This window comes from Acomys minous (genome assembly GCF_964271855.1).
Source record: "Acomys minous genome assembly, chromosome: 11".
Classification (NCBI taxonomy): Eukaryota; Metazoa; Chordata; class Mammalia; order Rodentia; family Muridae; genus Acomys; species Acomys minous.
In genome coordinates, this window is record NC_140492.1 from 40,300,269 (window position 1) to 40,372,357 (window position 72,089).

Genomic DNA, 72,089 nt, shown 5'->3' on the forward strand with positions numbered 1-72,089 from the left:
AAGGGGTTTCATGAGCCCCCACAATGCCTGTAACTCTACTTTCAGGGAACTTTTTGCCCTTGTTTAGCCTCAGAAGTACCTGGACTTACACATCCATATTCTCTCTCTCTCTCTCTCTCTCTCTCTCTCTCTCTCTCTCTCTCTCTCTCTCTCTCTCTCTCTCTCTCTCTCTCTCTCTCTCTCTCTCTCTCTCTCTCTCTCTCTCTCTCTCTCTCTCTCTCTCTCTCTCTCTCTCTCTCTCTCTCTCTGTCTCTCTCTCTCTCACACACACAGAGAGAGACAGAGAGAGAGACAGAGACAGAGAGAGAGAGAGAGAGAGACAGACAGACAGACAGACAGACAGACAGACAGACAGAGACAGAGACAGAGAGACAATTTTTCTTTGTTTAAAGTAGAGTGCTGAAATTCTAGCTTCTTTAAAGGCCACTAAAATTGCTTTTGTTTAATACTTTTGAAGCATAAAAGTTATGAAAAATTGTAGTTCCCAGCAAGTTATGGGTAAAAACATGATTAAGACTCTGTAGGCGAGCTCTAGTAATCACGTCCCTGCTGACACTCATGAAGCTAAGTGTCTTTCAACCATGCAATAGGCTTTCTAAGTCTTCTACAGCACTCAAGTCATTACACTATTTGGCATTCCTCAGACCAGACTAGATCAATGTTTTCAGTGCAGTGCGTTCTATTTTGCTATTACAGAAGCTCTGTGTAATAAATGCTTTTGCAAACAACTTAGAGAGTCTTTATTATGCAAATTGCATAATTTCTGCATCAAATGTTTAATATAACTGCTCTTAATTAAGTATCAAGCTAGTTTTTCTGCTTTTTAAGATGAATGTATTAAAAACAAGAGGAAATAACATTATGTTCTTGTGTAACATATTTAAGAAAATGGACAGTGCAACTTAAACCTCCATATTTTGTGTTTGGTATTTTTGTGTTCGAGTATGAAAACTTAGATTTTACCAAAGATGAAATAAGTAGTTTCTGATGATTTCTATAAAAATAAAAATACTTATGACTTCCTGGCATAAGTTTCTTCTAAATGACCTATAATTGTTTTCTTACCTATCATCTGGCTATCTGTCTGTATAACAGTCATATAATTATATGACATAAATGTACAATTTAATAAACTTAAACCATCTATATATCTATGCCTACATATCCCCACAAATGTAATTGGTCTGTACCTATATACAGACACATGCAAACACAGATGCATATCCTGAAAAATATTTCTCACATTTACTTTCTTCTGTTGAAAATAGTGCAGGATTCCTTTCCTAGATGATTCCACAATAAATATACTAAGATAAGTTAGGCTTTAAATAACTTGAAATTTCCCACTTTTGAACAAAGAAAGTCAAAGTGTAAGAGAAACAATACAGACAATCATGGATTTTCTTTTCTTGAGCAAGTATTTAAATAATAATCAAGACTCTACCATAGACGTGTTCACTATAGGGTAAGATTTCCCTTCCAGGGAGAGGTAAATTATAACCTGGGGCCTCCAGCCATTTTTCCATCATGATCCCTACAGCTGAAATCAAAATTGGCAACACTCTTTATCCCTACACACTAATAGATACACAAGAATCATAGTTCTTGATTCAGTCTATACAAATATGACTGTGTCTCCTGTTTCTGTTTTCTTTCATTCTTTCTGTCTTTTCTTTCTTTCTTTCTGTCTTTTCTTTCTTTCTTTCTTTCTTTCTTTCTTTCTTTCTCTTTTTTTTTAAACAAGGTTTCTCAGTTCTTGGCTGTCCTGGACTCGCTTTGTAGACTGTTCTGGCCTCAAACTCACATTGATCTGCCTCCCGAGTGCTGGGATTAAAGGCGTGAGACATGACACCCAATTCTGTTTCTGTTCACAATCTCTTATTCATACCAAAGAAAAATCTGAGACACCTTGTGTGAGTGTTTGTAGGAACCAGGCCCAACTAGGCTGCCTGCCTGTCTTGCTGTTTCATGTCCTGTTTCTAGCATGCTTCTGTGTCTGTGTCTATGTTGGTTAGCTAGTCATGTTTACTGCTCTGAGAACACACCCCCTCCCTTCCTCGGGACTTTTCCTCCTGTGGAAAGCCCTCTTGAGGGCTTTCACCTGCGAGTGGCATTCCTGTTTTGCCCTCTATAAGAAGGCTCTTTGATCATGAATAAAGGTTAAAGCTGCCACTGCTGCTCTCTTAGCATGAAGGACCCGCTGTGTTATTGTGTGTGTACGTGTGTGAGTTAAATCCACAGTCCCTCGCCTTCGACTCGGTTCCGTGGTGGCACGGGCACAACAAGTATTTTCATATCCTCTCCACTCTTGCTCATTCGTCCCGTTTCTTTCTCTGTGGATTCCTCAAACTTTCAGTTTACCTAATTGAATCATTGACTTTCTTAGGTTTTTCTTCTCTTTTGAGAAAATTCCCATACATATATCTAAGAAAAATGAAGGCCATTTATTTTAGTGGTTACAAGACAAAAAGATATATGTTCCATTATCAAATCTTTACTATCTTTCTTGAGTCATCTAACAAAACTTAGGTCGTTCCCAATATTCCTAGTGACCCTGTCTGTCCATTAGTACAGACCTCATCTGCCACAGTGATCTCAATATCCACTACTGTCTTCTTTGGCTAAATTCATGTCTTGCTTTTTTCTAGCATCTTCTATTACTCTTCCCTAGCTTTTTCCACTTCAGAATTGCTGAACTCTTTTGCACATGGGAAGCAAGACATGCTCGCACAATGGGAATCAATTTCTTTCTGAAAGGTGGTTCCTCACAGATGCTCTGATGACTCTTGGCTGTAGGTCAACACTTGGCCACTGTTTTAATCTTTGTTTGGTCAACTTCTAAGTGAGTCTTTTTCATTGCAGTATAAAAATGGAACAGTAACTCATCTTCATATTCCTATTTTTCATATCTGGTTCATGTTTTGTTCTAGTAGAATGACATCTAAAACAATATATTTTTACCCACTTAGTTTATTCACTATTATTCATAAGCTGATAGCCATGTAAAAAACATATCTTCTCCAATGTAATATCTATTTCTTTTATTGCTGTATTGGCAGTGTTAAACAGAGCTCCTGAACTGACTTACAAAGAATTATAAATATTTTATTTGTAGATATTAATTGATGCTAATTACTAATTAATTAATGTAATACTTGATTAATAAATTAATAAATATAATGATATAATACACATCCATTTTGATTTCTGAATAATACAATCAAGAAAATAAATTTTGTAAAGTTTTTCAAAGAAAAATCTTACATAATAATTTGAACCTCATATGATATTAATGAAGTGATTAAGGTTTACAATTCAGAAAATGTAACATCTGGAAACCAGCATAAAGGAACACCTTCTTCCCAAAATAAAATAAATGACAAAAATCTTTAACAAGTAAATCCTACTATGTGTTTCTTTTTATAACAAATTATGAAAACTTACATCCCACCTCTACAAAAATATAAAACATTTCAATAATGCTCAAATAGATTAGTTTCTTAGTAACTCATAATTTAGTGTAAAGAAATAATACCGATGCAATACACACAGGATCCTTTAATACAGACTCAAGCTTAGACCACAATCCTTCCTGACACTATAGGATAGGAGAATGGTGCTGAGCTTCAAGGGTAATGGGTTTATAAAGGGAAAAACTGTAAGCCAGGGTTGTGGGTCACAGGAATGTTGACGTTTAGGAGGGTTAGTGGAGCCTGAATCAGAGGGGAAGTTTTTTTTGTTTTTTGTTTTTTTTAATCTCAGATGAACATTGGGTGCTGAATAAATCTAATCACCTGGGTAGAGTTTCTGGAGAGAGCTGGTAAGTGCAGTTTAGGCAGTCCCTGGTCATTCCCTGAAAGCAGGGAAAAGTAAGGGTCACCTACAGGACAAGTTCTCACAGAACTTACAGACCACGGCATTAGTTGCAGAACATACAGAACATGGTGTTAGTTTGTTCCTTGATTTACTTTGGTAAGTATGAGTTGTTATAGAGAGACATGTAATACTATGAATGTATTAATGACAGATGAAAAAGATTGAGGCTAAATGGGTAATGAGGATTGTGTCAATTGAAAAATATTTCCATAAGCCAATATGAACCTAATAGATGTATATGTTATAGGATCACAACAGAATGTTCCTCAACTGAAGAGTAACTCAAGGCAAATTTGAAAAATAAGCTCTTCACTCACAGTTCACTGCTGCCTGATCGCCACTACACTGTTGAGGCCTCATTCTGCGACCTTGATACCCTAGACTTGGTATTACTAGAAATACAAAAAAAAAAAAAAAAAAAAAAAAAAAAAAATCAGAATTGTCTGTTAAAATTAAAATTCAGATAAAAATTATATTTATTCAGTCCTTCCTACTTATTATAGTAAAGTTTGATTTTTTTTTTTTTTAGATTTACTTGGTCACCATTTTCTTTTAAAGCTATTTTGACTTTTCTATTATTCTGTTCAAATATGAGTGGTTTCATTTAAAAACATGTAAATGAATCTTCCCTGTGATGTTTGTTAGTTCAATTCTTAGCATATTAAAGAAAAAAAAAACCTGTAGGATGAATAAGACCTTCCTTCAGGAGGAACAAGGTGCTCCTGATAACACGCATGCGCAGAAGGGGGCCTTCATGTAGCGCTGGCCTGAGACCTACCTGGACATGCCCAGGCATGCCCAGAGACTGCTAATGTTATTATGGGGACCAAGAAGGAGGAGCACAGCAGCTGCTCACAGTTTGGGAGCAAATGGGACACTGGGAGGAGGGAATAAGTCATGGCCTATTTCTGCAATAAATAACTCTTTTTCTGCCTCATGCATTACTCCCTGAGTCTGTGTCCTTGACTCCTCGCCAGGTCACCTCTGCCCCAAGGGGCCTGGGCATGGGTGCCAGCAGCATTTGGCACCCAACGAGGTCTCCTTACCTGTGTGGGCATGGGCATTGGATATGCATGGGTTAGACTTTATTTTTCCATCGCTGTATGGAATGTCACTAACCCATCTCCCAGACCCTTCTCTCTCCTGCAGCACAGCTGAGTGTCCCCGTTGGCAGTTTCGTGGGTGAGTTGGCCCCTTTACGTTGTCTGTTCTCTGTCCTCTCATGAGGTGAGCCCTCTAGGTCCTCCTCTCTTTTCCTTTGTGTGCACTTGTCTTGTCATGGAGGTACAACTCATGTAACGTTCGGCTTGCTCAGTGGTGTCTCCACATAAGGACTGACTGCGCCTTACCCGCCAGGAGATAGAACCATGGATAGGCCCATGAATGGCCTTTCATGGCCAAAGTCACTGTGTGTGCATATGGCCATGGCCTAAGTCCCCCACTAAGCACAAGAATCTCAGGTCTGACACGCATCCTTCCGTTCTCTTTGTTTTGTTCATTTCCTCAAACTTGTTAGGACATGTGCGGTAATTATAGGCATCCTTCTGTGGAAATACACACCATTTCCCAAGCCTTACCTATTGAAAAGGCAATAGGGAGGAACAGATTTGGCAACGGTATTTTGGCTTTGTTTTTGTTTTTCCACAAACTTTTCAAAGTTCAAAAGACACCCACACTAGCTTAACACATGTGCGTCCAGGGCCCAGAATATCTCACAGGCTCTGCTCCTAGCTGCTGCAGTCTCCACTCTCACAGAACAGTGATAGAGACTACTATCGTCCCTCTCCAAGTCGCCATGGTTAGAAGGCTCTTGGATCTTTTTTTACTTTGTTTAGGCTGCAGCTGTTATAAATTGTTTGCATTGTACTTTATAGTAGTCATGCTTTTACATACCCTCCCTAAGAAAGTTCAGGGAGAGCGGCAGAAAGCTGAGAGTTACAGGCTTAGTTACCTGCACTAAGGGAAGAAGTAGACGAACTTTTCCATAGAGTTGACAGCTGTTGGAATGCAGAGCGCCTTAGCTGGGAGATATTTGTCTGCTCTTTCTGGAGCAGGTCCAGCTACATGATTTAGAAACGACTAAATTCCAAGGAATGTTGGACAGGCTTCACTTACTGAATCCTAAATCATCACAACTGACCCAAGGCTTAGAATTTTCTTCTTTCTTTGCTTGATTTTGACAGAGGTTTTTGAAGATTTTGACTGGCATTGAGATAAAATATTTGAACAGTGTGGTGGTGGCATGTGCCATTAAATCCCAACACAACTGAGACAAAGACATGCGGATCTTTGGGAGTTCTAGGTCAACCTTCTCTCCACAACGCTGATAAGATAAGCGACTTACAGAGACAGTCTAGGATTCAAAATTACAACATTTTTCTTAAAGTTAATATGTAAGTTCCTTTTTCTTGATAATGGATTATATGTACAACCCCTAATATCAGGTAAAAATAAATTTTGGCATTACAGCTACTACTGTCACTGCTATTCTAACAGGTGTTGCTGGGACAACCGCAGAGGTCATTGCTTTGACGTGACAGTGGAGACTGTCAATGACATAGTTTATAAATTGGCTAAAGAACTCTAGGCACAAGAGTTATTAAATAACACTTCTACCAGGCCATACATGTTTTCCAACAACAAATTGACCTCTTGTCTGAGGAATCAGCCTTGGTTAGGGACATGTCCCTGCTGACCTGTGAACCCTGATTCCATGCTATCTGTATTATCCTCTACCAGGTGCACAATTTCACTAAAGCCTGACAACAGTTGTCCCTCTGCATCCAGGGGACCTGGACAAATAAATTCCTCAATTACTTAGTGCTGCTCAGGAAGCATATCAAAACTCAGTGAGACCAGGTCCCCGATGCTTTCTCCTGATACAGGATTCATGGAGCAGGTATAAAACAACATTGAAAGATTGTTTGATCCTTCTTGGGTATCCACCTATGCCATTTTGGGAGGAATAATGATCATATTAATCATTTTGTTTAAGTGGTTCCTGAAACATGTCACCGGCACATCATCTGACAAAGTTATATCAACAAAAATACACTGAAAGTATTCATAGCTTTGGAAGGCCCAGACCACAGCCTACCCTGGAAGGTGATTCTGTCCTGGGCATGGGCCCCAGCCAAACAACAAAAAACAAACCAACAAACAACCCCCCCCCCCCAAAAAAAAACCAGATCAGAGTCTTACATTATTATTCATGCCTACTAACTCAGCAAAATGAAGCAGAAAGGTTACCTGAAATATAAGGCCACCCTGGTGTAGAATTTGAGACTCTCCCTATTCTAATAAACCATTAACAAATAAGTGAATAAATGATGCAGTAAAACACCTTATTTTATTACTGCAAAAAGTTGTACTATTAAAGATATTAACACAGAGAATGCAAATAAGTATCACCTTCATTTTATAAATGAAGGAAAATAAGAGGTATATTTAACTGAATACATAAATATATTCTTTTAGAGTTTTCCTCTTTCACAGTTCTGTTAAACATATAATCCTTGTGACTTTGTAGACATGTGATATAAAATAATGACAAATTCAGTTCAGATTCTTCTAACAATTTCATTTTACTACTCAAAGAAACAGAACACTTGAGTGGATGTAGCTGTCCACACAGAGACACACTTTTGAACTCGAATAGGAATCTACCAATTAAGCCTTCTTTTGGTGACCGAAAATAAAGAAGAAGAAGAAAAAATTAATAGTATAAAAAGAAGCAAATGCATTTTATTTTTATATATTTAATTTTATTTTATATATTTTATGTAACTCATTTTCACGTATGAGGTAATGATATTTCAGTCATAGTTTATTAGACACTCTTAACAGCTACCTCATTATGTTTTGTTAATTTAAACTGTTTTCCTACAGTAAACTGTGGAATATGAGAGATGTAAGAAGTCTAAATGTTTAGTGATATTTTTATCCTACTTAAAACACTAAGAATAACAACAACAAAGCATCACTGACACCTGATACATACACAGAACAGTTTCTGTACGTATATGCCATAGCATGTACCAACTTAGCGACCTGCACTCCTCATCCGCAGAACACTCAGATATACTGGCCATGTGTTAGATGAATGGACCCCAGAAAAAACAGGCTGTAAAGGTTGGGCTGTCAGTATGGCAGAAGTGATGAAGATTTCAAAGCACTTGTCACTTCTCTAGAAACACTGCCATTCACGTAACTCACAGAATAGTCTGCATCGATCAGTTTAAATGGAAAAACTATATTTCTCACAAAAATAGCCAAGCTATTCTTTTTGCAATTGCTAGTGACCTCCATTTTGTCCCCTTTTAAAGCTCTCCTTTTACTGGTAGTTTGGGAGCCATTGTTATTGAGGCACCTACCCTGAAGATCCACTTAACAACTCAGGCCCAGATGCCACCTCCTGATCTCCCATCTGCAACAGGATGCTTCATGTCCCTCTTCACAAGAGGAAGTGATCTGACTCAGTTGAACTGATATTTCCTCATCTCAGAGTTGCGACTGTTGGTGTGAACCTAGATTTAACTCAGTTTTTCACTTGCAAAATTAGTGAAAAACTTACCAGGTTCACATGTCAAATTAATTAGTGAAAAACTTACCAGGTTCACATGTCAAATTAATTTGAAATTAGTATAATCAACTAAAACCACTGGCATCAATGAGAAGATTTCCTCTGGTTCCAACTATATTTGAGAGTTTTGTTCAATACCACCTTATTCTTTACTGTCTCCACTGATGTACTCATTTAAGGATGGGAATCATCAAGAACATCACTTATTTTTAATAGACATTTACAATGACTTCTTTTGAGTTTATTTCTTTCCTCCAACCCTCTCACATGTCTCTTCTTACTCATTTTCAAATTTATGACCTTTTTTCCTTAGTTGTTAATACATATATGTATGTATAAATAAATCACATATATGTATCCATGTAAATATATTCCTATGTCAATATAAAATATACTAGGCATGTAAACACATACATTTATATGATCCCCTATGTATAGGTACAACCTGCTCAGTCTGTATAATGTTACTGATAAAATTCATGTTTTCAGGGCTGACCATCTGATACTGGATAACCAGACACTCTGCTCTTCCCTGGAAAAAACCATTTTCCTAATCTCACCATTTTGTAGTTGCGGGTTGTTCTTTGTGTGTGAGCTACATACACCTAAAGCACGTGTAAGGCCCTGTTGTAGGTGGTTGATTTGTACCCTGTTATTCTCTAAGAGTACGCATTCTTAACTGCTGAGATAGCTCCTCTACCCTACTATTTTTTTTAATTCTGTATTTTAGCTTGAGTTTATGGTCAACAGAAAATCATTTGGTTAAGGAAGAAATGTTTGAGTATCAAATTATCCCTTACAATGACTCCTAATCTACTACAGCTGTGATAAATTAAATTTAGACATGATTTTTGGGTCTCCAGGAATAAATTAATCAGTAAAAGAAAAGATGTTTATAAAAGGACCCAGATACTAAGGGGACATATAATGAAAATTTTAAGATTTTAAAGAAAAAAATCCACACTGGATAAGACAGTGCCCATAGAGATAATGGCTGCAAACACAAGGTCATATAAAATGATATGTAAATTCCAGGAACTACCTATGCCATACCAACTTGGAATTAAGCACACTAAAACACATCAACATAAGGGCCGTAAGATCAAAGACCTAGAGGAGAGTCTTTCTTATGGTGTGAAAATGTACTAAACAATAGTGAGTAAAAACAAGTCATTATGAAAACTTCATGTATTTAAATTGCCAAAAAGTATGTTATATACAAATAATGGAGTGAACTGGAATGAAATTTGGGCAGTATATAGAATATAGATGTTATGTAGATGACATATTAAGGTGAGCTTTTAAGGTAATAAAATGCACTAGTGATCTTTTAACAAAATGATGTATGACTGTGTTTGAAAACATCATAGGTATAGAAACACATAGCATGGCTGTGAACAGTAATTAGCATTTCATTTCCTCAGTGGAACTTACAAAGTTCTATAGTTACAGTGCTGCCTATGGCAAACATGGTTGAGTCAGAAAAACTTCTGTCTGATAGCCTAGCTCTGGTCACACATATCATGAAGGCTGCTAGGCTTTCCAGATTTTTTGTTTCTTCTTGAGAATGGGGTAACTTGTACAGTGCACAGTGCTTGCCATTTCTGTAGCATATTTAGTTTCTGTTCCTAAATGATAAAAATCCATGGATGTAAGCTATATTCAGGCGCACAATATTATCAATGCTAATTTATAGTTTTATGTAAAGTATCTGAATGACCACTTTGAAAGATTTATGTGTTGTTTTGTGTGTGTGTGTGTGTGTGTGTGTGTGTGTGTAATCTCTTGTCTGAACATTGACCCTAATTGTATGATAGAGCCATTGGGGCTGTTACAAAATTTAAGGCCATCACTATAAATGTAAATTACTAGGTTAAATGCTCATTTGTTCTAAAGAGATATAGTCCTTCATTTACCTTCAATTTCTAACTGTGAAATATATGGTCTTTCCTTGAGCAGCAAATGAGTTTTTGTAACACTTGTTAGTAATGCATACAAACATATTAAATTCAACTCCTAAAGGGGGAAAAATCCATAAGTTCCCAAGGTGAATGATGCTTTCTTCCAAGCAGCACACATGGAACGAAAATAATTTTATCTCCAGATGAGCCTGGTAATGGAGGACACGGAAGAGGAGGAAGGTGGATAGGGCTAGAGAGAAACAGAACAGGAAAATGAAATCAAGTCTCACTTGTGAAATGTAGAATAAGAATGGTCCTGTGGGTTCATGGAGTAATTATGCACATGCCACACTCACCTATGTGACAAACCGCACGGTTTTATGCAAGTGATTTTCATATATTAGACATTGTTCAGTTATCCTCTCCATTGTCTTACCTCGCTACGGTTTAACTTACAGATTTTTGAAACCACAATTTTTTGTTACTTTGACTACCATTGTAATACCCAGATCACCCAGATCATAAGACCCCTGAGAGAGACCACCAGGACTCGATACAGATCCAACATACACAGGGTCCTGTATTATGGCTTGAGCTTGGACCACAGTCCTTCCTGATGCAACAGGTTAGGAGAGTGGCACCGGGGCTTCAAGGGTAATGGGTTTATAAAGGGAAAACACATAAGCGGGAAAGTTGTGGGTCACAGGAATGTCAACCTTTAGGCGGGTTGGGTGGAGGTTGGATCTCAAGGGGAAGTTTTTTTTTTTATCTCAGAGGAACATTGGATGCCGATTGTATCTTGCGGGGTTCCTGGAGACTGCTGGCAGGTGCAGTTTACAGCAGTAGCAGTACCTGGTCACTCTGGAATGCAGAGAGAAGTAAGGGTCACCTCTAGGTCACAGAAAATAGCGACCATGGAATTAGTTACAGAATATACAGAACATGGCATTAATTTGGTCCTTATACCATAGTCACTACACTGTGAAACTTTATTATTGTATAAGGATATGATGCATTTAAAATTATAAGGAAGCAAAGTTGAAGATGAAGTTATTTTCTATCTATAGTCACACATTCAAAGCTTGTAAAGTGTTTTATAACTTTATGAACAAAAATCCACAAGAAAATATATTATAATATAATACATTACTATTTGATTATACAGAAAGTAAACTGATCAATTATTTTCATTTTTTAAAAATTCTATGACTCCTTGTTATTGAATGCAATCATTATATTTCTAAAATGTATGGGCAGCATCACATATAAATTGCCATTTAGAGATCATATATATGTTTTTGTGTGTTTGCCTAGAATCATTTTCTGCTTCTGCCTAATCCCTTAGTTTTTATTTGAAACAAGTTGAACAACTTCCATAAACATAGAATGGGAAAAAATATAGCTCAGAATCACTGTCATGAAATGTTGAGTACCTTAAATGAGGATAAAAAGCAGAAAAAGAATCTATCAATCATTGCAATTAGAGAAGAGCAAAAATATATTGCTGGGTAGAATTTATTCCCAGGATCATGGTGAAGAAGGTCTTTTGACTGCTAGCACATATTTTATCATTATAAGAAAAATTAAGATCTCTAAGATCAGGGATCAAAGAGGTTGACGGGATAAAGCTTAGTGGTGAATGCATTTTATCGGCATCTCTTTATCATTCCATCAGAAGTCCATATACTGCAGAAAAACAAAATTATCCTAAAACAGCAGCAATAAATGAAAAAGAAAAAATTGTGTGGGTATCTTGTGTTTAGTCTGACTTCTTTCCCCACAGTTGTTCCAAATAACCCAAGCATCATAAAACATTTTATGCAGTATATCGAAATCAAGGGAATTTTGTCTTTCTAACATAGAAAACCTAAAGATACATACACTGAGAGACACTTTATCTCTATGAACCAGACAAAATAGGGGCACAAAAATATATGGGAATCATAGCAGTGATATACATAGACAACAGGGATTTCCGCTTACATAACCGTGTTTCTAATGAATCATAAGGAACTGTGTAGGATTCTAACCAAAAATGAAACCACATTTTAATGAGAAAGTTCTAATTAAGAAAGAGGGTGTGGGGAGGGAGCCCGGAAATGATTAAGGAAATTATACAGATAAACAATGTTTATGTAGAATATAATCCAAATCAAACATATGATAGCAGTGGTAGTTTAAATTTCCTCTATTATAAAATAATTTATTCAGAATTTTTACTAGGATAGTGTCAAAAATGGACAGAAATCGAGGAGAGTAGACCACCTTCTGCAAAGTACTGACTCAGCTAGTGGAACACAGAAATGCCTAATCCGGTAGAAAAAGTCGGTAGAGATCTTGTAAGTGAATAAAGTGTCCCCTCTGCCTTTTTAGATAGACTACAGTTGAAATTGCACAGCCTCTCAAGAGCTTTTCTACTAGCCACTCCCCCCAGACCCCCAACCAGCTGAATCAATTGTGGGACATAGAGCAACTCTGACACTGTATGGATAGAGTCATGTTCCATCTATCAGCACAGATGTGGCAAAATGCATACGAAATGGCAGGAAGCTGGCCTGCAATGAGCTACTCTGGCTGAGGAGAAGATAACTTACAGCAAGTTCTGTGACGCACATTCTCAGCTATGACTTGGTTAGAACATGGCTGAAACACAGTAGAATCTGCCAAGCAAGAGGGATGGATCTGCTCTGGCGAGTTTGGCATACAACAGGCACTCACTTCCTTGGTGTCAGATCAGATTCCAAGCTGTGCCATCTGAAGTTGTGAGCAACAGATTGAATATAAGCAGGTAAAGGGCATCAAACAATCACTAAGAGAATTGGAATTAAAGTGTCATCTGCACTCCGAAGATAGTAATGTTTCCTGAAGTCTGAAGATAGTCTGTGTAGGATCACTCATAAAGACACCAGCCTCTGAGCAAAGGTGATCAAATGGAGAAAGATCAGGGAAACCTCCTAAAATACATTCCTCTTTCACCTTCTAAATGTTTGCAGACTCTCCTTTGGAATTCCAAATAGAAACCTGGGGACAGGTACCCAACATTTTAAAATCTGTGCACACACACCTCAAACACAAAGGGGGATAGATGGCAGAATACAGAGGGTGAGTTGGTTTATACACAGCAGTTAGAATAGTCTCCGTTCTCCTAAAACTATATCAAACCTGAAATCCTGAACTGTTGCTGTCAATTGCTTTGTGCTTGTTTTTAGTTTTTGGTGGTATTTTACACCAGCAGCAGACTTACAAGCCGTGAACTTGTCACGATTCTTAAGTGAAGTTTAAGAGAAGATAATTGCATTGTATCCTTGTTATGATAGATTTGGGAAAATCTTAGAGAAAATAAAAATGGAAATACAGAATCCTCTCTGTTAATGACTTGGGAATGTCTTTTCTTAATTCAGAGCCTCAGAATAAAGAGAATGTATGGGTAGGTAGATGATTTCAGGCATACACAAATGAATGGGTTATTAAAAATATATATTGAATATGTGTATATGTATATATTATAATGTTGTTATAATTTTGCATGCTGCTATTCAAAAAAGGCTTTAACGTTATATACTCGACCAGTGTTGAGACTCTGAAAGTTTCTGTCATGCCATTCTGTCATGACAGTAAATTTAAGATGTTTTAAAATTAACTGAAAATTATAATTATTAATTTACATATTTAGAAACTGACAACTTTGCTTTTAACATGCTTTAACTCATGGAGATACTGGTTTTGAGAAAGAAAAAGTAAGAGTAGATTAATAAGCAAAACAAAAATAAAAGAATATAAAAATTATTTTATTCCTAAAACTTAATTTCTTTTAAAACCACATTTAACTTCATTTGAGTAATAAAGCTGTTGGAAGTTAAGTGTTATGTAATAAGAAACTCAAGGCATGACAGAATAAACAATAAATGGAGGCTCTCATTCAGCAAGTTGGTCTTCAAAATCTGTTTGTAAAAGAGACATTCAGATGACCTTAATAAAATGAAACAACACACAAATAGATGAGACAGGGATATTACAACAGAATAGGCAGGGACATATTCTCAAGCAAGAAAGAGCATGTACTATACAGAAAACTAAAATATATTAACTGTCATTTTTGGAAGCTGATTAAAATGTGTGTATTGTTATAACAGACATTCAAATATACTTCTAATAAAAATTTCACTACAGTTTTCCTTACTGCAATTCCACAAGTCTGGCAATAGAGCTGTACACATGGATATTAAGAAGGGTTAAGGGACTTGACCAAGGTGGCTCCGTTACTAAATAGTTGAGTTAAATACGGTCAAACTGACCCTGAAGCCGATAAAGAATAGATTCTGTAAAAGCAATATTTTCTGACTAATTGTTACTTCTGAACAAAATAACGTAATTAATGGAACATAAGAATAAGTCCCAAAATAGGAAATAATTGTTCAAAGAAAGGAACAGCTTGATTTAAACTAACAAAGAGGTCGCCTTGCACCAAGTTGAATTAATGGAAAACATAAAGTCCTGAGACGTACACCAGATAAATTACTGTTGCAAACTATGAAGGACACATGGTTTAAGCAATTCTTTTTATATATATATAAATTCTGAGAAAAAATGAGTATGCTAAATTATTAGGATTCTTCTAGGTACTATAGTCCTACATAGAATGTTGATATTCTCATGAATTATAATGCCAGCATATGGTTGTCCTAAAAGAATGCATATTGCATCTCCACGCACATCACTCTGTGTTACCAGTAACAATCTCTCTTTTTATCAGGCAGGCATTGAAGGTCATCTTCATCTGCACTAGGAATATGGAACAGGCTCAAGGAATGCGGTAGTCTACCACAGGCAAGCACTAGAGCTCTTATGATTTATGCTCTTTGGAGGAATGCAAATGCTGTTTCTTCAAAATATCTCCCTACCTTGTCATGTTACCCTTAAGTGTCATCTGAGTACTATTTCAACTTTTAATTATAATTTTCTTTTTTTTAGTTTTTAATAAATAACTATACACATGGTGAAACAGAGCCTAATGAAGCATAAAAGCCAAGAGATTTATTCATATTGAATGTCTAACAATACTCATGTGGTCAAGAACCTCAGACTAACTAAACAGGCCAGAGATCTAGAGGAAAAGCTCTACTAAGGAAAATGAATGGTAAAATGGCTCCTAATGAGATTCTGCTATTTCCATAGTCAGTGTCTTAAGCAACCATGATTAGATCTTCCTTCCTCTGTATGTAGGAATTGATTAAGGGACCCACTACTGGACAATGTGCAGAGAGTGAGAGACCTTGGATCGCTAAGTCCAAATGAGACATCTTCTTCATAGCCTTCCATTAATCGCTCAGAAAGAAGAGAAGGCTCATGCCAAAGAGGAGACAGAAAGACTGTAAAAGTCTGTAGAATGGAAAACACCAAGGAAACTCTCTTCTAAACAACAACAACAAAAAAAAGGACTGCCATCCATATGAACACACAGGGACTAGGCAGCATCAACAGGGGCTGCTTGGGTTCAAGCCAGACAGGGTTGTAGTACTGAGAAAAGAAGTGGACATAAGCCCCAACCCATAACCAGCAGCCATCTCTAATGATAACCACTTGCACATGAAAAGTAAGTTTTCTCCAATGAAGCAGCAGATGGCCAAAATAAAACTGTTTTTGCTGTTTTTGAAGATGTCTTACCTCCTAATGGGTAAGGACACCTTTGACAAACATATATCTTCCCAAATCTTTACATTATGATTTATAACAAAAGCAAGTTTACAGTTATGAAGTGTCAACAAAAATAATTTTTTGATTGGGGGGTCATCACAACATGAAGACCTATATTAAGGGTTGCAGCATTAGGTAGGTCGAGACCACTGTACTAATGGTTTGTTTGGGAAGTTCTTATCTTATTTGTTTTTGCTTAACTATTATGGTTTCCTAGTTTGTGTTTCTATGGTGTGTGTTTGTGTTTTTTGTGCTTTTTTCCCATCTGTTTGTATTGTTTTGTTTTCTCTCTCTCTCTCTCTCTCTCTCTCTCTTTCTTTCTGTCTCTCTGGCTTGTTTAGTTCCTAAAGAGATAAAGTGTGGAAATGGAGGCCTAAAGAGGTGAGAGGGTCTGTAAAAAATGAGAGAGAGAGAGAGAACTGTGACTAGAATATACTGTATGAAAAATAATTTCAATAAATAAAGACAATTTGACACTGAAAGGAAAATAAAAGTATTGTATGAAATTAGCAATGTGTTTCAGTACTGAACACTGTGAACTTAGGAATAAATGTGAACCTCATAGAAAAATTGTTAATAAATATTTTGACAATATGATTTAAAATCATATTTGATACTGTAAATGTTCTAAACATTAAGCAACACTAAACTGACTTAACTGGTTGTCTTTATATATTTATTAACCTTTATATGTGTAGCAATAATAATTAAAGTATAAGAGGTCTTAATTTTTCAATATCCCAGCAAATAGCAAGATATGTTGGATAATTTCATACACTTCTTTCAACAAACTTCCACAGATGATACAAATTAATTCAAATATTAATAATAGGTTAAATGTAAAACTAAGTTTCTCAAAAATAACTTAGAGGGAAATTTTAATTGATACTGAGATTGTTCATTAGTTTTAGTAAATGACAAACTAAAGATCATAGAAAGAAAAAATTATTTTATTAAAATTATAAAATTCTTCTTTATGAAAAACATTTCCCGTAGAATAGAAAGTGGAGACCCAAGAGAAGCTAGCTGTTATGCTTCCTTACTAGTAAAACCAAATAATAAGAAAACAGTTTATTTTATGGCTGACTGAGTGGAATTGGATAATTAGGGGGCTCATATCTTGGGAAAGCAAATGGGTCTTTTCTCAGCTGTTTCTGACTGCCTACAATAGTTCTTTATCTAGGGATGAGACTTATTCATGCTGGTATGCCAACTGGTGCTGGTATTGCTCAGGTCGTATTTAAATAGTTAGTGGTAGTAGCTAGAATTCATAGGTTCTGCTTCTCTGTTATCTAGAAGACACACTTGTTCACCAGATTTAATGGTCTTCTGGTGTTTATAATATTTCCTCTCCCTCTTCTCTGATGTTCCCTGTGCCTTGGCTTCATAAATTGTGCTACGATGTATCAGCTCTGCTTGAACATTTGCAGTGGCTATTCTTGGGTGTCAACTTGACTACATCTATAACGAACTAAACCTAAGCAACTGGGCACACCTGTGAGAGATTTTCTAGACTGCATTATTTGAGGTGGAAGAGCTACCTAAAATCTGGGCCATACATTTTTGTGTGTGACAGTACACATAAAACGACACAGAAAAGGAGGCTATTAATGTTTTTTTTTTCTATTTGCCTTTACTCTCACTAGCAGGTTCATCTGCCCTGATTCTGGGTCATTTATTCACTGGTATTAGAATCTACTTCATCAGTAAAATATAGACTGGATATCAACAGCTCTCATGGAATCCTCTAAGACCCTAGCAACAGACTAGGACTGCTGAGACACCCAATATTTTGGACTAAAGAGCTATTGGCACATTGGCTTTTCTTTCAGAGTAGAGTTACTTTAGACTACCCCCTTCATAGGCTGCCAGCCATTATAATATCTGGCATACGTAGACATACCTACATTGTATCAGGTCTGTACTCTTAGAGAACTCTAATAAGGGTCCTCAGGGTTAGTTGTTCTCTGTTTTGACTGGTTGTGTCTTTCTCTAACAGTCTCTACTTCTTTGATAAGGGGTGATATTTACACTTACTGGTGTGTATAAGAATAGGTATTTGGAATGCAGTTAGAATTTACAGTGGCTTAGGAAACTGTCACAGTAAGTTTTCACCTGAGATCTATGACATCATTTATCACAAATGATTGGCTATGTTTACAGTACCATGTATGACTGCCCTTCTATTTAATAGGCCTTGAGTTCAATTATCTATTGGTTACCACAAGGATATAAGGGTCATTATTGCACTTCCAGTGATATTTGGTTTATGCTTTATGGTTTACAAGCACCGCAACTAGGTAGGACTAATTATTGATTGGTTTCCTCTCTTTGAAATTTACATTATACTTTCCAGTACAATGAAAGTTAGTCTTCAGGTATGAGGATTTACAGCTCAGTGCCTCTGAGTCCTGTGTCTATGTGTGTTATGTCCTCAGGCTCATCTTCAACCTATAGCCTATATTGCTTCAGAGGTCTCTCGGTCACCCTTGTTAACAACTTGAAAGCTTTTCCTCACTGGCACTGGGTTTTGTTAGGTACCTTAAAGTTCTAGAAAGCATTGCCATCCAAAGTGGCTCAATTTTATTTTAAGTACATATGAATGTATATATATACACTTATATGTATTATATCTAACTTTGGGTGAATGCAAAATGATATGGTTCCCTATAGTTTTCCCAAATATCCTCAGTGTCTTCTTTCCTCATTTCTACTTACCTTTTTCTGTATTGACTTACCTCTCCCTTACTAATTTAGAGCCATCCTCTGTCTGTCCCTTTCCTTCCTTCACATCCCTTCTTTTCCTGACAAACATGCAATTCTAGTAGAAGAATGAGATAACACCAACACAAAACCCAATTGGGGTACAATCAACAAAAGCCCATTAGTCCTTCTCAAAACTCTCAAGGACATTAAAATAAGAGAAATAGGAGGAACTATCACAGCCAAAAATAGCCTAAAGAAATGAGGATAACTAAACGTAATTTGTGCCTCAAAATGCTGAATCAGAAAAATGTGGATACTTTTTATTAAAAAATTAAATATAGTTAGGCTCCTATCTGCAAGCATAGCAGAGTATTATTAATAGCGTCAAGGGTGGCTCTCTCCTATACGGTGGGTCCCAGGTTGGGGAAGTCATTTGTTGGCTATTCCCTCAGTCTCCGCTCCATCTTTATCCCTGCATTTCTTGTAGGTAGGGTAATTTTGGAGTAGGAGTTCTTGTGGGTGGATTGGGGGCCCCCTCCTTCCCAGGGACCTGACTATGAGGTTCCACTTCAGTCTCCATGGCCCCTACTGCTAGGAGTCTCAGCTAGAGTCACTCTCATATCCTCCCAGGGACACCAGAGTTCATGTCAGAGTCAGTGCCCCCTCTCCACACAACTGCGGAGAATGCATTGTCCGTTGGCTAGATCTGAATAGGGGTTCTAGGTTTACTGCATTCATTGTCCTTGGTTGGTACAGTAGTTTGAGCAGACCACCTGGGTACAGATCCACCAACCTTGATGGTCTTCTTGAAGGGTTCCAGGACCCTCTGGGTCCTTCCATTTCCCCGTTCTCCCATACCTCTCTCACCAGGAGTCCCACAAGGAAGTCCCAGCATCTATTCCAATCTCCTAAATGAAGGCTTTCAGGGGACATCTTTGTTGGGCTAGTATCCAACTTAAGTGAGTATGTACAATGTATATCTTTCAATCAGCATGTTTTATACACACTTTTCTTTGTGAATCAACTCACTTAATAATGTTGCAATCGAAAAATCTGAATTCTGAAAATTCTCCAAAAGAAGAAAAAATTTTCAGCATCAAGTGCATGCCAATTGTGGGATATACTACATTAACCTTATGTGATGAATTGCACTTAAAAAGCAAATACTAACAATATTGCATGAAGATGACTTCAGGTCACATGCATGTGAATTATGACCTTTTCTTCTTGAATCATAGGCTTCATCCTCAATACCTTATGACACATAAAATAATAGTATAAAACACAGGAAGAATTTAAAAATCACAAATCTTTATTTCAAGCATTTCAGATATGTGCTACCCAATGTCAGTGCTTCTCACATAAGATGATTACTCGTGAAATATATACCATGTGAAATATGAATCATTTATTGTAAAACTCAAATCTGTTGGACGTTGTTCTGATGTATTTTGATGCTGATTACTGCTTGCTTTCTCTGTGCCCTAAGATTGCTATGTGATCTGGCATAAAATTTTATTACTATTTGGTCAATAAAAAGCCAACACACCTAGACAGGACAAATGGGGTAGGCATGGCTAAGGTTCATGGGTTTTTTAGGTAAGAGACAGGAAAAGGAGAGACCAGAGGACAAAGAGAGGAAGAAGGAAGGCAGCATCATGCATTAGGTGCAGGAAGAAGCTCATGGCTGGCGTGGATGGAGATTTGGCCCACATGATGGTAATTAGCAAGTATTTGGGATTAAGGGTGGAGGTAGCTCAATAGAAATCATTAGAAGCAGATGTCATGGGATTGTTGGAGGGTATGGGATACCTACCCCAATAAGGGAAGTAGTTTAGAGGATTAATATCTGCCCTGCGCCAGGTTAACTAAGGCTATTTTAAAAATATAACAGGTGTCTGTGTTTCATTGATTACTAGTGGGTTTGAAATACTGCCATAATAATAACTATAGGGCTAATAATAAACATTAGGCCCTACTGCTAAATTAACCACAACATAAATCATTTTGTTATATCTTTTAGTGATATATAAAAAAAATACCTTCTAATCTTATTTTACTTTAATGTCCTTTTCTAGTGCAATAGACATTACAGGCAGAATATTTTGATGCCTGTCTCTTTTGAAACCACTCTCCCAGATTTTAGTTCCTTAATAGCTGTCACAACAGATAATCATTTCTTTAAACATTGCTTTATCATAAGCAGACATGATAAAAATGAGAGCTACATGCTATAAAAATACTAATATTTGTGAAGTCCAAGAACAGTAGGTTACCTGCATTTGTTGTTTTGGGAGATTCCCTGAAGGTACAGAGATCATTTGAGGATCTATCTGATTAGTCTGATCAAATTGCTTGAACTACTCACTAGGTCCTCAAAGCCTGATTTTATATCTTTATCTTTAAAATGTAAAGATTAAAAAAAAAACAATTTAAAGAGTGTTAGTTAGTCTCCTGTCGCAGACACTAAACTCTTTTCCATAGAAAGCAACAAATATTTGGTCCTGCATGATACAATGCTTTAAGAATTGTGCTAGCAGTGAAGGAGCAAAATACTTTATGTCTGCTCTGCTCTTTACACCACATTAACAGCATATCAAGAGCAAATGTTAAAGTGAACTCCAGGAATAATTGGGACGCATTAGACTTTGAGCATGAGCAGGCTTGTTAGTGACAGACCTTGCACAGATTGTTCATTATGAGGTGTTTTGTTCATTTATTACTTGTCACTGAATCTAGGTAAGATTGGAACAGAAGGAAGCCAAGAATGTGAATGACATGTATGGTGGGTTAACTCAAAATTGCTGATCATATTTCTTGATGCTGAAATAAGCAAAAGAAATTATAATGAGTTATTTTCAGTTTAATTCACATTATTGGCCTGCTTTAAGTAGAATAGGTCACTGACCTCTTTACATTTCTGTTATCGTGGATGTTAAAATATTAATCATAATCTCCTGTCATTATTGTATTAATTATCTCATCCCACTTGTGTTCTTTTAATGCAACTTTTAATGAAAGGACATATTGTAATTAATTACATAATTACTGTTTCTAGTGTACATATGGTGTGTGTGTGTGTGTGTGTGCATGTGTGTGTGTGCGTGTGTGTGTGTGCGTGTGTGTGTGTGGTTTCAGATAGAACAAACTTCTTACTTTCTCACTTTCTTACTGATTTTATAATATGACTATGTTTAAATTATCAAATTATTATCACTAGTGGAATGTGTCCTTTAGGAAAAGATTTGAAGGAAGATGTAAACATGGGTAAAACATGTTGTATGAAATTTTGACAAGCTAATAAAAACTAATGAAACATTTCAAAAACTATAACATGAAACATATTGTTCTAAACAAATGTAAAAGCAGGTTTTAGGTCTCATAAACATGCTATCAATTTTCTGATTTCTATAACAACAATTAACACCAATGCTAATTATAGATAGATTGAATAGCACTTGAAATATAGTTAGTTTTACTTTAGAGGCCAAAAATTATTATTAAATCTTGTTTTTTTTAAAAAAATATATTTATAATTGCTAATCTTGGTTATCAGCTTGACATTCCTTAAAAGAGGGAATATTAATTCAAACACTGCTACCTTCAGATTACCTTAAAAATATGTTTTGGGGGCTTGTTATTGAATAGCAACTGATGTAGTATGCCCTAGCCTACTGTGGGTAAGGCACTGAGTTTATCCCTGGACACATTTGCATGGGCTGTATAAGAAAGGCTGAGCCTTGGCTTGAGAGCAAACCCGTAAACAGAGTTCTGTGGTTCCTGCTTCACGTTCCTGCCATACTATTGTTCCTAATTGCTTGAATTTCTGCTCTTGGTTCTCTCCAGGATAAACTATAATCTGTAAAATAAGCTATTGCCCACACCCAAAAATGGTATATTTAGTTTGGCTTTCTAAGAGTTTTCAATAACAAATGACCTTAAAATAATTTTTTAACTATAGGAAGCATTTGTTTTAAAAACCAAAAGGTGTTTATTTTATTATTAGACTTTTCATATAAATGTTAGATGTAGAAATTTTAATAAAGTGATTAGATTAAATGGAATGGATCTATTCCTATATTTTATTGGTGTGAGGGTGTTACTGTAGGTTGTGCTTTGTTTTGAAGTGGGAATTATATGCATATTGATGAATTAGCCATATCAGTGATTAATCAATTTACTATACAAGCTGATAAAAAATCATGAAGATATTTCATTAGTGATAGATCATTAATTTTTTAGAAGATCAATATAATTTTGTGACTGATGGTGACCAAAGCTCTTCCAGTAAGCATTCAATAACTATGACTCATATTATATAGACCTCAAATAATTACAATTCATATCTGTATTTTTCTTTAGTCTTTGTTTTATTTGGAAAGCTTCAGTAGAGACTTAAATGATGTTCTTTTTGATTGATTTTGAATTTCTTCTTCTATTTATTTTTAATGTGAGATAAGTATTTTAATAACAGAGAGTATATCTACAATAAACAAAGTTTAAATAAAAGATGTTACTTCTAAGTTGTGAGCAGAATCTGTTTTGAAGCTGCTTTGAAATCATCCCGTCGACATCCTTCCAAAGCACGTTGGCAGGTCTGAGATGTAAGGCAAGATGAAGAAGCAGTGCCTAAATCTGCTGCTACAGAAGGTGCTTTGCCTTGAGATCCTCATTCCAGGGATCCTGGCATTGCCGATTTCCTTGCTTTGTCACTCTGAATATCGTCTTCTTCGAGGCATGAGAGACATACATGTTTTTGCATCTGAGTCTTTTCTCATGTCTTGAAAACCTCAGAGTAAAAACAAAACAATCAAACAAAAACAAAACCCAGAAAATATCCACCACCATGACTAATAACAAAAGTATCTATCCATGTTGCATTAAAGAGTGAAAAACATACAACTTCCTTTTGGGGTCCTTTTACCATAATAGAACCCAAATTTGCATTCTGCACTTTGTTCCACCTATGTAGTCTATTTATTGTACTTTAAGATGTACTGACTTGCTGTTGTTTGGTGTTTCTGATCTGTGTCTGTGTGTTGTGCCTGTGATTAACAAGAAGCTTTGATCTGCATTTATTGAATAACATAGAAAACATGGGTTGGGTAGGAAATCAGGGTTTCTATTTGGCAAAGGTCTTAACAGGGTTTGACCAGGTTAGGAGTCACTCTAATGATCCTACCTGACCCAGAAAGGAACTGAAAGGGACAGACATAATCAATCTATGGGCATATTGTTCTTCCAGAATTTATGAATTATTTGTTTTTCTCTTGGATTATTTCACCAAATGATTACAACACGTGTCTATACACATGCAATATTCTGGTCATGTGTACAGACAAGAAGGTAAAAAAAAAATGGAAGCAATGCATTTGTTTATGTTGTAAGAGTTAATTACATGGGAGTCGCATAGGGTTTGGCTGCACTGCTTTCTCAAAGGCAGGTTAAACTTATATAGACTGATTACACAGGAGGATAGGCTAACTATAAAGTCTTAATTAACTTGGTTTATGTTTTAAAAGCTCATTTCACTGACTGATAGACTAAGTCATAAAGTTACTCAAACTAGTTTTTAACATCTAAAATTTGGAAAAATAATTAGCAGGGTTGTGTTGTTGTGTTGTTACTGCTTATTGGTTTCATTTTCCTATTAACAATCTATCCAGTTCATGAAATTCCAGATTTCCATTGATGCTTACACATAAGCTGAAAACCTGCCTATTTAGAACATCTGTGGCTCTTGAAAGTGCAGGGACATGGTTTTGCTTAGACTCTATGAAAATGCTCCACGTGTCGCCTTTCTACCATGGTCTCATTCAGAGCGTACCTAGGTGAATTAAAAATTCTACATAAGTGTGTGGATTCATATCTGGGTCTTCGATTCGATTCCACTGATCAACCAGCCTGTTGCTGTGCCAGTACCATGCTGTTTTAATTACTATTGCTTTATAGTACAGTTTGAGATCAGGTATGGAGACTCCTCCAGAGCACCTTTTATTGTACAAGATTGTTTTAGCTATTCTGGGTTTTTTGTTTTTCCATATGAAGTTCAGAATTGAACTTTCAATGTCTTTAAAAAATTGTGTAGGTATTTTGATAGGGATTGCATTGAATCTGTAGATTGCTTTTGGTAGGATGGCCATTTTTTTTTTTTTTTTTTTTTTTTTTTTTGGTTTTTTGAGACAGGGTCTCTCTGTGTAGCCTTGGCTGTCCTGGACTCACTTTGTAGACCAGGCTGGCCTCGAACTCACAGTGATCCACCTGCCTCTGCCTCCCGAGTGCTGGGACTAAAGGCGTGCGCCACCACGCCCGGCTCAGGATGGCCATTTTTATTATGTTAATTCTCCCTATCCATGAGCAAGGTAGATCCTTCCATCTTCTCATGTCATCTTCAATCTCTTTCTTTAGGGTTTTGAAATTTTTTTCAAACAGGTCCTTCACTTGCTTAGTTAGAGTAACTCCTAAGTACTTTATATTGCTTGTAGCTAATGTGAAGGGTGTAGTTTTCCTAATTTCTTCCTCTGCAAGCTTGTCATTTGTGTATAGGAAGGCTACAGACTTTTTTTGAGTTAATTTTGTATCCAGCCAATTTGCTGAAGGTGTTTATCAGCTGTAGGAGTTCTCTGGTGGAATTTTGAGGGTCACTTATGTAGACTATCATATCATCTGCAAATAGGGATAATAAACCTTAAACCCCTACCCAGATCTAGCCAATGGACGGAACACTCTCCACAGTAGAGTGGAGAGTGGGATATTACTTTCTCACATACTCTGGTGCCTCACCTTTGACCATGTCCCCTGGAGGGGGAGACCTGATGGCACTCAGAGGAAGGACAGCAGGTTACCAAGAAGACACTTGATACCCTATGAACATATACAGGGGGAGGTAATCCCCCTCAGGAACAGTCATAGGGGAGGGGAGTAAGGGGAAAATGGGAGGGAGGGAAGAACGGGAGGATACAAGGAAAGGGATAACCATTGAGATGTAACAAGAATAAATTAATAAAAAAATTAAAAAAAAATTCTACATAAGCCAGTGAAAAATTACAACTGTTTGTTTTATGTTTGTTAAAAATTATTTATTAATTGTATGTGTGTGTGCCCTTCCCCTTCCTAATTAATGTATATGTTGGTGACTGAACAACTTTTAATATTCTCCAATCTTTTACCATATGGGTCTAGGGAATTCAACTCAGGTCCACAGGCTTGGTGAGAGGAGAACTTAGCCACTGAGCCTTTTTATTAGGCCAGGATTTATCTTTGATGCACAGTAACAGATTACTTTATGTCTCTCAGTTCATGTCTGTCATATTAGAACTAGCTGAATCCAAAGCTGTGTATTGTGATCACCTTTATTTTAGCTTCCCATATTGTCCTCTCATAGCATTTAAGATCACATATTTCAAATAATTAAAAATTCTTGCTCAACACAAGAAATGTCAACTAAAAACCTACTTTGCCATATTGCTTCTGACACAAGGAAGTCAATTAAATCTACTCCTTGATGAATGGTATTCCACTCATGTAGAGCTCCATGCCATCTGCTTTACCTCTACACAAAGGTGGATATATGTAAAGCAATATCTTCAGACTTGAAAACTTAGGTCCAGAGTTTTATCTGTTTGCCCAGGTAACTTTCCTTCTCTCCTTCAGTATAACACATTGGAAGGTATCTTTTCTTTTTCCTAAATTTTCCTTCTTGACTTCATCTTGCCTCTTTCTGTGGAGCAATTAATGGAAATTGAATTAGAGAGAATAAAATTAGTTCCTGCTGAGGGTTTGAGCACTAAAAGGCATGACACTAGTCCACGTCATGAGAAGCATCAGCACATTTGATGCTATAATTTATATTTTATAACCATTATTTAAGCACTAATATAAGTATCTGAGTCCTCTGTTTCTGTGTCTATCAATTTTCTCGTCCTTTTATTTATAAAAGTCATGTTCTATTTTCCCACACATTGACTCAGTCTTTCTATAGAAGATGCATAGATATTTGTAATGGAAAATAATTAAGATGACTATTTTAAAAATCCCTGTTCATGAAAATTTGTTGCAAAATTTCAGAGTATACCAGATGGAGTTGTTTGGCATAGACTATTGTCCATGTTAACACACACATAACCTTGTATGGGACCTGCTGAGGAGCGGAGGTCTGTGATTTCAGATACCCTGCAGCAGGGATGCCACTGACGCATTGTGTGTGTTGGAGCTGCTGTGGAGCAGATGTCTGTGATTTCAGATACCCTGCTAGAGGGATGCTACTGATGCACTGTGTACCAGGTGAGGACAGCCCTGTCTTCTGATTGCTGTGATTCTATTCTGCCATTATAGCACTGTGCAACCTTCCTGACATCACAGATGTAAAATTGATTACTTAACTTTATATCCAAGACTTCTCCAGTTCTAATTCTTCTAGCTGGTTCTAATTTTTATTAAAATCCTCATTACTTGTCTACCTGACCTTATCCAGAGAAAAGGATACTGCTGCATCCTGCTGACCCATGGAAGATAACTCATGTCTGGAAATCAGTGCTTTGGGGTTAGTTGAGGCCACACTTCTTTAAAAGATTCATATGTTATTTTTCTCAGTTTTTACCCTGAAATACATTCCTTCCCTTCATTCAACATCTTAAAGAGGGTGAGGACATGAAAATATTACCATTTATTAAACACAATAACTTGCCAGTTCCTTGGAAACTCTAAATGAATTTCACAGAATTGTTTATTTATAAAAGTTTTTATTTGTGTGAATATATTTGAGCTTCAGGTGTAGAAAGCAATTTAAACTTACAGTGCTGTCAAAATGAGTTGAAATGGCTAGTTATAAAATTATTGGAGGGTAAATACTAAAGTTTGTGAGGTCAGCTTTAATATGTGCTTAATATGATCTTAAGACATTAATTTAATTTCCCTAACACTCCAAAAAATTATTCACAGAGTATAGTAAATGACTAAAAAGTTGTCACTGGAAATGTTCATGATAATTAATTATGGGGTGTTTTAAAATCACAATTTTCTCAGTCCAAGAAAGAGCAATAAGGAATAAAATGAAGAATATTAATAAATAAATGAAAAGCAAACCAGAAAGCACTTCTCCTGTATATCAACCAAATTAAACTTTATATTTAAAAATATGGTACTAAAACAGACATTTCATTTCTGTAATAAAGTATCAGTAGTTCTTGTGGCCTAAACTGTTAATATAAAAATCAGAGAAATAATACAAAATGATATACATAATATTAAGAAAATATTTATACTCTTCCTTAAATAATGTTTTACTACATAATACATGATCCATAGCATTTTTTAAATTAATGGTTGAAAAGAATACATGAATTCTACTAATTTTCTAACTTTATTATTTTCTGTTTTACACTACATAATTAAATTTTATATTCTAATATTTAGCCAAGTGTTTTAATCATAGAATTTTATGGATTAACAGTCTACAGCTACACAAATACCAGGGACATCACTTTAGCCTGAGCTGCATACAGAAGACAAATTAGTCCTTCAAAAGCTCTGGACCACAAGCGTATTTCACTGTTAAATCTATTTCTTTTTAAGTTGTGTTTTATACAGTTAACACCTCTACCAACACATTCTCAGCAGAATTGAAAAAGAAATGGTGCTTTTCTTTATCATTATCCTAGACACATTTTCATTATAACAGATTTACATCTGAATTACTTGATGAATATCAGATATCATAAAACAGTAGTAAACACTGTGAGGAAAATGCTCTCCTAATAGCCTGACATCACATTTTATAAACCAGGGTTGTGTTTAGTAAAACCTGGTTTCACCACAAATCTCCAGTTTGCATCACAAATTCTTAAAATATGTGAAAGATTTTCTGCATGTGAGTAGAAAAAGATACTTTATTTCTTCCTTAGTATATTGAAATAGAATTTTATATTACCCTATCAGTTACGTTACCTGCTTTACAGAGCATTTGGCCAAGCTACCCTATTTTTGCTACACATCTTAGAGAAAGAAAACATTATACGAAAACAACACCTTTTAAAAGAGCATTCATTTATTATTGCCAAAAACTGTAAATTCAAAAGCCCTTCAGTGGGTGAATCTGTTGAGAGAGGCGTTGTCTTTGAATAAAGCATTGCTCAGGTTCTTAAAAGCTCATTTTCTGACTGATCCCAAGCTTGGACTCTGTCCAGCATTAACTGCTCTGGAGCTGATTATTTAGTCTAGGTTTGGACTAAACTGCCTAATTATGCCATATTTCATAGCCAACTAGAGCAGGTATTCAAAATTCTTCCTTTGCAATTGTTTTTTTTTTTTCATTAAAAAAATTAAAGTTTGATTTCTATAACTAAAATTACAAGATCTTTATAATAGAACTAAACTCACTTATTTTTACCTATTACATGTGAGTCTGTATGTGTGTGTGTGTGTTTGTGTGCATGTGTGTGTGTGTGTGAGAGAGAGAGAGAGATATACAGAGGGAGGGAGAGAGAGAGAGAGAGAGAGAGAGAGAGAGAGAGAGAGAGAGAGAGAGAGAGAGAGAGAGAAAACAAGGATAATTCTGTGGAGTCATTTCATCTTTATCTGGGTTCCAATCAATCAAAATCAGATAGTCACATCTTCATAGGAAGCATCTTTACTGACTGTGCCATTTAACTGTCTCTGTTTATCCTAAATTGTTTTTGTTTGTTTGTTTTTGTTTATTTCAAGACAGGGCCTCACTACATTTATCTGGTTGTCCTGAGAGTTACTATGTGGATCAGGCAGATCTCAAACTAACAGAGATTGGCCTGCCTCTGCCTCATGAGTACTGAGATTAAAGGCATGTGCCACTATGCCAAAGCAGTTCATAGTAAAATTTTAAGTTGATCTATTAACAAAAGAAATCGAAAGTAAGAATTTATTTCACATAAAGAGTAGTTTCTTTCAAAAGTATACCTATAGCTATTTGATGAAATATCTAGTTTCTACTAATTGAGGGATGCTTTGTTTTTCAGAGTTAGATACAATGGATTTGAGAAGAGCAGCAATTCTGGGACAGCTGCCATAGACTCTTGAGCTTTGAATGGCCGTGTGTGGGACTGGCTAATCCAGAGGCTTCAGTTGGAGGTCTCCAGTGCTGTGACCCTACAGAGTCTTAGAAGCCATAGGTTTATGGGTCTAGATAATGAGGTTGACGGTGTTTTTAACTGAGTTTAGTCACTCGTGACTCTAGATCTTGCCTGCTTTTAGTATCCTTGGCTTCAGGTAGCATTAGGTGTCCAGAGGCAACAGTTTCTGAGTAGATAGTAAGCGCTGGAGCCTTGCTTCCCATGACAAATATAGCTGCAGCATTCAGAACTAGCATGCCAGGGCCCTTGGATGTGAAGACCTAAAAGCTGACTGAACTTTTCTAGTGAACAAGGCCCTCCATTCCTTATCTCTGGCTGATCGTAGCCTTCTACATTTCTATACCTTGTGGATCTATTCCGCGTACTCCACTCTATTTATGTTGCAGATAGTTGTTGACACCCCTACTCCTACCCCTGGTGTTTTAGCTTTCGGACACTTTGGGAGTCGTCAGCTGTCCTTATAAGGCCAACATTGCTGCCACACCCACTGTTGTGCTGCCACCAGGAGTACAACTGGGGCTGCTGTCTTCATCACTGCCAAAACTCTGTTGCTTCTTGCATCTCCTCTTCATTTGTATTGCTCAGCCCACTCTTTTAAAAATAAGGCCCAAAGCAAACAAGGCCAGTCCACTTGAGAGAAACTTTATAATGATTGGAGTATTGTGCCACAAGCTCAGTGGAAAAGGATTATTCTCTGCTGACCTGATATATGGGGCTTAGTTACATAGCCAGAGAGGGATATAACATGGATACAGTGTGCAAATGTTGTGATTTTAACTTACACCTTCATCACAGGCCTCTCAATAAAGCCAACAGTAGCAACGCAAAACCCAGCAACCACACGGTGGCTCACAAGCATCTATAATGAGATCTGGTGCCCTCTTCTTGCCTGCAGGCATACATGCAGGTCAAACATTGTACATATAATAAATACACAAATGAACCTTAAAAACAGAAAAAATGCTCTTCTGCAAATGAAGTGTTGTAGTTGGCTTCAGTCGCTCCTTCCATTAAAGAAAGGCAGGAAAGTCCTTTCTGCAAATGATGAAAATAGACGCAGGAACATTTAGATACTTATTTTACTTCAGTGCTTGCTTTTCCGGTCATTACAGACTGGCTGGAGGTTTTGTAACTGAAGCAGATCTTTGATTGTGATTGTAAGGGTTCCTGGAGGTGCTAAAGTGTCCTCAACATGATTGAAAAGTGTTCACAGCAGCAGGACTGCCTGTAAGAGGGTTCAACTAGTTGCCTATAAAGGGGCTGCTTGGCTGACAGTTTCCTGCTCCAGGCTGCGGGCCTAAGAGAAGGGCTTATCAAAGAGCCCACTCTTGACACTTAATCAAAGAAAGCCTTAAAATTATGTTCATTAAAGGTTTTGTTAAAGCTCAATGGGAAACTAACAATCCTAATAGCATTTAACGGTACTTAATAACATTTGACAGTGCTTAACAGTGATTATCTCCCGACCCACTGCCCCAGAAATGGCTGCATCCATCTGAACTTTCTCATAACCCACTCAAGTTATAGTATGCCACTCTGATACTCAATGGGTAAATTTAGAACAGAAACATTTCTTTGAAAGTTTAGTATACTTAAATGCTCCTTATTCCTGAAGGGCAAGATGAATAACATTTGCCTTTTACATTATATTGGAGAATTCTTCTGGGTGCCCATCTCTAAGTAAAGAAATTCTTGAATTGTAGAAACACATCTTTCATAATTGTTTGCACCCAGTTCATAGGACCGTTGTGAGATCAAGACTTCTGTTAGCTATATTTAAGAGAGAGAATTTGAGAATCATATCTTTGTACATAGATACTACTTTTTTTTCCTTGGGAATAAAAATATTGTAGAAGGAACTAGCCAGTGGCTTGATCAGATTTGAAGTTTCCTGAAATAATTCTTCTTCCTTTGTGTTTAAAAACAAGTCTTCTTGTAAAATGAAGCTAATTGGTCTTCAACGCCATCAGAGACTAGAGAAGGAATAAACTTGATTACCTGAGTATGCCAGGAGTGCAGGTTAGTAGCTTTCCAAATGAGAAGATGACAGACACAGCTTCTACCTGAATAGTCACCCAAAACTCTATTACGTTGGAGCATCTTTTTCAGCCTTTTGGCCCAATATATATGACAGACATATTTGTGAGGCAGGAACTATTGAGGACTTCTTTACCCTCTCTTAGTTGTTTAGGGGTTAACACATCTTTAGAGCTAGACAGATGTTTTAAGTTGATAATAACAAGATGTGAAGGAGATAGATTTTCATTCAGAATTTTAGACGCACCAAGATAGGAAAGATGTTTTCCTCAAGGCTGTCAAATACAAATAGCCAAAACACTAAAAATGTAACATTTATATTATTCCTGATTGTGTCATGGATTTTCTTGCTATAGGTAGTTTTTTGTGTAATGATATAAATATATGTAAAAATAAAACATGATTAAAATAGTCTTCTATAAGTTGGAATGGAAATTCTGTGCTAGGTGAAGGAGTAGTTAACACCTCTGATTTAATCTTCTCTTGACCCAGTGAGGAGGCAGAATATTCTACAGGAATCTCAAAAGAATCATTTATGTCTGTGTGATCCAAAGTGATCCATAAGATCAAGTGAGTACAGGGAGTAATTTAAAATTACTGTTCCCCAAAAGTGGTATTTCATACATTATAGTATTAAGCCTTTAGATTAAGGATCAAAAAATGATCATTAGAAGCTTTATTGTCTGTGTTGTAATATTTTGCAACCATGGGATGAGATAGAACTTTCCAGTTACCATTGTGTGTGTGAGCTTTTTTTTTAAATCCCCAAACTTAGGAATTCAATCTCTGTATATTCAGGAATTTATGGCATATAATAATACTATATTGCTTATAATAATGTGAAATATATAAACTCAGAGATAACAAATAAAAGATGACAAAATTATAATTAAGCAGGTTCTTCTTATTGTTGCTTTTTAGGAGCTGGACAGTACTTTTCCTTCCCAAATTCAGAACTGAACACAGGTTCTTTGTCTACTAGAGCAGCAATTATTTTTGACACTAAGTCATGTGTTTAAATACTTTTGCTTTCAACATAAACATGACTTAGCTTTGATTTTTAAAAGAAATGAAAGCCTTCACTTTTTATTTCTCACATAGCATCTATTGCTGATAACTTATATTTGATGGTTATCACATTGGTTGTAATACTCTGATGCCTGTATGTATATAAGCAAATTAATTTATATAAACAAATCATTTGTATTTAACTAAAATGCATCCTTTTTGTTTTTTATATATTTTGTTAATTTATTCATGTTACATCTAAATTGTTATCCCATCCATTGTATCCTCCCATTCCTCTCACTCTCATTTTCCCCTTACTCCCTTCTCCTAAGACTGTGACTGAGGGGAACCTCCTCCCCCTGTGTATGCTCATAGGGTATCAAGGCTCTTCTTGGTAGCCTGCTATCCTTCCTCTGAGTGCCGCCAGGACTCCCCATCAAGGAGGAGAATAATAATATAATATAACAGAGAATATGTATTCAGTATTTATTCTTAGATCTTGGCAGAGAGATTCAGAAACCCTTATAACTCCAAGCACAATCAAAATGATAAGCAACACCTTCTGTATTCATCCATAAACACTCTCACCTATACCTGGGTTGGTAGGTGAAGTTTCCAGATAGCTTTAGAATAAAGACTTTTTGCCAGATCAAGCAATCATGTGATTAAGCAGTTGGAAATCTCAGCTTCATTTTTTAATTTCCAAGATTGTGAGAGAAACCAGAAATTGAACTATTCAGAGGCCCTAAATGATTTATTCAAACAGCCTATAACCTAACCTCTAATAAAATCCTACATGAATGAGCTTGGATGGCTTCTAAGTCATTAAACGCATCTGAATGATGGAAGGGTAGCTAGAATTCAAAGTGGCAGAAGCTCTTTACCATAGACCTTTCTAGACCTTGCTCATTGCATAACATCTGGTTGTATGTCTCTGTAATTTGTATAGCTTTTAACTATGAAAGAATAAATATAACTCAACTGTTGCCCTGCATTTTCAGACACTCTAACAAATTGTCAGACCTTAGGAGGATGTCATGGAAACACTTGATTCATATTTAGTTGTTCATAAATATCAAAGATCTCAATAGAACTAAGTCCTTAACCACTAATACATGGATTCCAACATCATCTCTGTGTAACCCATATTAGAAATTAGCAGATTCAAAATATAATGGGATTGAAGAATTCCAGAATTGGATTGTGGAAGAAAAATGTAGTTTTCCATCACAAGTATTGTAAGTAGAAATGGATCATAATCATGGTAGCTTTGCAAAGAGTGTAATTTTTCTAGACCATAGAAAGCTGTGATTTGTAAATATAAAGGACTAAAAGGCTAACCTAGATGAGAGATATCTAATCTGAGATCATTTCCTAGTCACCTAGCATACAGATTTCACCTATTCTACATTCACTTTATAAAAGTAACAATGGCTTATTAAGCATGGTTATGCCAGTAGCCCCAACTCCCAAGAAGTTATTGGCAGTGTAACTGATTATAAAATGGTAAGAAGCTGATTAAGTTCAAAATTATTATTACCACAGTTAGATGAAGGGAAAAGAAAATACTGCTCCAGACCTTGATATAGATTCTGGTTAGTTTAAGATCTCTCTGATCAATAACCTGAAACTTATCACACATGGATAAAAATGATTTCATGAGAATATAAACTAACTCTACTACTAATCAATCAAAATATAGTTTGTGAGCTGGGCATGTAGACCAATGGAGAGGTGCTTGCCTAGCATGTGTGAGTCCCTAGGTTTAATTCTGATCACCACAGCATATGCAAATATAAGTATGTGTATGTATGTATGTACATATGTGTATGTATACCAAATCAGAGTTACGTGTTAAAAAGAAAGTTTTATTTTCTCTGCTTTTGTATCATCAAATACCTAAATAATATTTCTAAAGGTAGAAATTATCAAATTTGGATAAATGTTGATTTTCATTGCTGTGGAATAGAAGACTATGTTTATGTTGGGAGAGTATTAATAGTTTTTTTTATTGAATGATAATAGACAGATGTTTATTAATAACTCATGTGCACATATTATTTGTGAAGGATCAGCCAGTTAATACAATGCACTGACAATGTAAAATATATTTACTATAACATACTGTCCAACCCTTTGTACCTATGTATGAGTACCCAGTCAGAAGAAGTAGCTAATGAGCTCAGGTACAAGGCAGGTATAATTCCCAATCTTCAAAGGCTGAGGCATAAAGACTGTGAGTTCCATGCCAGGTGGGACTACATAGCCAATTGTATCTTAACCAGTCTCCATGTTTAAGTAGTAAATATGACAATAAAAAGACATACAAGAAGAAGTCAAGAACACTAGTAGCTTAAATGCTTTTAGGTGACTAACTAAAAACACTAAATATAACTGCTAGTTAAAATAATGAACTATCTGGGTCTTTGATTCAATTCCGTTGATCCACCAGCCTATTGCTATGCCAGTACCATGCAGTTAGTCTGCGTCTATCAGGAAAGTAGGATAGATGTGAAGACATCCTATTGGGACTCTAGGTGAGAAATATAGGAGATGGGGAAATAGAAGGATCCAGAGGGTCCTAGAAACCTACAAGAAGAACACTATGATAGACAGATCTGGGCCCAGGGGTTCTGCTCAAACTGTGGCACCAACCAAGACAATACATTCAGTCAGCATCAGAGCCCTACCCAGATCTAGCCAAGAGACAGGACATTCTCCACGGTTAAATGGAGATTGGGAACTGACTTTCACATGAACTTTGGTGTGCCCCATGTTTGGCCATGTCCCCTTGATGGGGAGGCCTGATGGCACTCAGAGGAAGGATAGCAGACTACCAAGAAGAGACTTGATACTCCAGCATCATATTCAGGGGGAGGAGGTCCCCCTCAGTCACTGTCATAGGGAAGGGGAATGGGGTGATAGCAGGAGGGAGGGAGGAATGGAGGGTACAAGGGATGGGATAGCAATTAAGATGTAATATGAATGATTTTATTTTCAATAATAAATAAATAAAAGTAATGAACTATCAAAAGTCTGTTGGATCCATGGCATCTCCAATTGGTTTCTTAACAAGAAATCTACCATATGTCAGTTTGGAGGATTTAAAAGAAGGAGTAAAACATGATTGTACATCCTTCTACCTGACTATTTTTCAGTGATAGATATGCAGAAAAATCAAGCAAAAAGTTAAAAAGTATAAAACATTCTATGGTCTAAACTTCCCCTTGAGTCCAAAGCTATATGCACATGTGAGGGAAATTAGTTTAAGCAGGAGAAGAAATGATCCTCTTTAGGCATATGAAACAGAAATGCACCTCACTGTTTTCAGAACATGTTCTTTTTTCAACTACATTTTATTTATTTACATAATTAATTTGTTCTCTGTGCGTATATGTTTATACTATTGTGTGTCTGTGTCTCTGTGTGTATTTGTGTATGTGTATGTGCTGCACACAAGTACTCTCTCTTTGTTTTTGTCATACATATGGAGGACAGAGTATCTGCCACAGGAGTTGGTTTTCTCTTTCTTTCATGTGGGAACAAGGGATTGAACTGATGTCATTAGCTTAGGCAGTAAGCATATTTACCTGCTGAGCTATCTCTCTCGGGCCCTGTTGATGAACACATAGTGGTGACTAAAATTGTATTGAGAAGCTGTTGAGGTCATCTGGTTGATGCCATTAAAGTGAAGGTTTGGATTTAAATGTGAATTTTTTAATGGTCTTTATATGAGGTAGTCACATCTCCATTATCTAAATGTGTTATTGTAATAGATATGTGAAAACAAGTATTGTTTTCTTTAATACCATGAACTAGAAAGACATCTCTACTGAGAGAATCTTGATTTATACATCTTACAATTGAAATAAATAAACTTTCTTTGCCACTGGTCTCATAAATACCTAATACAACATTACATAGATATGTGGAGGGTTAACAGTATAACTTCAACTCATCAAGTTCTATAACCTTTGTTTTAAATAAATTGCTCTATATAATCCTTAAAAGTGAATGTTTCATTGAAACTAGCAACAGATTGTAGAGGCTTAAGTAAACTCCATATATATAGCCTCAGTGAATCTCAGCATGTTCTAGCTGATGAATAAAATACAGTAGGCTAGAGGAGGCTGATAAATGATTGATCGTGCAAGTTCTTTGTTCAATACTTCAACCTTGGACAAAAAACAGCTTCAGTTAACCTTCATGTGAGAAGACACAAGATTTATGATTGCTGTAGTGCCACAGCGAAATCTGAACCTATGTGTTTACTGTAATAACATAATATAATGGGATTTGTACATGATTTGGGTTCCAAATATAACAGTACAACATTTAATTTAATGGACATTGTTATCATATCAGAAACAGAAAGGCAGGCTAGAATGTGAATTCACTAGTGACCCACCAAAACTAGTTAATAAATCCAGCAGTGATTCAAAGTTCTGCAAAATAATAATAATAATAATAATAATAATAATAATAATAATAAGAAGAAGAAGAAGAAGAAGAAGAAGAAAGAAAGAAAGAAAGAAAGAAAGAAAGAAAGAAAGAAAGAAAGAAAAGAAATACTTAAGAATATTCTGACCTTTCTTAAGAGACTTAATGTTAACTTTTGTTTCTTGATTACCATAAGAACCAATAAGAAACTTGAAGTTTATCTGGTTTATGTATATTCTGAGAACATGTATGTTTTGTGAGGGATTATTTCTGTATCCTCCATGACTCCCTGTTATTCATTCAATTACTAACCACTGAGTAACTCCAGTACTGCTTGGAAAGCTGACCTCAGTTTATGGAATGAAGTCGAGAAATGTAAGAATAATGTTCATTAACTTCAATGTATCAAATAGACCAGAACAAAAGTAATATTATTCTCTTTGCCAATTGTCAGTCTAAAAAAATGATCAGCAGATGCAGATTACATAATAAATTAAGCAATTGTTTCACTTCTAGAAATATTATTAGTCACATGAGATATTCATGAAATGAGATTATCTACAGTAAGCATAATGAAGGGAATGTGCTACAGGCTGTACTTCCATTTGTATACACAATTCCTGTGCTGAAATCCTACCACTAACAGTGATGGGGGGAGATCGGCTTATGAGATAGTTATGTATTGAACATAGAGACTTCGTGAATTAAAGTAATACTCCTATGAAAGAAGCTCCAAAGTCTCTCTTACTTGTTTACTCTTATGAGAAACTGGAAGGAACTACTCTCTTTGAACCAGGGAGTCTGAGGGTTTCCTTTTTTTTTTTTTTTTTTTTAGGTTTCTCAGCTTCCCCATGTGTATGTAATAAATATATGCAGTTAAACATTATAGTCTATGATATTCTGCCATAGCATTCCACATAGATTAGAATGTTAGTTTACTGATCCTGTGGGCCTTTTACCTCCAATCAATGAGTGACTTTTAAAATTGCCACTAAAACAAGTAGCTTCTGACATGCTGAAGCCATTGTTAGAGCACCTAGTTCTCAGGAGTTGATCGACTATATCTTATCTAATTGCTATTAATGTATATTTCATTACTTTACATAAACATGATTACAATAAAAATCACCATAATTTTTACTGGAAAGCTACACACACTGTGTGTGGACATGCATTGACCTCACTCTTGCTCCCAGATAGCTCCCCGCAACTGCAAGGCTCGCTGGCCCCACACAGACACATATGCAATCAAGCAAACAAAACCAAAAAAACAATAACTACAAAAACTCACACACGTTAAAATAAAGTTATTAAATCTTTAAAAAAAGTAGTACATTTTAAAGTGTTTCGTAAATACATCCAATGAAATATGAAGTTTATTCTACTCACCAATTTCTCTTCTAACCCATCACCTTGACTCCCTAGCATGTCAGCTAAAAACTTCACTTTGTTTTTTTTTTTGCACACTATAAGTACACATAGTACTGTACATATGTGTACAAATATGGGACCATCCACTGGAGAATAGAACATCAACCAGGTAAGAATTATTCTCTTTTAACTCCAGCAAGTATTAACTGCAAATAAGGGGCAGTAAGGGCTTTCTGTGCTCTGGAGAACAATTCTTTCATTTGTGTAAAAATTTTGGCTGGCTTGATCCATTGTAGATCTACTGTAGGTTAACCAGGGTGGCAGTGAGCTCATGAGCGTGATGGCCATGTCACATTCAGAAGACAGCACTTCACAGCACTCCTCCACAAATGCGGTCCTTACATTCTTCTCAACTCTCTGTGAAAATGGTCTCTGAGCCCTGGTGGTAGGAGCGTACAGATGTCCCATTCAGCTCTCAGGACTTAGTCCCTTAACCCTTAGCAATCTGACCAGTTATTCATCTCTCCTCTGATTACACTACAAAGGGCTACAAAGGGTCAACTACAAAGGGCTATTCAAACCAAGATGGAGAGCAGGCAAGACCTATGGGCATAAACATAAGCATTTATATGACAATTTGATACAGGATTAATTAACTAAAATGGTAATACCAAGTTGTACCCTGGAGCCTATATCCTCCACTGACCTGGGTTTTTCAGTAGGTGAAAAGGTATAGTATCAGACATGAATTCTTTCCTATGGAGCAGGACTCATATCCAATTTAAGAAGTGTTTGTTTCCATATAAAAGGCAAATGCTGGACTCATTGGTGTACTTTGCCTAACATATTGATATTGTAGCACATAGAATTCAGGACTGAGTATGAACATGTCTGTATTTCTCCCTTAGTAGTCCAAATAACACTTTAAGAAGTCAAGATAGGATGGCAGAAGTGTTCCAATCCATTTGAGATTAATTTATTTATGTTATTTAGTCAAACTGACAGAAGTTTTCAGCATGAGGATATGAACATGTAGTTATGTCAGATTCTTTAAAAAGGCAACGGCAATAGGTTGTGTCACTTCAAAGATTTTAGAGAGGTGCCCTGTGCCTTGCATAGCAATTTTTACTTAAGAACCCACCTATTCTTGGAGAGCTATTGCTTACCCTTGTAATTAATCCTGTTCAAACTCATTTTTATAACTTACATTATGATGTTTTCTTACGATTTCTTCATAGATCTTTTGGTTAATTCATAATCTATCTCCTCTTCATCTCCAGATCCTATTTCATCCTTACTGAATCACTAACTCCCAACATGGCTCCCTCTTCTTTCACATCACATGCATTCTACTACCACTTAAGTGTATAATTTTATTTGTGCTGATAGTAATTTTCAAAAGTTTCTTTCATATAATCTCTGTTTGGGTTACCAATCTTCCAGATCACCCTGATTTTCTTATTTTCCTCTGTTTACATTTTCCTCTGGCTTTCTACCTCTCTTCTTTTGCTGTATTTATATATAATATCTCTGCTTCCTTTGTATGTGTCTACCAAAAAAAGTTCTTTATAATATCAGGTTTTCTACTTTTTTTCTATATCAAACTCCCAAAATAAAAGATGTGGAGCTATGATTCAAATGTTAGAGAAAGTAAACCATGTTATTCTTTCAGGGTCCCTCTACTTTATTATAGTTCCATCCACTTATTTGTGAATTACACAGTGTCAAATTTTCTTCAAGGCTGAGCAGTGCTCTGTTGTGTACATAAGCTACATTTTCATTGTCCATTCATCAGATGATGGGCATTTAGGTAAAATTTACTTCCTAGCTATTGAATAAAGCAACAGAAAAAGGGATGTTCAAATGTATCTATTGTTGGATATCATGATCTTTGGTGTATACCAAAAACTGATATGTCTCAAATGGTAGGATTTTTTTTTTAGCTTTTTGAGAACTCTTCACATTGATCTTTAAAGTATCTTCTTATATTAATTTATACTCCCACCAACAGTGTAGGGAATTCCATTTATATCGCATGAAGGCCATTATTTGTTTTCTCATTTGTACTTGTAATTCTGACTTGGTTAAGACACATTTTAAAGTAGCCCCATATTTGACCACGTCCCCAGGATGGGGAGGCCTGGTGGCACTCGCAGGAAGGACAGCAGGCTACCAGTAAGAGACTTGATACCCTATGAGCATGTAAAGGGGGAAGGGGTCCACCTCAGTCACAGTCATAGGGAAAGGGAGTAAGGGGAAAATGGAGGAGAGAGGGAGGAATGGGAGAATACAAGGGATGGGATAACAATTGAGATGTAATATGAATACATTAATAAAATATATTTAAAAATAAAAATTAGCTTTGCAGATTAAAGTATTTTTAGTCTGCATTCCTTGATTGCTAAGAATGTTGAGGAATTTGTACAGTGTAGATTATCCAGTTGTATTTTTTTTCTTTTGAAAACTTTTAGTTATCTTCTATAGCCCATTCTGCAATTGTATTGCTAATTTCCTCAATCTTTCATTTTTTTCTTTCTTGATTTTTAGTTCTTTGTTTATTTTCTGTCAGATGAATAGCTAGCAAAGATTTTCTCACTTTCGTTGTATCACTTTTTATAGAAATGAAATGTTTCTTACACCATTGTCAGTAATCAAAGGTTATGGTCACAAGTCAATCCAATATTAACTGTCTTATTGGATGATAATTGGCTGTATACAGTGAGTATTGATGTAATACAAAACTGACAATACACATATGAATGCTATAAAAATAGTCACCTTTTAGCTGAGGCCTTACTAGAGTTTAAATGAAATTTAAACCTCTTTTCACGATTGTTATTTTAAAACTCATAGGAACTTTAAGCAAAAATCTCCAAAAGCCAAAAACATAATGGTATTTACTTACTTAAACTAATGGGTACTGGCTCTCTCCTCTCACTATTGATTTCCTGGGGTCTATATCAGGTCATGGGGCAAGTGTCCTTTCTATTGAGACGCTTTCCCAGTGCAAAAGAATAACTTTGTTAGGCTACTTCTTCTTTCAAAACTATGTCTCTCTAAGTTTGTTCTGAGTCTATTCTGGTGTTCAGCCATGTTCTTTGTGAATGGGATTGTCACTATATCTTGAAGTCATTTGTTTAGTCATGATTGTAAAATATTTTTACAGCTAAAATACCCTAATGTGAAACAGCACATTATCTACTTCCTGCTGGTTAAGTGACTGAAAAAGAAACAAAGCAGTCCATCTCATAAGCAATTTTACCCATCAGTCTTTTTCAGAGCGCAACAATGGGGAAAGCAGAGCCTGAGTTTCTGCTGGTAGAAACTCGTTGTTTTTATTCTTTCTTTGTAACCACTTTTTAAAAATTGAAAGTGCAGTTTTCAGTAGCACAAAGGGTAGTACTGAGAGGAGGAAATTTTTGGAGATGCTCTTCAGCTTGTGTTGGGATTTCTTTTCTCTTTGTTCTTCATGTATAAAATTATGTTTATAAAAATATGTTTTATAAATATTTTTCTAATGTATTTCATGTTTTGAATATTTATATATCCTTGAACAGTTTCAGTTTTTAAAGGAAGACTATTACATTATTTAATATTGGTGGGCATGATGTAAATTAACTTAAAATGTTACTTTTTGAATCCTTCATTAAAATTTAGTAGCACTCTTTGTTCCTAAGAGATCCTCTGAATGACACCATTATGAATGGAAGAGGAAAGCTGGATCTGACTGAGATTGTCACTTTCCAAAACCTATCATAGTATTCATTTCTGGCCCTTGCATGGAGTCTGAACAATTTGTCTGTCATTAAAATCAATATCGCTTTTATTTACCAGGCAGCAATTGGAACATTTTGTCTTCTAGAAACACAAAGCACTAACAACCAAAACAGTAGCACAGAAGGACATGAATCAGCTGTGGGAATGAGAGATTCAAATTGGATTTGTCTCAACCCATTTTCAGCTCTGTAGCAGTCTTCTACTGGATCTTAGAACATTAAGCTATCCTGAATTAATAAATATGACAAAGAACATTATGTTATTATATTCAAATGCATTTTGTTTGTAATGGAAAGACTTAGATTAACTTGGTGAATGTGGAACTATATGTCCTGTCTTTTCTATAAAAATATAGATGACACATTTTTATGGCCTTCTATATGTGCACAAATCTATATTTTAAAATAAGTATCAGCTTGAGACTCTAGGTGAGAGAAGCATGGGAGAATGGAGAAATAGAAGGAACCAGAGGGTCCTAGAAACCTACAAGAACATTATGATGTGCGGATCTGTGTCCAGGGGTCCTGCTCAAACTATGGCACCAGCCAAGGACAATGTAGGCAGTAAACTTTGAACCCTCATCTAGATCTAGCCGATGGTCAGGACATTCTCCACCGTTGGGTGGAGAGTGGGCTCTGACTTTCATGCGAACTCTGGTGCCCCATTTTTGACCACATCCCTTGAGGGGGAGGCCTGGTGGCACTCAGAGGAAGGATAGCAGGTCACCAAGAAGAGACTTAATACCCTATGAGCATACACAGGGGGAGGAGTCTCCCTCAGTCACAGACACATGGGAGGGGAGTAGGGAGAAAGTGGGAGGAAGGGAGGAATGGGAGGATACAAGGGATGGGCTAACAATTGAGATGTAATATGAATAAATTAATAAAATATTTAAAAAGAATTACAAAGAAAATAAGTATCAGCGATAACATGGTAATTAAGATTGTTTTTTCGTGCCATTATTGAAAACTGCACCTTTGTCTGCTTCAGTTATTCTCATTAGGAAAGAAAAACTCTATGTTAAAAAAAAAAAGAAAATTGTTTAGCTTAATGTCAAGGAACACATCCATACACTTTCACTAAAGGAGCATTCTCTTTGTTAAACTGAGTTCAGATGAATATTACAGTAAGTTATATTGAAAAAATCCACTTTTGAAAATTGTGTGGATTGAAAAATGCTAACTTTAAAAATTGTGAAACCCTACATACATTTGGCTTAAGGTAAACATTGAAAAAGTTATTATTTTCATATAAAAATGTTAATGTAGTTAACATGGCTATTAATCAGATAACTTTGTTCCTAATGTAAAATAACTTTGGCTATGTGTCAATATATTCTGTTGATCTGCTTTATGAACTATTTCAGAAGATAAAGTGCTGCTTGTAAATTAAACAATTTCTACAAGTTATTACCAAACCTAAAAATATAGTGCCCCTAGCTGTCCATATGGTATGAAAACACACACACACACACACACACACACACACTCAGAGCAAACCAGAACAAAGCAAAAAATATACAGATGATACTAAAAGAAAAACTCGCTCCTGAGGAGGATAACCCCCCCAAAACACAGAATATTAATAACTTTACTACATCAAAACCAAAAGCAGTCAAGAATACAAACACAGTTCCACAACCAATACCAAAATAAAAGGTTCCAGCAGTCACTGGTCATTAATATTTCTCAATATCAATGGGCTCACCTTTCTAATAAGAAGACATTACTAACAGAATAGGTGCATAAACAGAATCCATATTTCTGTTGCATATAAAAAACACACCTCAGCCACAAAGATAGTCATCATCTAAGAGTAAATAGATGGAAAAAGATTTTCTAAGCAAACATACACAAGCATCAGGCTGGGGTAGCCATTCTAATATCTAAAAAAATAGAATTTCAGCTAAAATTAATCAAAAGAGAAGAGGGAGGACACTTTATACACAACAAAGGAAAATTTGATCCAGGTGAAGTCTCAATTTTGAACACCTATGCCCCCAATGCAAAGGGACCCACATTCGTAAAAGTATCACACATCAAACCCCACACATTAGTAGTCAAAGAATTCAATACCCATTCTCACCAATGGACAGATCATCAGTACAGAAATTGAACAGAGAAATAATGAAACTAGTAGATGTTGTGAAACAAATGGCTAACATATCCACAGAATTTTTCATCTACACATAAAAGAGTATACCCTCTTCTCAGAACCTCATGAAATTTCCAAAATTGACCATATACTCAATCACAAAGCAAGCCTCAACAGATACAAGAAAATTGAAATAATACCTTGGACTTATCACACAACCATGGACTAAAGCTGTACTTCAACAACAGAAAGTCTATAGACACGTGGAAACTGAATGATGCACTACTCAATGAAAACTGGGTCAGGGATGAAATAAAGAAAGAAATTAAAGCCTTCCTAGAATTTAATGAAAAGTAAGGCACAACATACCCAGACCTATGAGACATGATGGAAAGCAGTGCTAAGAGGAACATTCATAGCACCAAGTTCCTTCATAAAGAAACTGGAGACATCTTATCATGAAACTTATTGGAACATCTGAAAGCTCCAGAGAAAAAAAGAAGGAAACAAACAGACACATCAAAGAGTAGAAGATGGCTGGAAATCAAACTCAGGGCTAAAATCAATAAATTAGAAACAAAGAAAACAATTCAAAGAATCATCAAAACCAAGATCTGGTTCTTTGAGAAAGCCAAAAAGACAGAGAAACTGTTAGCCAAACTAACTAAAAGACAAAGGGAGGGTATTTAAATCAACAAAATCAGAGAGAAACAGGAAGACATAATGGTAGATAACAAGGAAATCCAGATAATCAATAGGTCTTACTTCAAAAACTTATATGGCACAAAATTTGAAAATGTAAATGATATGGACAATTTTCTTGATAAATTCTATGTACCAAGTTTATCAAGATCAGGTGAAAAAATAGTCCTATATGACCTAAAAAAATAGAAATAGTCATCAAAGTCTTACAACAACAACAACAACAACAACAACAACAACAACAAGCCAGGGTCAGATGGATTCATAGCAGAAGTCTACCAGATCTAAAAAGAAGAGCTAATCCCAGTACTTCTCAAACTTTCCAGAGAATAGAAAGAGAAGGAACATTACCAAACTCATCCAAGAAGAGACTTGATACCCTATGAGCATATACAGAGGGAGGTAATCCCCCTCAGGAACAGTCATAGGGGAGGGGAATAAGGGGAAAATGGGAGGGAGGGAAGAATGGGAGGATACAAGGGATGGGATAACCATTGAGATGTAACAAGAATAAATTAATAAAGGAAAAAAAAGAAACATACATAAATAGTAAAGGCAGTATACCACAAGCCTATAGCCAACATCAAACTAAATGTATAGAAACTTAAATAAATTTCACTAAAGTCAGGGACAAGATAAGGCTTTCTTCTCTATCTGTATCTCTTCATTATAGTACTCCAAGTCCTAGGTAAAGCAATAAGGCAACTGAAGGAGATCAAGGGGATACAAATTATAAAGGAAGAAGTCAAAGTATAACTATTCACAGATAATATGATAGTAGACATCACTGACCCCAAATATCCTATGAAGGAACTCCTACAGCTGATAAACACCTTCACCAAACTGACTGGATACAATATCAACTCAAAAAACAAACAAACAAACAAAAACAACAACTCATGTATACATAAGACAAACAGACAGAAAAAGAAATTAGGGAAACAACACACTTTAAAATAGAAAAAGAAAAGGAAAGAAAAAAGAAAGAAAGAAAGAAAGAAAGAAAGAAAGAAAGAAAGAAAGGAAATCTTGGTCAATCCTAACCAAGGAATTGAAAGACTTGTTGAAAAAAATCCAGTCTTTGAAGAAATACAGTGGAGAAGACAGCAGGTGATAGAAAGATCTCTCATGCTCTCATGCTCATGGATAGGTAATATTAACATAGCAAATAAATATCTTACCAAAAACAACCTAGATTCAAAGCAATTCCTGTCAGAAGGCCGACACATAACAATTCTCAACTTCATATGGAAAAAAAAAATCCTGAATAACTAAGATAGTGTTGTACAATAAAAGAGCTTCTAGAGGTATCTTCATCTCCCATCTCAAACTATATTATAGAGCAACAGTAATAAAAACTGCTTGGTATTGGCATAGAAATCGACTGCTAGATAAATGGAATCAAATCAAAGATCCAGAAATAAAGCCATATACATACAAGTGCCTGATATTTGACAAAGAAGCCAAAACAATACAATGGGAAAAAGATAACATCTTCAACAAATGGTGCTAGTCTAGCTGGATGTCTACATGTAGAAAAATGCAAATAGATGAATATTTTTCACCCTGAACAAAACTCAAGTACAAGTGGAATAAAAACTTCTACTTAAAAACAGACACACTAAATCTGTTAGAAGAAAAACTGGGGAAAAACCTTGAATTCATTGGCACAGGAGACAACTTCCTTAACAGAACACCAACAGCCCATGCTCTAAAATCAACATTTAATAAATGGGATCTCATGAAACTGAAAAGCTTCTGTAAGGCTAAGGACACTGTCAAGAGAACAAAACAAGAGCCCGCAGTCTGGGAAAAGATCTTCAACAAACCTACATCAGAGAAAGGGCTAATATCCAATATATACAAAGAACTTGAGAAATGAGATCCTCTGCTCAGATGTAGTTGATAGGCAGCACAATATCCATGTGAGGCCCATAAAATAGGGACTGGGGGCTGCCTCTGACATGGACTTTGTTGCCCACTGAATGATAACTTCCCCCAGGTCAGCCCACAGAGGAAGAGGATGCAGGAAGTCCTGAAGAGACTTGATAGACTGATGTCAGATGACTGGAGAGGATGGCTCTCCCTTTCTGAGGACTAGAGAAAGAGCGGAGGTAGGAAAAAAGAAGGAAGGTAGGAAAAAGGAGGGAGGGAGGGACCAGGAGGAAACCATGGAAGGGGCTATAATCAGGATCTAAATTGAATAAGTTAAAAATAAACAGCTTTAATAAATAAAAAAATTACATTTAGAGAAATATTTCTTAATGAATTTTAATGGAAGGAAGGAAAGGAAGGGACTGGAGAAATGTCACTGTGGTAAAATACCTTTATTGCTATTTCACAATTTCAGAGTGTAATCCACAGCATCTACATGGTGGCTCACAACCATATGTAACACTAGTTCCCATGGACAAAATCCTACTCTCAATGTATTGCTTCATAGGTAGTAGAGTAGTTCTCTTGTGGACTCCACAGGCACCAGGCATACACCGGGTACATATATATTCATGCAGGCAAAACACTCATACATTAAAAATAAAGACAAGTCTAAAAACAATAAATACTGATGATGTATTATTCCATTACAGACAGATGTTCACATGCATGCCTCTGAATAGCAAGATAAACGGCAGCAATGACACGGGGGAGGGCATGGCACTATACTGAACATTTTCTTAATAAAATTTGAGTATAATACCTCTGAAGTAATATATTTAAAATAGACAGTCATAAACCATAAAGACTACTGTTAGTACTAACAGGAATAAAAATTGTGCAGATTGTAATTGTATTATTTTTATTTTTACATATACATTTATATTATTGCACATATATACCATAAACTGCCTACAGAAAGAAGAAGCACGGAACATTCAGGAATTATCTAAATGTTATATTCATAATGTTTAGGTTATTTGTGTTTGTCATCCTTGAAGAAAACATCTTTCCTATCTTAGTTCATCTAAAATTCTGAATGTAAATCAATACCTATGATATATTGTCATTATCAACTTAAAACATCTACCTAGACCAAAAAAAATCTTAACCCCTAAATAACTAAGACTAATTGTAAAACTAAACTATCTGGTCTTCAACCCCATCAGAGATTTGAGAAGGAATGAAATTAATTACCTGAATATAGAAGAGGTTCAGGTTAGCAGCTTCCCAAATGAGGATATGACAGAGAGAGTTTGCTACATGAGCAGTCACCCAAAACTCTCTATAGTGTTGGGGCTTCATCTTTAGCCTTCTGGCACAATATATCTGACAAACATATTTTTGAGGCAGGAGCTATTGAGGACTTGCTTACCCTCTCTTGGCAGAGTTTTGCCGTTGAATCTGACTGCATCCAAGCCTGCCCATTTTAAGGCAGAATTCTGTCTGTGATAAAAATAGGAACATTTTGCCTAGTGACTTGTTTTCCCCATTTGAAGCCATCTCCATGAGGATGATCTTTGATGCTCATCATCTTTTTGGAGGTAGGCTGGGTGTTGCCAGGAGTTAACCTGTATCATTGTCAACTAATCTTTAAAATAAGAAAAAAAAACATCTTTAAATGCCATAATCTGTATGTCTCTAAGATTTTGAAGACCTTATGTAACAATTTTACGTTAGCTTTCTATAGAACCATATCTATCTATCTCCTAGGATGTATATTCTTGTGACAAAAAATAGACTAGTAATTGATATGATTGATTTGATCAACTAACAATTAACTTGTATAACTTACTCAGGTAACTGTATTATTTTAAGAAAAAGAAAATAGGATAACATAAAGAGCTTAATTAAACCACAGAATCTATGACAAAGTATAGAAACTAAAATAGGAGCTAAACAAGGACAGTGAATAAAAACATAATAAATGCAGCAATTATTAGTTCAGCCATATCAATAACAATAAAGAACAGCAAGTGGAAATAAAATGGTCAATGATATGTTGTTTCTAAATAACTAATTTCCTAAACAATGACATGTATGAATGAAAAGTGAATGAATTGAAAAAAACTAGCATTAGCCTAATTAAAGTGAGACTATATTTAGTAATTTCAGACAGAACATATTTAGAGGAATGATATAACCAGAGAGAGCAAGAGAGAGTGAGAGTGAGAGAGGGAGAGAGAGAGAGAGAGAGAGAGAGAGAGAGAGAGAGAGAGAGAGAGAGAGAGAGAGAAGCATTGCCTAATAATAAAATTCTCAAATGCCCAAGAACATATTACAGTCATCAAAGTATATGCACCTTAGTTTGCTGTGAACCAATGTTTCTTGTACAAGCATTTGACATAATTTCTGCAGTTATGTCATGCTCAGTGCTTTATTAGAACTTCATTAATGCTTGATAAGCAGACACTTCATACTTAATACTTTTCTGAGGTGATTGGCGTGGAGTCACTGACAAAGGCCCTCATTATACTCAATTTCTAGGAAAGAAACTTACAAACTAATGACACAATGATTTAATTGCATAGATGGTGATTTTTATTTAGAAAATAAAGATTTGTTAGAGGAATAAACATGGGAAAACCAACTTTTATAAGACAGACAGTGCAGAAACCCCGAAGGTCTGATATTTAGGCATATGATTAATAAATTAGAAGAGGAAAGTGGCAGTATCTTAAAAGAACATTAGTTCTAGACAAAATGAATGCTAGGCACAAGGCCAGACAAATACACCTGTTTGGGTGTGGGAAAAAAGTACAGAAATGTTAATGTAATTGGATAAAAAGGAGGGTGATAGTAAAGACACAATATATAGTCTTTGTAAGGCTTTTTTATTATTTAAAGAAGTTAACTTTTACACCCATTGATTTGGAATATTCTAAAATAACTGGAGAAGCAGAAAAGTTTCCTGATATTCTTTTGTCAAAAATTTTTTTCTTTTCCATGTTTTCTTTTATTTATTTGTTTATTTTAATTGTTTAATTTTAAAAGAATATGACTTAATAACCTAGACTAGCCTGGAAGTCATGTAGCTTAGGCTTGCCATGAACTTGGGACAAACTTTTTGTCTCAGCCTCCCAAGTAAGTCACAGAACACAGTACAATTGGATATGTAAGGAGCAGAATTGGAAGTGGGACAGCAGTTGCTGAGCTATAGTATAAACTTATTTAGAGAAGGTAGAGCTTGTGCCCATCATATCAGTAATGTTTGTCAGGAAAGATGAGGGGTTAAATAATGAACATTGAAGAAGATAGAAATAAAGAAGAATGTCTTTTAATTCTGGAGATTATTAAAGTGCAGTGGAATCAAGATATTCCTGTGAATCCGTTTTAAGAGATAATGTCTCAAAGCCTACTCTATATTGCTAGATAGCTACATCACACTGCTCAATGGATGTGTAATACATAAAATTTATGTGATACTTAAATTTTTCCTGCATCTATATTCAGGAAAAAGGGTTTGTTTGAAGAAACTACTAAATGAGATCTTTTAAAAAAGTCCACATACACAAAAACTCAAGTGCACAATATATTTAAAGATGGAATCCTGAATCACATAAATACTTAAAGCTTTTATACTATAAAAATCACCAAATATCCTTATATGTAGAAGGATTTTTTTTAAAGTAAAGAAACAAAATGAAGTTTCCAAATCAAATGAAACTCTTTAATAAAAACAACCAATAACCCATTGTATAAAATACTTCTACCAAACTTGGTAAGTTTTGAAATTGTTCATTGGGGACACTTTTCATAAAGGAAAACATAGTTGACATGTGGGACTTTCGGTATAGTAGTCATAACAAAATTTTTGTTGCTGTAAATTTTTAAGTGGTGTTAGACATAGAGCAGTGATAGTTTCTCCTGTGTCATTGTGACTACAACAGTTGATCAAAGCTAGTTCATGGAGAAAAGACTTACTCCAGCTTGTTCTTTATAAAGGTTGAACTAATCATGGCAAGGAAAGCAGGGTTGAACATCTTAGTTCATGGCCACATAACCCTGGTTCTACAGAATGCTCACATCACGGCAGATGAGAAATCACAGCAGTGAAAAACCAGGGGCAAGAAAAAAACCTACTGAGATTTGCATCTAGCAGTCTTCTTCTGCCATGAAAGCCTCATTCTTCAAGACTGCACAGCCCCCTCAAATATCACCATGACATAAAAATTAAATACTCAAAACTATACCTATGAAAGGAATACTCTTGATTTAACCATAACCTACAAGCAAAACACAACAGGATGATAGTCTTATAGGTAAAGTTAGTGGGTGTTTAAGGAGGCTTTTAAAATAAAAATATGAAATGTTTATGTTGATAAAAATAAGTTCAAAGGAGAATTTTGATAATGAATATGGTACTCTATCATTAGAAAGAAGGAAGCAGTCCTAATATACATTTGGAAGAGTTAATCACTTGTCAGATCACAAAACTACCAAACTTTAATATGAAGCTTGAAGCACATATTAAAGGGTTAGAAGTTTTGTTGGAATTACAAGCAAAATTTCATTCAGAACAACTTCTGATTTCTTTCAATAAAACATAGATAAAAGACATTAGGTATGGGTTAGAAGGAGAGAAAATGTCTGATGGATGAAGGTAATTTAAACTATGAAATTATTCTGGCTTTTTAAAGCAGTTTTTATTTTTTATATATACACTTATATTATTAAACATTCATAAAATAAACTCCCTACAGCTAGAAGAACCATGACACAATCTTGAATTATATCAATGTTACATTCTTTGTGTTCTGGCTATTTGTATTAGACAGCCTTGAAGAAAACACCTTCCCTTCTTGGAGCATCTAAAATTCTGAATGTAAATAAATCTCCATCACATCTTCTCATTATCAACTTAAAACATCTATCTACACCTAAAAATATCTTAATCCCTAAACAACTAAGATTCATTGTAAAACTAAGCTACCTAGTCTTCAGCTTCATCAGATATGGAAATTCCAGCTTCAACATCAACTGAGGGAAACTGACTGTGAATACTGACTGTGGCTGGCTGACTGGTGACCCTGTAGACTTTCTTTGAGGGCAGCCTTCCAAGCCAGAACTGACAGTTACCGGCAATAGCTTTCACTGATTGTGGCAAGCTGGGTCTAGAGCTGATGGCTCCCAGTGGGGGCTTCCACTGATGGTGGCAAGCATCTAAAAAAGAAAGGGAAAGAAGGAGAGAAAATAATCATGCACGCACGCGCACGCACACACACACATATACACACACACAATTACACTAGACGATGAAGTAAGACAGACTCCAGCTGGTAGTTTTCAACAACCTGTTTCTTCTTCTTTTTATTATTATCTTCTTATTTTTATCCTTATCCTTATTCTTCTCTATATTCTCAGCCTCTTTCTTCTCCTTATCTTAATTCCTTCTTCCTATCCTTCTTCTTTTCCTTCTTCTTCTTCTCCTTATTCTCACAGTGTATATACCCCAACAAAACCGCTCAAGCAGCACAAAAATCACAATCTGCTTACATTCTATTTCTCTATAGATAAATGATTACAATGGATATATGTAAGAAAATCATGTTCCACAATACTGTCCCATGACCAAGTGTTTTATGTATTATGGGTAAGGAAAAAAAACATGAATAACAAGTTATCTCTGAGAGCCCACATACATTTGTTCATAAGCAACTTGCTACATATTAACAGAGTATAAGCAAACAATGGAATTTCCCAGCTAGCTCTTCTTTACTAGCAGGCTGCAAATTGCTTTTACAAAGAAAGAATCAATTATCTAAAGTAGTAATCTAATGAAGATCTTAAATGACAAATCTAAACTCTTATGTAAAAATAATCAGCCATGTCTATTATAAGTCCTAAAGGTGCTCATCTACTCATTAATATGTTTTATTAAATCATATCAGGAAGCTGAGGGCAGAAAAATAAAATAAGGAAATCAATCGTCATCTCAGTCACCAGCCCAGCTTGAAAAAGTCACATCAGCCCATGCTGCTAGGTGCAATTGTTCTTGCTTTGCCAATCTCAAAAAGTCTCTACCTTTACTAATAAGAGTGTACTTTTCCTTAACTTCATTTGTCCCCTAAGATTTCCTGCATCACGGCCAACAGCAAAAACATCTTTACCTTACTTTTCTAAACCATCTAGTCTTCCCTAAAACTTTCAACATCAGAGCCACTAGCAAAAACATCTTACCTAACCTAGTTGAACAATCTATTTTTCCAAAATCTTTCTAAGGGTGGTAATCATTGTTAGCAATCTACATCCATAGGTTGTTTTCAGAGATGGTGGTCGAATCATTAATCTGCTCCATCAGCAATGCCTGAAAGAGATCATGCATTGTTATTGCATATGCCAATGGTATGGCCCAGTAAGGGCCTGGAAGCCCCCTTTATAGTACTCACAATTCACATATTAAGGGGATTATAAGGACTACAAAGATAACAAGCAGAGCTATGCTCCATAACAGCATGAAGTCCTCAGGACACACAGTTCTCTGGGTTATGTCTCACCGAGACACACTCATCATGGGTTTGCTAACCAGTGGGCTGTATTCCATGAGTTCTAGAGCTGTTTTGCTTTTCCTTTTGCAGGGACCCCAGCAATCAGAGACTTGAGAAGGAATAAGCTTAATTACCTGAGTATGCCAGGAGTGCAAGTTAGTAGCTTTCCAAATGAGAATATGACAGAGACAGTTTTCTACCTGAATAGTCACCCAAAACACTCTATTATGTTGCAGCATCTTCTTCAGCCTTCTGGCTCAATGCATCTGACAGAAATATATGTGAGGCAAGAGCTATTGAGGACTTGCTTATGTTGTCTCGGCAGAGTTTGTCCATCGACTCTGCCTGCATCCAAGATTGCCCTTTTTAGGCAGAATTCTGTCTGTGGTAGAAACAAGGACATTTTCCCCAGTGGCTTGTTTGCCATATTTGAAGCCATCTCCATAATTTACTGATATAGAATTGTGTATATAGATGAAAAATAATTGTAATTCTAGATAGAGTGGTATAGAATTCAAATCTAAGTTTATTCTTCACACACAAACAATATATATACATATATATATATGTATATATATATTTCTATGCTAATATGAGGTACTGTCCCCATATAAAACAATTACAATATAAGGTTTACTTCCAATACTTTGAAAATGCTATTGCAGACTGTTTAGGATAAATAATTTATACAAGTTGATTATTAGCTTATCAGTTCATGGTCATGTCAGTTGCTGATCTACTTTTATCACAGGAATATACATCTTAGGTATGGCAGATAGATATGATTCTATAAAAAGATAAGGTAGGATAGTCAGATAAGGTCTTCAAAAAATGTCAGAGAAATGCAGAATATGGCATTTAAAAATGTTTTTATTATTCTGGTTTTTATTCCATGCTGTTTGAGTACTGATTTAAAAAAAAAAAAGTTTATCAGACTTCTTGTTCCTCAAATACAACCTATATAAAGTTTATCAGAACAATTTTTAAATTGTTAAAGTTATAGCATCATTTTATTGTTTTATTTTTCAGCTGGGTCAACATGATCCAAAATTTATTTCTCCTCAAAGTCCTGAAGATCTTTAGATTATATAGAGCCACTATTGCAGCTGATACAAGAACTAGCTTGGTAACCTCGGCTTTACTCGATACTTTTTATAAAATAATGCAATCTTAGTCATTGTTAAGCACAAACAAGAGCATAATGAAGTAAGTCTTTGTTATGAGTTAGCTGTAAATAAGTGACTTTAACTAACTTGATAGTTACAAAGAAATTCCTGTTCACTTATCACTAATACCAGTTCCTTGTTCTGTGTTTTGATTGACTTTGTTCTTGTGTTTTGCTTTCAGTTGTTGTTGCTCTTCACATGGGCTGCAGATAAAGGTCCAAACCACTGGAAAAACAGGGATGCTGTTATCAGAATGTCCGGTTTCTGGTCTCAGCTTATCTGATACAGATTCCCTTAATAATATTTAAGTCCTTTGCTGGACTAAGGAAGCATTTGGAAAATATGATGGGCACACTGCATTACTTCAATTTGGTTTCATCTGGCAGCCCTTCTGTGTCATCTTATTAACTAGAGAACTACTTAGCTGTATAAATCTCAATAATGTCACTGATAAACCTTCCCACTTGCTTTATTTCACTGCTTGATGGACAGAAAATAACAGTGAAGATTTTATGTATGAATAATGTATTAGATAAAGCCTTAAAATAACTATGACTGTTCTCCTGCACCACATGAACCTCCATACACTAGATAAAGTAACATACATGAGTCAACATTCTTTATAACTTAGGGGGAGTTGATGAAGGTCTTAACATAGAACACTTTTCTGTAAGATTCAAAGATGGCATACTATCTTGTAGAAGCTTGTACAGTCAGCTTTAAGAAGTTCTCTATGAAAAAGATTGTCAATAGAGAGAGAATGCTATTGGAAATATCTGTAAGAAAGATTTTTTCTCTTGTCTAATACTTTATTTGCATATTTGGTCTCTGTGAGGTTATGATGCACTGCTTATATAGCTCACATTTTGACTGGATCAGGTTGAAATTTTCTTAGACACAAGTCTTGAGGCTGGAGCAGGGCCACATTAAATTGTTGGAATCACATGACTGTAAGGCAAGATGACTCATGCTAGCAATCTCAGCACTTAGAAGCTGAGAAAAACGATGAGGGGTTAAAAATCAGTATAACTATTTAATAAATCTGAAGGCAGATGTTTGAGCTGTGTAAGACCCTCCTTCTCTAAAAGAAAACAATGACATAAAACTAAAGGAAGAATATAAAACCATAACATCTATTTTTATGTGTTTGCATTTATGTATATAACTTTTTAAGGTTTTTAATATTTAATATAGATATATATTTGTCACATAGAACAATGATTTCGGTTTTTGTTTTGTTTTGTTTTGTTTTTTTACTTCACTACACAGTATTTATTAAGGATTTCCTAGTTGTACATCATGGTCACAAGTATATTTGCATGCTAATACAGTTTTGACATGCATTATTCCTGAATGATATGTCAGAACCCTGGCTTACTTATCAATGAGTATGAACTATGTCCATGAAAAAGTTTCATTTCCACCCAACCCTACAACATGGCATATATGGGGAAAGAACAGTGAGTCAGAAAGCATAAGTAGTATTTAGCTCACCTGGAAATACTTATGAGATAGGATACAGCATTAAGGAGTTCCTCCATTGTGATGTGTTTGAACCATACAAACTGGAAGAATGATGACAGCATAAGCTCCTGACACACTGAATGACTATGATAGCAAATGTGCGACATCATAGCTCTGTAGGTGAGGAACCTGAAATGACATCAAGTTAGGAGGTCATGTGGCTCTTTAGACTAGAGTTTAAGAGAAATTAATACTAGGTAAGTCTCTTTCTTCCTACTTCCTGCTCAGCAGCACTTTAAGAATTTTATTTTGAGTCTTTTGAAGAGTTACTACAGAAAAGGCAATCTTTTTTTTCTCCTTTATTAATTTATTCTTGTTACATCTCAATGGTTATCCCATCCCTTGTATCCTCCCATTCTTCCCTTCCTCCCATCTTCCCCTTATTCCCCTCCCCTATGACTGTTCCTGAGGGGGATTACCTCCCCCTGTATATGTTCATCCACAGTAGAGTGGAGAGTGGGATATTACTTTCTCACATACTCTGGTGCTTCACCTTTGACCATGTCCCCTGGAGGGGGAGACCTGGTGGCACTCAGAGGAAGGACAGCAGGTTACCAAGAAGAGACTTGATACCCTATAAAAGGCAATCTTTATCAGCTAGGATAAGAATGATGGTTTCAAATGAAAAGAAATAATTTAAACTTTCACTTATTCCAAGAAATAATGAAAAAAGATACATGAAATTAAATTGTTATTTTTTTTCAAGACAATGTTTCTCTGTATAACACAACCCTTTCTCACCTGAAATTGCTTTGTATACACGGCTGGCCTCAAACTCACAGAGCTAGGCTTGACTCTCTCTCCTGAGAGCTAGGATTAAAGACATGTGCTGTCCATCATGATAATTTTTAAAACAGTTATTGCATTTACTTATTTAGTGCATGGTGTACATTTGTATGTGTGTGGGTGGTGGGGGAGTGGGTGATAGTGTGTGTTTATGTGTGAGAGTGTCATGGGTATAAGCATAGGTTTGTTTGCATGATACAATGTTACGTGTGGAGGGCAGAGGACAAGTTGAAGAAATCAGTTCTCTATTGATACTACAGAAATTGAACTCTGTTATTGGGATTAGCAGCATGAACCTATACCTGGTTGAGCCATCTCTCAAGCTCATTATTATTGTAGATCATCTATTTTCACCTAAATATCCATATTTTATTAACAATTGTGTAATTATCTTAAGGACAGCATAGAAATGGTGACCTTTTTCTAAAATGTAGAAAAATGTTAAGGTTAAACTGAATAGTTCATAAATCATGAATAATTATAAGTAATAATTAATATGAGTATACTATAAGAGGTATCTATTCTCAGAACACATGAACGATAATCATTCAATTTATGTAACAACTTTATTTTTCAAATAAATGTTGTTGATGAAATTTCCCAAATTAATTTGCTAAAAATAAAATGCCATACACAAGGGACAACACCCTGAACAGAACACCAATAGTTCAGGCTCTAAGATTAACAAGTATTAAATGGGACCTCATGAAAGTGAAAAGTTTCTGTAAGGCAAAGGATACTGTCAAGAGAACAAAATGACAACCTACAAACTAAAAGAATATCTTCACCAAGCGTACATCTGAGAGAGGGATAAAATATATTATATCTAAAGAACTCAAGAAATTTAAACACCACCAAACGAAATAATCCAATTAAAAATGTATATACTCACTTATATCTGCATACTAGCCCAAGGGGCATGTCCCATAAAAGCCTTCACTTACCAGGAAACTGGGACAGAGGGGAGAACATCCTATTGGGACTCTAGATGAGAGAAGCATGGGAGAATAGCAAAGTAGAAGGATCCAGAGGGTCCTAGAAACCTACAAGAAGAACATTATGATAGGCAGATTTGGGCCCAGGGGTTCCGCTCAAACTAAGGCACCAGCCAAGGACAATACAGGTGGTAAACTTTAAACCCCTACCCAGTCTAGCCAATGGTCAGAACAGTCTCCACACTTGAGTGGAGAGTGGGATATGACTTTCTCACGTACTCTGGTGCCTCACATTTGACCATGTCCCCTGGAGGGGGAGACCTGGTGGCACTGAGAGGAAGGACAGCAGGTTACCGAGAAGAGACTTGATACCGTATGAGCATATACAGGGGGAGGTAATCCCCCTCAGGAACAGTCATAGGAGAGGGGAATAAGGGGAAAATGGGAGGGAAGGAAGAATGGGAGGATACAAGGGATGGGATAACCATTGAGATGTAACAAGAATAAATTAATAATAAAAAATTTTTTTAAATTAAAAAAATAAAAAATAAAACAAAACAAAATATGTATAAGTTTATGTCAGGTTGATAAAAAAAAAAACAAAAGTAAAAACCAAAAATAGAAAAATAAAAAATAAAAATGTGGTATAGAACTAAACAGAATTCTCAACAGAGGAATATCAAATGGCTAAGAATCACCTAAAGAAATGCTCAATGTCCTCAGTTATAAGGGAAATATAAACAAAAAGGGCTCTGAGATTCCATCTTACACCTACTAGAATGGAAGACAACACTTACTGGCAAGGATGTGGAGAAAAGGAACACTCCTTCATTGCTCATGAGAGTGCAAACTTGTACAACCACTTTGGAATTCAATCTGGCCCTTTCTCAGAAAATTGGGAACAGAGATACTACAAGACCTAGCTATACCACCCCTGGGCATATACCTCTAAGATGCTCCACCACACAACAAGGAACTTTGCTCAACTATGTTCATATCAGCCTTACTCATAATAGGCAGAATCTGGAAACAACCTAGACGTCCTTAACTGAAGAATGGATAGAGAAACTGTGGTACATTTACATAATGGAATACTATATACATGAATATACAAGGGAGGAGATAACAATGGGGATATAATCTGAATAAATTATAATAAATAAAATAAGATAATAAAATGGTTAGGCATGCCTTGCAAAAAATTAACATGCCATAAGAATCTTTAAAAATCAAACTATTGTTGATGTCTCTCTTAAAGTAAATATGTTTGAAAAATAAATACAAATCTATATTCTAACAGGATGTACCATGGCCAAGGAACATATATGGTCATTATTAAAAATGAAAGGAGGGTGACCTGGACTTTTCTAAGGTGATCAAAGTAAGATGATTGACATTTTGTAAAAGTGAGCTTTCTTATTTTCTCATAGGTTATATACAGAGACATGACTCAAATATCTGGTCCAGTGAAATGACAGTGGGAGGCAAGTCATTTTAACTGATTGTATTGTATTAACTGAATATTGAAATACAATGCTACATAGGAATGAGAGAAGTAGTATAAATATGAGCATTATTAAGATAAAGTTTTCTGCAAAAGGATGAATTAATACTGTTGGAGGAAAGGAAAAGACGAAAAGAGATGAAGTATGCTAATTCATGCAGTAACATTCATACAGAATTAATAAAATGTAGAATTAAGAGCGCCTTAAAACACATGAATAATCACCACTATAAAATGGATAATATTCTAAATATCTGAATAACACATATAACAATAGCAAAGACAGGCTTTTGTGAAACTGTGAAAGATAAAACAGACATTATGACAAAATTAAAGTCAAATATAAAACAGTTTAAATGTAAGGAGTCTTAGCTTATGCTGAAAATTATTTCCATGCCATGCAATAAACAAATTGCAACTCTAGTTTCATGAATAATTCCAATATGAATGTTAAAATTATAATATTAAAGAAAAAGCAAATTTTATACCAGCAAAATCAAAATTTAACCAAAGAGGAGCAAAGACAACAAGTGAAACAAATGTAGGCACTTGATAATGGCAAGAGGTTTTTAATTCATAAGATAAAGATAAAGATGCTGTGAATATTCATGCACGAATTATCCTAAGAGCAACAGTCAATCATAAGATAGAAATTGCATGAGGTATAAAGAGAAATATTCAAAAGTCATAGAGAGTAATCACTCTCTTTTAGTTCATCAGTAAGTAATATGGTAGTAAGACAAACAAGTAAATAAGCAAATCTAAGGGAGTCAAGCCATAAATAAGCCCTAAGTTTGAAATTGTTGTTTATATAAATTACATATTTGTTTTATTCATTATTCATTATACTTTGGGCATGGATACAGTTTGGTATCTACTACTACATCCTAAAGCTAATGCATTCTGTATTCTACTTAGTATTTTTCTTAGTCAATTTTATATCATTTTATTTCATTACATGTGTTCCTCTTTTAACATTTTTTCTCTTGAATCTAACTCTTCCTTTAAATCCTTCTACCCAATTTATGCCTACTTAAGTTATGTATGGGCTTTGGCTATGAATTCCCAGAGATTGCTGCACTGTAATGGAGCTGAGTGATGCCAGAATTCAGTTGCCAATCTCTAATTCTTTTATGGCCTCTTCCTGTAACAATATTTGAAGCCCTTTCATTTCTAACTAAATTCCCTACAGATTCCTCTGTATGCCATACAATTATCTCTGTTTACAATGTTACCCAATTTCCAGTTTTATTCTCTAATACTTGCACTTATTTTACACTCTTAGAATCTTAAGTTTCTTCCAGTTATCAAAGTTTTGATACTTAAATGCTTACATTTACTTTGAATGCTATTCTTTATCTTATTTGGCAAATCCAGTTAGTAGAAGTGTGTTTCGTTGGTATTCCTTTTTAGTAAACTACGATGTGTCTTGTAGTTTCTGGTAGTTTCTCATCCTCAATCACTCTTCATCTAATTCTGTTAATAGTTTATCTGTTGGCAAGGACAGTCATAGCAAACCTGTCATCCTTGACAATTCATTTCTGTGTTCACTAAAATCAACAAGGACAACAATGTAAAATCCAATGCTTATTATCATTTTTTATAGATTATTAAACTCATCCTGTGGTGGCTAATCATGTCAACCTGATGAGATTAAAATCACCACAGAAACAATTCTGTCAAGGACTTTCCTGATTAGATTTACAGAGATGGAAGAAACACTCTAATTATTAGGAGCAGCATTTCTTGGGCTGTAGTTCTGAACTGAAGAAGATAAAAAATTATTAACAATTAAAGGAAAACTGGGCATAAATTTGAAAGACAGAAAGTCGCTAGAGGTACATGGGAGTGTCCAAGTAAGGAAAGGGAGAGGGAATTTATGTAATTATGTAATAATCTTAAAAATTTTTTAAACAAATAAGAGGATACTTTGCTGAGCACCAGTATTTATCAAAATGTAGTTTCTTTGCTTTGTGATTGTGGCAGCAACACTGGCAGGTGCCTCCTGACAACGTGCCTTCTTCACCATGCTGGAGGATATCCTTGACCTGTGAGCCAAAATAAATTCTTTCTCCATTAAGTTGCTTTTGCCAAGTGTTTGCTGCAGCAAAAAGGCAAGTACCTAAAGTACTGTGGCTCTACTACTCACTCATGTTGTTAGGCATCTCGACTGACCCTTGAATTTTAGGGATAAATTGTTTTCCAAAGTGAGAGCATGGAAAATATGATTCAGATTGTAATCACTGTGGTTTATATTTTTTCTTTGTTGTTATACACTATAATATCCTTGACAATCAGCTTGAAATGCTTTATCTCGCTACTTAAATACAATGTTCTCTGAACAAATTTGATTATGTTTAGCTAGTGAAAATGATGCAATGTTAACCTCCACCTCTATCCCCACCAGGTGTGCTTCCCACCTAGTTACCTGCCTTAGGGCCTAGCTTTGTTGGCACACGCCTTTAGTACCAGCACTCCAGAGGCATAGGCAGGTAGATCTTTGAGTTCAAGACCAGCTTAATATACAGAGTGAGTTCCAGAACAGCCAGAGCTATACAGGGAAACTCTCTGTCAAAACAACAACAAAACACACATACACACACACACACACACACACACACACACACACAAACCTTGCGTTGGAAGTGGACTGGCATCACAGTCTGGCTTTGAGCAAGCCCAGATTGTGTCCTTGACACGTCAGTGTTTGTTCACTAAATTTCCTTGAATCTGAGTCTGGTGTTTGACTAGTCAGTGTGTGGCTATTTCTGAACCAAGAACAGACACAAGAACCCTATCCCCAAAGACATAAAGAGCAGAGGAAACAGAAAGAAAGAATTTTCCATCTCTAGGATTTGGATATATCACATCATCCAATAAGAAGAACATGAGCATGAACACAGTGGGTGAACTGGATTAAGGTCTTCAGTACAAGTTACCCACAGCTCCACTATCAGAGACAACCCCGACTCTTAAAGACTAGCATCTCTAAAGAGGGCAAGCACATCCCACAACATGGTTTCTCTGATCACATCTGAAGACCTTCTAGGTTTGTGGGATCTGGCTGTAACACAGAAAAGCCACACTTCCTCTGGCTGAAATAAGGGGATCTTCTTTGTTCACACCTTTAATCCCAAACATCAGTTTAGTCATTCAGTTGGGAGGCAGTGCAGTGAGTTGAGAATGTTCCTGAGTTCAAGCAATGCAGTGCAGGTCAGCAGAGGTAGTTGAAGCCAGATAATAAGAAGGAGCCAGAAGATAAAAGCAAATTGTTCTGTTACAGGGTTGTTTGCCTTACAGAAACTTTTCAGTTTCAGAAGTCCTTGGAAAGACCCCGCCTAGTGGGTGATCAAACCAGATGCAGAAACTCACAGCCAAACTTTGGGGTGGAGTGCAGGGAGTCTTATGGAAGAGTTGGGCAACCTAGAGGGTAAAGTAGCTCCTTAAGGAGACCAAGTAGGCAACAATCTGGGCCCTGGGTGGGGTGGGGAAGCTGCAGAGACCGATACACTAATAAAGCAACATGCATGGTGAGGACCTAGACCCCCTGCAGTAAGTCTCCTTGTGGATCTCATAATATGGCGAGCAGGTGCTCCTTCTGAAATGGACACTGGCGCCCACTTGTTAATCACTTCCCCGATGGAGCGGCCTTCCCAGGCCACAGAGGATGAGGATGCAGTCAGTCCAGATGAAATGATACTTGACAGACTGGGTCAGATGATAGGGGAGGAGGGCTCCCCCTTTCTGAGGACTCAGGGAGGAGAGAGGGAAAATGATGAAGGAAGGGTGGAATCACGTGGAAACTAGGGAGGGGGCTACAATAGGGATGTAAAGTGAATCAATTGCAAAAAAAACAAAAACAAAAACAAAACCCTGCAATTTAGTATCAAATTTATAGAAGATACATATCCATTCATTGTTAATAAATTTAGACTGAAAATGATGAAACATGTATTAATTTCCTAACTGCTGCCTTTTGAGGTGTTTCTACACTGTGGTAGTCAACCTTGTATCATTTTGTTTGACTTTTGGATGCTGTTTCAGTGTGATGCTTTGTTTTGATTCTTTGAAAAAATCCTCCTAATTAGAAAAAAAAATTATAAATGACAAATCTGAAAAATTTTTGGGCTGATGAAATAAGATTAATAAAATGATAAATAGGACTTGTGTAATACGTCTATCACTATGTTTTTCTATTTGTATTACTAAAACTCATTCTAGTGGTGGATATTGCCTCTTTGCAACACGATCAGTCAACTTCTTCGAGAGTGAAACTTTCTCACCCTCATTTGATTGTTAGTAAATTTTTCATAGTTTTGGTGAAATAAATTTTTTGTTTTTGTTTCCAATAAAGAATTCTGCTTCCTTCCTCAGTCAATAGTCTGTTTTGACAGAAACAGTGACCAAAAATGAGTATGAAGCTCTTGGCAACAGCTTAGTGGCTGTTTATAACTGTGAGACTTATATTAAAATGAGGAAATCATGAGCCTGCAAGATGACTCAGAGGGTAACAGTGCTTAGCAAGTAAGTCTCCCAACCTGAATTAAATCTGCAGAATCCATATAAAAATAAAAGCAGGAGAGAAAGAACTCAACCAATGTATCCAAAGGAACACATGGTGAACACAGACACACAGGATATATAGATATTCAGACACGCACATACATACAGATGTAAGCAAATTCACAATAGATCATAAATAAAAATGTAAAAATACAGAGTACATAAATGTTTTCTGAAACACTTTTGATACTGTGAAACAACTGATTTTTCATTTGGATCATTTAATACCTAAATCTATAAGCATATGTTCTGTACTTAATTATTGATATTCATTTACCATCAATTGATATTTAAAGAGTTTCTCAAGAAAATCAAGGTTTTTATCACTTTACATTAAATTTGAAATCTGAGCAGTGAATGCATATTTATTAATATTTGAAGAAACCTGATCAATTGAACTTAGCTCTATTCACCTGTGTGACTACTGTGCTGGTGAAATGACTCAATTCAAGACTGATTAGGGTTTATAAATGCAGATTTATTGGGGACAGCTATCTTGGAATTCACCAGTCCCAGGCCAGGAAGTAGTGGGTGGGAAGGGGGCAGAGAGAGAAAGTGCACAGCAGAGAGAGGAAAGATGATGCAAAAAGTGTGTGTGTGTGTGTGTGTGTGTGTGTGTGAGAGAGAGAGAGAGAGAGAGAGAGAGAGAGAGAGAGAGAGAGAGAGAGAGAGAGAGAGAGAGAGAGAGAGAGAGAGAGAATGTACAGGTTAAATTGGAAATCCCATCCCCTGGACTGAAAAGTTCAGGATTGAAGTCAGGGGTATGCTAGCTATGCCCTATATAGGTAGGGACTGAAGAATCCTAGGAGAACCTAGATGTCAGGTCCTCTTTGGTTAAAAAGGTTCCTCAGATGCTTGTACCAGATCTGAAACCCAAAAACTACCTCAAGCTTGATTAATATAGGTAAGATATTGCTACAGGTAAAGCTAAACTGAGATAAACCTGGGACCTATTTTTGGTATTTCTTCTCTTTTTGTACTTTGATATGTACTTCTAATGAAAGCTATTTTAATTCATAGAAATGTAAATGAAATACAAATAAATATTTAAATCTCATTTCTGATATATGAGACATATATTAGCATATATAAGTCACATATTAGCATTGGCTTACCTAACTCCCACCCAAGTATTAACCAGGCATGACACTGTCTAATTTCTAGGATCTGATGTGGTCAGGGTACAACCACATTTGTTCTTAATAATGTATATGGTATTTATGTTCATAATTTTGCAAATTAAAATGATAAACACCTATAAATTCCATTCATTTTAGATTTACAAAGAACCACATATTACTAACTATAAATAAGAGGAAAAAATTATTTCTCCAAGAATAATTTCAATATACTTCTAAAATAATACATTTGGCTCTATAATCCATAAGTAGGTATGGTTATATGCTTTTTATAAATGAAGAGACAAGTAATTTTAAGTACGACTCATGATTAGTTTTTTTCTTGAGGGAGGTTTTCAATTGTGTTGGCCAGTCATTCCAACTTATAGCTTATAGCATACCAGCCAACTGAAACATACCTCTAGAAAATGTAACCTACTTAATTCTTCAAGAACCCTCAAGAATTTTCACATTAACATTCTAAGATCAAATGAAAATTGTACATTGTTTTGAAAAATAAGTTTTTGCTAGAATATAATTTATCTTGAAAGCTATCTATCTTGAAAAAAGTATTTTGGTCCCTTAAGAACTATGAAATGATACGGCTGACTGTGAAACAAGCAGAAAGGATCCTTTCCACGTGGCTACCTCCAGAGTACTTACTTTAAAGTTACTCTATACCAATCATGTGACTATTTTTTAATAACACTTAAAAATGCACAATTTTCAAAAATGTTATCTTCCTTCCTTCCCGTCTTTCTTTCTCTTTCTTTCTTTCCTTCTTCTTTCTCTTTTTGTTGCTATGGCTGTTGGGTCTTTACATTTATTATCTTTATCTCCTACTTGATTCATTTTTAACTTAACTTTAACACAAATTACTGATTACTCTTTAGACTTCTCCATCTGCTTGTTATAGACGGACCTTTATCTAGCTTCCCTGAAGTGATAATGATGTTCTCACATAAGTATTACCTTCTCCAAAAATTGTTGTGCCTTTCTGACATGTGAGAAAAATATTTATATGTTCTTAGTCTTCTTCCAAGTTCTTTTACAGCCTTCCTTCTTTTTCCCACTCAAAAATAATGTCCTTTAGCATGCCGAGTAAAGATATTTTGAGAAGGAATTTAAATCAGCATGTTTTTCAAGTCTTAAAAAAACTTTGCTGTGTGGGATTTGGCATAATTTTATATTTCATGGTCATTATTATTTACAAAACTTTCAATATCACAAAAATAACTACAATTTTCAAATGTTGATCATAGTTAGGAATGATGATAAGAAGTATTACAGCCTCACCTCTACATGGTGCACAATCAAATCATTAGGAGGAACAAGAGGGAAAAATGTTCGAATCAGTACTGTGCAGGGCATTGGAAGCAAAATTGGTGTGATAGCATATTGTGTAAGTTGATTTCAGAAATACTTCAGACAATGTACAATAAGAACAGCACTGACATCCCGGACAATTATTCAGTAATGCATAAGGATTCTGTTTACTGCAGGAAAAATAGTGTGTGTGTGTGTGTGTGTGTGTGTGTGTGTGTGTGTGTGTGTCTGTGTGTGTGAGTATGTATGAGAGTGTGTGTGAGAGAGTATGTGTGTGTGTGAATGTGTGTGTTTGTGTGTGTGTGTGTGTGTGTTTGCATGTGTGTCTGTTTCTGTGAATGTGTGTGAGAGTGTGTGTGTGAATGTGTGTGTGAATTAATAACTTTATATTGAAAACCAATATTGTATATTGTTAAAAATTCTTCATTAAATCTTTAGCAGATATTATATCCTATTTGCTTAAATATAATATACATTAATTTTTGACTTTGTATGTATTCATTTATTTTTGTGTGTATGTTGTGTGTGTTTTTTGTCAATATAGTTCTACGCACATGGGTATACACATTTTATTATGTACATGTAGAAGTCAGAGGACAACTTTAGGAAGTCCTCCCTCTGAGAAGTATAAATTAGTTCTGGAGACAAAAATATGAGCAGTGACTCCAATTCAAGTATAAATCACCATTGCAGTATCAGCTTATTATTAGCTAGCTAAAACTACTCTTGGGTTTTAATTTATTTGTAATTTTGTTGAAATTTGCAATAACTCTATTAGTGAGGATAAACAGATTTCTCCAAAATGTTGATGAAACCAGAGATGTAACCTATTTCTCTAGGAAGTACTCAAGTATTTATTTTAGGTTCCTGTGTCTTTCTTACTGAATCTCTGCTAGGTTAACTGGATACTTTAGATGTTTACCTACTGTACCAGGAACTTTTGTCTATTTTAATTGTTGTCCAGGGGGCTTGCTGCCTGTCTCTCTGCTAACATAGGCTTAGTCCTGGAAGCTTCTAGCTTCTATACAGTCGAAGCTAGGCTTAGAACATTTTCAGCCTCTGAGACTCCCTGCTTAATAAGCTCACCCTTTCTTGTTCTTTCTGAGATTTAGGCTGGTTCAACTCAGCCTAACTCTGGCTCTAACTTCTTTCCCAGCTGACTTATTGAATCTAGCTTCTCTCTTGGCCCCTAAATTGCTCTGCTTGTCCTCAAATGAAGTCCAGTGATCTGCTCTATCTTTGGCTCCTCATTCTCTGGCTCATTCTGTCCTCACAAGTTTGTATCTAGTTTATTTTCTCACACAACCTCTCTCTGTAAAACTCTCCCAGTAAAACTGCCTCCTCTCTCCTCTCTATATTCCCCCTCAAGTACTCATTCCCCCCTCTTCTCAGGAGAGTTGGACATAGCCTATTCAGTTAAACATTCACTGATTCATCACATTTTCTGCTATGCAATTAGACATCACCTTCAAACTTGGGTGCTTCCTTCTACAAACTAACTTTACCTTCATTGTTTGGGATGAAAGGCGTGTATCACCACACCTGAACCTAAGCATTTTGTTACTTGAAACTTGTTCTATACCAGGCTGGCTTTGAACTAAGATTGGCTTGTCTCTGTCTCCTGGATTAGATGTGTGTTTGTTTCCCAAACACCTAGAAGGTCTTTGGATATGATCTCTTGCCAGAGAGGCCATCTTCTGTATTAAAATTCCTCTGTAATCTAGCACTATCTTCTTCAATGGTCTGAGGCAAATGCACTTCTCAGCCAATAATGTTTCGTATTTTGGTGCATCATTAAGCTTTGGGTAGTATTAAGAGAATAATAATAATAATCTTCTTTGTAGAAACTAATGTATTCTCAGTAGGTAATAGAACTTTTATTGCATTCTAGTGAACAAGGTCAGATGATCAGGGAGAATGACAACTTCCCCTTTTCTTCCTACTTTTGATACAAGAAACCCTGAGTGGGAGAATACACGATTTTTTGTTACTGATGGTCATTTTTTCCATAAAATCAAATAAACTGAGGTAACTAAAGTTAAGATTGGTCTACTTCACTTTCAGAATTTTAAGGAAAATGGTGTGTCAAGATTCTCAATGTCATTAAGGTACACAGTATTTCAGCTCCCACTGGCCTCTTGGAATAAGCCATAAAACAGCACTGGATTTGCTAATTTTTAAAGAATTTTTTTCCTTTTTTACATATATATTTATATTATTACACATATATACAATAAAGTACCTGTAGCAAGAAGAACCATGACACAATCAGGAATTATATAAATGTTAGATTCTTAGTGTTTTGGCTATTTGTATTTGACAGCCTAGAGGAAAACATCTTTCCTATCTTGGTGCATCTAAAATTTTGAATGAAAATCTATCTCCTTCACATCTTGTTATTACCAACTTAAAACATCTATCTAGATCTAAAAATATCTTAACCTCTAAACAACTAAGCTTCATTGTAAAACTAATGTACCTAGTCTTCAACTCCATCAGAAACTTGAGAAGGAATAAACTTGGTTACCTGAGTATACATGGAGAGTAAGTTAGTAGCTTTCTAAATGAGAAGATGGCAGAGATAGTTATCTACCTGAATAGTCACCCAAACTCTCTATTATGTTGGAGCATCTTCTTCAACCTTCTGGCCAATATATCTGACAGACAGATTTGTGAGGCAGGAACTATTGAGGACTTGCTTATCCTGTCTTGGCAGAGTTTGGCCATTGACTGCCTGCATCCAAGCTTGCCCTCTTTCAGTCAGAATTCTGTCTGTGGTAGAAACAAGGACATTTTGCCCAGTGGCTTGTTTGACACATTTGAAGTCATCTCCATAAGGAGGGTTTTTGATGTTCATCATCCTCTTTGGGGTAGACAGCGTGCTGCCAGGAGTTAACCTGTCTCATTGTCTGTGAAACTTTAAGATAATAAAAACATTTTAAATGCCATATTCTGCATGTCTCTGAGGCTTTAAAGACCTTATCTAACTATGCTACTTTATCTTTCTATAGAATCATATCTTTTACACCTAAGATGTATATTCTTCTGATAAAAGTAGACCAACAATTGACATGGCCATGATCTGATCAGCTAATATTAATCTTGTATAACTTATTTATTCTAAACAGCCTGCAATAACACTTTCAAAGTATTGGAAGTAAACCTTGTATTATAATTGATTTATATGGGTACAATATCTTGCTACTTTTAAGATGAAGTCATTTATTTAAAATCTCAACTTCACTGATGTCTAGTTTGCCAATTGATAATTTCTTTTTATGTTACCAAGGAATTCCCACTGGGTTTTCCACATGCTTTTTAATAGATGGTTACTTTCTGCCATTTTTTTCATTAAAGCATCCATCATACCTAGTATCTATCAACTAATTCTTTAGCCATTATAACTTTTTTACCCACATTTTTGGATTATTTATATATTTTCCCACTATTGCTAGTAAGCTATATGAACTTGTCAACTTTACAGTTCTAAAGGTTACATTGCTATATGTCAAGTAACTAGGAGGTATTTCTGCTCCAAAGTATTGTTTCAGAGTATATCGCTTCAGAATACTTCTGTCACCAATTATGACACAGGATATGTCCCAGGAAGTCTGTGTTACTGTAGTTCAATGCATAGCAGTCTGAAAGACAACATCTTCAATGAAGTAAAGGTACCAACATAAAAGCAGGAAGGAGTCGTACTGAGACAGAACAGGCAAACTAACGAATATGTCTCATGAATCAGTCATTGAATGTGCCTTCCTCCTGGGGTTAGTATTTTAGAAAAGAAGATACTTTTTATAGTGTCCTAATGAGAGACCCATATCAGAACTCTTTGGTATCATCTTAAAATGAGTTTTTCCTTCTAATACAGTAGTATAACATACTGAAAACCCACTCTAACAATTTGGTTCAAATATGTGTACTAAAATTTTAATATGTTATCTGACTATAATTTTTAAACACGTTTTCAGTTAATTTTAAATTTGTTGAGAATTCTAAAGAAGAGTATTGTATTTACATTATTTTTACCCTTCGTTCTTCTTTTCCAACTCATTTGTGTTCCCTTATTCTTTCCCAAATTTATGAACTCTTTTTACTTAATATTATTATTAAGGGTATGTGCAGATATGTATAATTGCACACATGTTTATAACATACTAAATCCATTTAGCTTTGTTCTTATTTATGGCTGTCCCAAATTGACCTCTTGTAATTGAAGAACCTGTCTGGGTATTTATCTCTGGAGGAGAATTCATATTCCTTATCCAAGCATATATTTCTTAACTGTAGTGCTCCATCTAGGAATGGGACTAGGTGGAATTTCCCCTGTCTATGATTGTCATATCAACTAGCTGTTCTTATTCAGGTCCTTACTACTGAGTGTTTATAGGTGCACCTTCTCTGTCATATAGAGAAGTCATTACCTCACAGAAGATGTCTTCATCAGGCTTGGACATCTTTTTCCACGTGTTCCATGATTTTACCTTAGCCTTAGGTCTCAGAGTTGTAGTTAGGACTTTCTTGCTGTTGCTCACCTTTGAGAATCTGAATGTAAGGCCTCATTCCTATAGACATCACTTACTTCAGACACAGGACCCCTAGGAGTCAAGCTGCAACTGATGGGCAACTCTCTTTCCTGAGGACTCATATTCTCTGATTATTAGGAGATGTTGTTCAAGCTGCCAAGAGAAGGGCAGTGGGTAGTTCTATTCAGCAGTAAGACCTATGAACACAACCATTATTGGGTCAGGAACATATCTTGAAAAATTAAATAGTGGCATTTTCATAGTGGATGTGTCAGGTAGGGCTGCTATTGCTAAGATGAAAGCAAAGCAACTAGGGGTGAATGAAGTTATGTGACTTATGCTACCATATCATGGTTCATCAATGAAGAAAGTCAGGACAAGAACTCAAACAGGGCAGGAACTCGAAGTCAGGAACTGACATAAAACTAGCTAGCACACTGTGGGTAACCACAATGGTAAAATTGAATGGAAAAAATTATCAACTGGAAGGGAATTATGCCTGGTACTGTAAATTTAGCCAATATCCAATGGCTGCAAGGACGTGAAAGAAAGACAATCTCCTGACATTTTCTTAACTAATAACAATTTCTAACTATAGTCTAATTATTCTTGTATGAACAGATAAAAATTGCTCCCACTCCCATCAAAGATATTTTTTACTATTTTATTTTATTTAAAATTTTAATTTATTATTGGTTATAATTTATTCACACTGCACCCTGATTATCACACAGTCCTGTCTTCCCATTCCTACCCTTCTTCCCTAGACCTCTGATGAGGGGATGGCAGTGGGCTCCTCCCCCATCATCGGACACAGCCTATCAGGTCTTAACAGGATAGCCTGCTTCCTCTTCCTCTGTGTGCCGTCAAGGCTGCAGCACCAAAGGGCAGATATCAACTATGGACACCAGAGTTCCTGTTCCTA

General features: G+C 35.8%; 1 long non-coding RNA gene across 1 annotated transcript; it reads right to left on the bottom strand.

The window, feature by feature from the left end:
* Positions 1-23,224: 23,224 nt before the first annotated feature.
* On the bottom strand, positions 23,225-52,245 carry LOC311608017. The gene is made up of 3 exons (XR_014782825.1): positions 52,159-52,245; positions 26,215-26,479; positions 23,225-23,548 (listed from the first exon to the last, which is right to left on the bottom strand). It is a non-coding gene; the product is annotated as an uncharacterized lncRNA (long non-coding RNA).
* Positions 52,246-72,089: the final 19,844 nt, after the last annotated feature.